General features: G+C 44.0%; 1 protein-coding gene across 1 annotated transcript; it reads right to left on the bottom strand.

Moving 5' to 3' along the window:
• Positions 1-42,451: 42,451 nt before the first annotated feature.
• LOC138667373 (oocyte zinc finger protein XlCOF6-like) lies at positions 42,452-70,560 on the bottom strand. The gene is made up of 3 exons (XM_069755600.1): positions 70,505-70,560; positions 70,216-70,306; positions 42,452-44,378 (listed from the first exon to the last, which is right to left on the bottom strand). Exons 2-3 carry the CDS (start codon positions 70,265-70,267, stop codon positions 42,934-42,936), a joined length of 1,497 nt encoding a protein of 498 aa, XP_069611701.1. The 5' UTR covers positions 70,268-70,306; positions 70,505-70,560; the 3' UTR covers positions 42,452-42,933.
• Positions 70,561-72,089: the final 1,529 nt, after the last annotated feature.

Here is a 72,089-nt window from a genome sequence, read left to right as displayed (position 1 = left end):
TACTTAATAAATAATAAAAAATAAACAGTCACTAAAAGCAGTAAAATAACATTATTCATACATTACATTATTATGGTAGAATTTAATCAGGCTGTCTCTGTATCTCCCATCTCTCTTCCATGTGTCTTCCTTTCTCACTAAAGTTCCAGTCCTCTTTTTATATCTTAAACTATCCATACAAACTAATGTAAAAGCTTTGATCTTCCAAAGGATGACCGGGAGAAACCGTCTTAAGGTATCGTCACATTTAGCGATGCTGCAGCGATATAGACAACGATGCCGATCGCTGCAGCGTCGCTGTTTAGGTCGTTGTGTGGTCGCTGGAGAGCTGTCACACAGACAGCTCTCCAGCGACCACCGATGCCGAAGTCCCCGGTAACCAGGGTAAACATCGGGTTACTAAGCGCAGGGCCGCGCTTAGTAACCCGATGTTTACCCTGGTTACCATTGTAAAAGTTAAAAAAAAAACAGTACATACTTACATTCCGGTGTCTGTCCCCCGGCGTCAGCTTCCCTGCACTGTGTCAGCGCCGGCCAGCCGTAAAGCAGAGCACAGCGGTGACGTCACCGCTCTGCTTTACGGCCGGCGCTTACACAGTGCAGGGAAGCTGAGGCCGGGGGACAGACACCGGAATGTAAGTATGTACTGTTTGTTTTTTTTTACTTTTACAATGGTAACCAGGGTAAACATCGGGTTACTAAGCGCGGCCCTGCGCTTAGTAACCCGATATTTACCCTGGTTACCAGTGAACACATTGCTGGATTGGCATCACACACGCCGATTCAGCGATGTCAGCGGGTGATCAGCAACCAAAAAAATGGTCCTGATCATTCCCAGCGACCAACAATCTCCCAGCAGGGGCCTGATCGTTGGTCGCTGTCACGCATAACGATTTAGTTAACGATATCGTTGCTACGTCACATAAAGCAACGATATTGTTAACGAAATCGTTATGTGTGAAGGTACCTTTAGTCCAAATAGATAAGATTTCACCACATGACAGCAGGAATCGGCGCCTGCGCAGTCCGCGCTTTCCGTCGCCATTTTCTTGAAGACACACTCCGGCACCTCTGCCTGTGACTGGTAAGTCAGAGGGCGGCGCCGGCGCGCATTAAGCGCGTCATCGCGCCCTCTGAACTGTCACAGCAGAGGAGCCGGGAGACAGAGCCGCACGCAGCACTGGAACGGGGAAAGGTGAATATACTTACCCTCCTGGCGGTCCCTGACTCTCCGGTGGAGATCGCGGTATGCGTTCAGTGCTTACGCATACCGCGATCTCCTGGGAGCGTCACTCTGTGGGGGCCAGACTGCGCCGGCGCTTGCGCCTGCGCAGTCTATAAAGGCTTCGGACAGAGTGACGCTCCCAGCGTTATATTATAGATAATAAACTGAAACCATATCAATATCTCTCAATAATTAGTATTAATTAATTGGAGTGTTGAAACCATTAAAAGATAACTACTACACAAGGAGTGGCCAAAATACCTGTCGAGAGGTGCAGAAATCTCATTGACAGTTAGTTACAGGAATCGTTTGATTGCAGCAATTGCCTCAAAAGGTTGTACAACAAAATATTAACCCTTTCACGCCAGAGCCTGTTTTTGCCTTTATGACCGGGCCAATTTTTTCAATTCTGACCAGTGTCACTTTGTGAGGTCATAACTCATGACATATTGTACTTTATGATAGTGATAACATTTCTTTGATATAACTTGTGTTTATTTCTTAAAAAAATGGAAATTTGGTGAAAATTTTGCAATTTTCAAAATCTTTATTTTTATGCTCTTAAATCAGAGAGTCATATCATACAAAATAGTTAATAAATAACATTTCCCACATGTCTACTTTACATCAGCACAATTTTGGAAGCCAATTTTTTTTGTTAGGAAGTTTTAAGGGTTAGAAGTTCACCAGCGATTTCTCATTTTTTACAACAAAATTTACAAAACCATTTTTTTAGGGACCACATCACATTTGAAGTGAGTTTGGGGGGTCAATATGACAGAAAATACCGAAAATGACACCATTATAAAAACTGCACCCCTCGAGGTGTGCAAAACCACATTCAATAAGTTTATTAACCCTTCAGATGCTTCACAGCAATGAATGTGGAAGGAAAAAATAAACATTTACTTTTCTTTCACAAAAATTTTCCTTTAGAACTAATTTTTTTTTTACTTTCGCAAGGGTAACAGGAGAAAATGGACTATACATTTTGTTTTGCAATTTCTCCTGAGCATGCCGATACCCAATATGTGGGGAAATCTACTGTTTTTGGGACACGGCAGGGCTCGGAAGGGAAGGAGCGCCATTTGACTTTTTGAATATAAAATTTGCTGGAATAATTAGCGGTTGCCATGTCGCGTTTGGAGAGCCCCTGATGTGCTTAAACAGTGAAAAACCCCCACAAGTGACACCATTTTGGAAACTAGATCACCCAAGGAACTTATCTAGATGTGTGGTTGTGTGGTGAGCACTTTGAACCCCGAGATGCTTCACAGAAGTTAATTACGTAGAGCCGTGAAAATAAAAAATCATATTTGTTCGCCCTCAATTTTTAAAAAAAAGGGTAACAGGAGAAATTGGACCCCAAAAGTCGTTGTGTAATTTGTTCTGAGTATGCTGACATCCCATATGTGGGGCTAAACCACTGTTTTGGCGCATGGCAGAGCTCAGAAGGGAAGGAGCGCCATATTGGAGAGCAGGTTTTGCTGGAATTGTTTGTAGGTGATATGTGACATTGTCAGAGCCCCTGAGGTGCCAGAACAGCATAAGCCCCCAAAAGTGACTGCATTTTACACAATACTTCCCTGAATGAATTCTTGTAGTGGTGCAGTGAGCATACTGACACCACAGCTGTTCCATAGAAAATTATACCATTGGGCAGTGAAGAAAAAATAATTACATTTTTACCACTAAAATGTTGCTTTAACCCGAGAATTTACATTGGAAAATAGGTAGATAGGTAAATGGTCACTACAGCCATAGATGAATAACCAGAGGGGTGTCATTTCCAAAATGGGGTCACTTTAGGAGGGATTTTGCTGTTATGGCACTTTGGAGAGCCGCTAAGTGACAAAACAACAGAATCTCCCATTTTGGAAATGATACCCCTCTGGTTATTCATCTATGGATATAGTGACCATTTTCACTACACGGATGATTTCCAGAAACACATAGTGGAAGTTTTAGAGCAAAAATTGCAAAAATGTCATTGTAGTGCAAAATATATTGTGCCCAGCTTGTGTCTCTGGAGACATCCCCCCACCTACCCCCGGAAATTGTTAAGTCCGCTCCTCAGATGTGTCTGTCACTAAATAAACCAAATGCTTGAATGTCAACATAGTTTTTAAAACGTGGTTCTGTGTGGAAGATTATAAAGCAGTCATGGAGGCATAAGGCCGGCAATGATGGGTGTTGTGGGCAATAATAGTGGGTATCATGCCTCATTCCTCTCTTGGAACATACACGACATCTTCTCTGGAGGTTCTTTCTTGTTTCAGTTGCTGGAATGAGTACAATAAAATGTCGCTCAGTGAGTCTTCTGACATCTTCAGATTCTAAAGGATTGGCGGGGACAAAATTTTCTAAAACAAGAATTTTAATTACCTTTTCCTAATAATGAAGGAAAGTATCTGCATTTCCGTCTTTTTTGTATAGCACAAAAGAATTATATGAGGCCACCTAAAACAAATGACTAACTTTTTATACAATGTGATGCAGTGACCCCTGTGACAGCTAGGGGGCGCTGTGAGTGCTCCTTGGAATGTGCATGGAGGCATATCTATTGTGATAATCGTGGTGAAACAGTGACTGGCTGTGTTTTGCGAATGGCCGATATGTGTCGCAGAGGGAGTCTGCGTAGTTAGTCTGATGCAATGTTGTTGTTCTGGGACCTGTAGTCCCTCAAGAGTGTATATGTATGGTGTAGTGGTAAGGGAGACTTACTAGGCTAGTTGTGTGAGATGGGCAGGACAAACTAGCCACACATCCACACTCCCACCCAGGGGAGTGGTTAAGGATATATAATGTGACCAGGGTGTGGGTCACATGTTCCCATGGTTCCTCAGTGGTTCCAGTGGAAGGTCCTGGAGAGCCTGTGTGTTGGGAGGTCTTGGGAGTAGGACTGGATCCCTGAATAGCACACTGAACCACCTGTGTTGGATTTCCTGGGAGTAGGAGTCCTGAATAGCACATGGTGGGACTTTGGACCTGATGAGCCTGGTGTGTTGGATTTTCCTGGGAGTAGGAGTCCTGAATAGCACATGGTGAGGCTTTGGACTTGCGGGTGGCCTGGGGTGTTGGACGAGGTCCTGAATAGCACCTGGACAGGTCACATGTACGGTTCATGTGGGGAAGCTACCGTCCTTCGATGGGTCTGGACTGACTAAGATATGCCACCCAGGCAAGTTGGTGATCCCTGTGAGGCAGCTTTCCCGGAGGAGTGGACTGACAAGGAGTCAGCAGGTGGAGCAGGAGCTCCCGTCAGGTACCTATACAGACTGTTGGTGCTTGTAATCTTCTATGAACTGTGTGGTCTCCCACGGTGACTGAACGGAGTGAGGTTTGGCGTGTTTAGAGACCGCGACCCAGTGTCATATACGCTGTATGTGACTTGGGACATTGGTGAACTGTACGGCGTACGGACACCCATGGTAACTGGACAAAGTGAGAGGTCCAGCATGTTTAGTGTCCATAAGTCAAAGCCGTATATGAAGTGTTTAAGATAAAGCTGCAAGTTAATATCACCAGTTGGTGCTTATTGTGTTCTATGGAATGTATAATATGGACTGTGCACAACTCGGTTTATGACCCTTTAATAAACCGTATGGACTGTTTTGCGTTCAAAAATCGTGCCTGACTACGTTAATCCCGTGCCAAGCGAGTGTCCCCCAATACACTTAGTGAGAGCAATCTTACAAACAGGTGTATGATTTTCTTGATACCTGGTATGGCTGTAGAACCTGATCTGCAAGGTCTACACCTCCCATTTATTTGTTGTATACAACGACAGACACAGGTTTTGGAGTAGTGGATCCCTGTTGGTCTGCAATGGCCCTTGTGGAATCTGTGTGGATCAAGCTCAGGATAAAAATATCTTTTTCCTTATTCTTATGTGCAAGCATCTCTCCTTTGTGTAAAGTCCCTGACTGCCCCTTTCGGAACTTTTCGTTGACCAATGATTGTGGAAACCCCTGACGGTTTTTGCGAATGGTCCTATAATCCCCCATGTTATATTCAACCAGACTTTTAAATAGGGGTATGCTGGTGTAGTAGTTGTCAACATACAGATTGTAGCCTTTTTGAAAAAAGGAGTTATCAGCTCCCAAACGATTTTTCCAGATGTCCCAAGATAAATAGGGCATCCTGGTGGGTTTAGTTGGCTATTTTTCCCCTCATAAATGCGAAAAGCTGATGTGTGTCCGGTTGAACTCTTGCACATTTTATAGAGCTTTATTCCGAACCTTGCCCTCTTAGATATTTGTTTGTAGGACAATATGCTCTAGCAAGCTAATAGAAAACTGATGTGACATGACCAAATTATTGGCGAGACAATTGATAAAAGCTTAATTCTTTAGCCTAACCCTAACTTTAGAATAAACCCAAACCCTAACTTTAGCCTAACAGTAACGCTAACTTTAGCCCCAACACTATCCCTAGCTATAGCACTAACCTAACCTACCTTATGTTTTTTTTTTACTTTATAGCAAAATCGCTGACTGACACAGCTGTTACCAGCAGCACTTGTAACACTGTTTCTCCTTTAATCTGTCACTGACAGGAGATCTGAGGAGAAACAGCATTTTTATGAGGCAGGTCGCCCAGAAAAGTTGGTTGCTACAACAAACTTTCCTAGTGATTGGTCTCATTGGCTGGTGTGACGCTGACGTCTACAGGACCTGAATCAATCAGTTCTCGGTGAAGTCAGGGGTCACAGGAAGTGTTGTGCACCAGAATCCCCTCGTTATAAGGTACATCGGGGTCCCGATGAGCACAAAACCGCCGACCATAGACAAACAGTAGATAAACGTCTGCGTTAGCAGGGTTTTGTGTAGCGCCGACGTTTTAGCTACCGTTGATGGTCACGAAGCAGTTAAGGGTACCATAATTTCTGTCCAAGCCTATTTCATGAGTTTTATATTTTTTTAAATTCTGTGGAAGCATGGTTGAAAAGCAATATCTGACTTTCATTTGTTCATTTTCATAGATTTTTTATTTATTTTGTCAGAGTCAAGTTATTTCTGTGACCATTGTGGGTGTTTCTGTCATTAAACGAGGGGGACCAACAATTTTGACAACGTATGTAGGACGAGTGAATATTTTGACTCCACAGCCACTTTCTGGAAATTAACACAGTGGATGTTGGAGAGTGAAGAGTGTTTCGGATAACATGGTACATGATTTTAGTTTTTTTTTGTCTAGTCTCACTTGAAGATAATCAATATTAAATAGTCTCCTGATGAGTCGCCTTTGGTGAGGACGATGAAACCCGTAGAAATGAGAGGCTTGGAGAGCGAGTGTGTATACATCACCTCACCCTATATACTGAACTGTGGGGTACATGTTTTTTCTATTAGTCACCTACTGACTAACCTTCAGGGGGTGAATTATGGATATTTGTACATTTGGAATTAATAAAGTTTAGCTTTATCCTTTTGTCAGTGAATCTTCTAATCAAGGGATCATTTTTATATATAATTATATCTTATTAGAATTTTTTTCTCAGTTAACTCATTCCTCATTGGCCTCATTAAAATAAAAACACTCATACTCCGCTGGCGGCCGGCTCCACTTCAGCAGTGTCGACACTCACTGTCGCGGGGCTTATGAAGAGCCCCAAGAACACAAGCGCCAACACCAGTGAAACGGCACCACCATGGGAGGTTTGTATGAGGATTTTTATTTTAACAGGACCAAACATGAGGAATGAGAAGGGCTTCTCCAACTAGTTGTCAACCTTTATAAACAGCAAAAATCCCACACAGGGAAAAGCCATTATTATACCTAGAGGGTGAAAAATGAATTACAGGAAAAGCGTATTTTGTTGACCTTCAAAAATAACTCGGACGGGGAGAACCTGTATATATTGACAAATTGCACAAAACAAGATGTGCGCGGCGTGCGTTCAAGGTGAGAATATTATACGGGAGTTTTATAGGATAAACCAAATACAGAAAATAAATGACCCAAAACAAACATTTATCAGTAAAAAAAACTCTTTATTAGGTAAAGTATAAAAGAATACACAATTAAAAACCAAGTTTAACCCCTTAACCACCAGAGATATTTTTGGTTTAGCAGTTTCATTTTTTGCTCCCCTCCTTCCCAGAGCCATAACTTTTTTTTTTTAATTTTCCATCAATATGGCCATGTGAGGGCTTGTATTTGCGGAATGAGTTGTACTTTTTAACAACACCATTGGTTTTAACATATTGTGTACTGGAAAACGAGAAAAAAAAATCAAGTGCAGTGAAAAAAAAGAGCAATCCCACAGTTGTTTTATTTTTTTTCCATGTTAACTAAATGCTAAAACTGACCTGCCGTTATGATTCTCCAAGTCATTATGAGTTCATAGACACCAAACATGACTAGGTTATTTTTTATTAAAGTGGTGAAAAAAAAATTCTAAGTTTGTAAAAAAAAAAATTGCTCCATTTTACGGTACTCGTAGCGTCTCCATTTTTCATGATCTTGGGTTGGGTGAGGGCTTATTTTTTGCGTGCAGAGCTAGGTATTAATTATATCATTTTGGTGCAGATACGATCTTTTGATTGCCCGCTATTGCATTTTAATACAATGTTGCAGCGACCGCAAAAAAGTAATTCTGGAGTTTTGACTTTTTTTTTGTTACGCTGTTTAGCGATCAGGTTAGTTCTTTTTCATATTGATTGGGCGATTCTGAAAGTGGCGGTGCCTAATATGTCTCTATTTGTTTTATTTTATATTGCATTGGGGTGAAAGGGGGTGATTTGAACTTTTATATATATTTTTTTTTTCTTTTTCTTTTTGGCATGGTGAATAGAAGTGTTGATTTCTGGTTGGTCAAGAAAATAAACTTTTGTTTGTGTAAGCCTGAAATATTGACTTTTATTGTGGCTTATCCATGATCACTAGTGATGTTTGCTGATATGCTAATTCTGCATTGTGTTATTGAGCCAGTTTGTTAACCTTTAAAGCAGAGAGGCAAAAACTATGCAGATAGTTTAAATAATAAGTAATGCTACTTGATCTTGTCTCCATTCTTACCCTTTATGTAAATACTGAATGAGGGACACTTGTTAAAAAAAATAATGAAAATAAGTTACAAGCCTCTGTATAAAGAGACTGACAGAGAGAAACAGCCAGAGAGATTCTGCCAAGACATCCATACATCCAAAGGACCAGAGACTGGACAGCAGCCATTTTACATCATGGCTCCATTACGATGGACTCAGCTCTATCATTCTATAGGAAACAACCTAGGGATTTTTGGCCTCAGTTGGAAGAATACAGATCTGCTCCATTGACCATCGTTGAACCATGGATACATTTGGAGAAGCCAGGTTGTGATCCTCAGATCAACTGGCCTCTTCCTACGCTTGTCGTTACCTTCTCTCTGTGTGCGTGCCACAGGTGAGGTAGTAACCCTGGAAGATCTGAAGTCACAGCTGCTATTATCCCGGTGAGTCACCAGAAGGGTGAGTGTCATGATCCCAATGGCAGGGGATCACAAAAGGACAAGCACAAAAAACAAAACAAGCTCTAGGGTGATGGAAACTGAGCTGACCGCGATCCTGAACCTAAACACACAACTAGCTGTAGCCGGGGAACGTGCCTACGATGATCCTAGACGTCTCGCTCCAGCCGAAGGACTAACTTCCCCTATTAGAAGAAACACAGACCTCTCTTGCCTCCAGAGAACACCCCACAGAAATAGCAGCCCCCCACATGTAATGACGGTGAAATGAGAGGAAAGCACATACGTAGTTATGAAAACAGATTCAGCAAAATGAGGCCCGCTAAAGCTAGATAGCAGAGGATACAAAAGTAAACTGCGCGGTCAGCGAAAAACCCTACAAAAAACCATCCTGAAATTACTTGAACTCATGTGCCAACTCATGGAACATGAGGAGTAATATCAGCCCACTAGAGCAACCAGCAAAAAGGAATCACATATCTGCAAGCTGGACTAAGACAAAAATTAAGCAAAACGTGGAACAGGAAAATCAAAAACTTTGCTTGTCCTGAAGATATACAGAAGCGGGAAGCAGAGGTAACAAGACACACTGATTACATTGATAGCCGGCGAGGAAATGACAAGAAAGCCAGGTTAAATAGGAAACTCCCATATCCTGATAGAACAGGTGGACACCAGAGACCGCAGAAAACACAAGTCACCCAGTACCATCAGTAACCACCAGAGGGAGCCCAAAAACAGAATCCACAACAGGTGAGACTCTGTAATATGCACCATCTTGGGTACTGTGCTTGGACTGTTCTATGTGTTATCTGCCTGTTTTGTGGTTCAATAAATCATTGCTGCATTGTTTTACCCTCACCCTGTGTTGTCTGTTGTGAATTCTGTGATCAAGCTCCCTCCTGTGGTCACGAGTGGTACTGCGGCTTCTGAGTTTCCTTCCTCAGGTGATGAGGTTAAGTTGTTAGGTGCTGCTCTATTTAACTCCACCTAGTGCTTTGATCCTGGCCTCCAGTCAATGTTCTAGTATTGGTCTTGCTTCCTTCTGGATCGTTCCTGTGGCCTGTCTGCTCAGCATAAGCTAAGTTCTGCTTGTGTTACTTTGTTGCTATATTTTCTGTCCAGCTTGCTTTTTTGATTTTGCTTGCTTGCTGGAAGCTCTGAGACGCAGAGGGAGCACCTCCGTACCGTTAGTCGGTGCGGAGGGTTTTTTTGCCCCTCTGCGTGGTTGTTTGTAGGTTTTTGTGTTGACCGCAAAGCTATCTTTCCTATCCTCGGTCTATTTAGTAAGTCGGGCCTCACTTTGCTAAATCTATTTCATCTCTGTGTTTGTATTTTCATCTTAACTCACAGTCATTATATGTGGGGGCTGCCTTTTCCTTTGGGGAATTTCTGAGGCAAGGTAGGCTTATTTTTTCTATCTTCAGGACTAGCTAGTTTCTCAGGCTGTGCCGAGTTGCATAGGGAGCGTTAGGCGCAATCCACGGCTACCTCTAGTGTGGTTTGATAGGTTTAGGAATTGCGGTCAGCAGAGTTTCCACGTCTCAGAGCTCGTCCTATGTTTTGTGGTTTTTGTCAGGTCACTTGTGTGCTCTGAACTTCAAGGTCCATTGTGGTTCTGAATTACCTATTCATAACAGTACTGGAGGCCCAAAGTACTATGCTTCTCAATAGAGGGAAAAAAGAAGTTCTGAGACCATTTTTTTTCTTTGCACTGTGTTTTGCCTTTCTTTTCCCTTAGACATTTGGGTGGTTCAGGACACAGGTGTGGTGATGGACATTAAAGGTCTGTCTTCATGTGTGGATCTTCTCACTGCAAGAGTACAAAATATTCAAGACTTCGTGGCTCAGAATTCTATGTTAGAACCAAGAATTCCTATTCCTGATTTGTTTTCTGGAGATAGAGCTAAATTTCTGAGTTTCAAAAATAATTGCAAACTGTTTCTGGCGTTGAAACCTCGCTCCTCTGGTGACCCAGTTCAACAAGTTAAGATCATTATTTCTTTATTACGTGGCGACCCTCAAGACTGGGCATTTTCCCTTGCGCCAGGAGATCCTGCATTATGTAATATTGATGCGTTTTTTCTGGCGCTCGGATTACTGTACGATGAACCTAATTCAGTGGATCAGGCAGAAAAAAATTTGCTGGCTCTGTGTCAGGGTCAGGATGAGATAGAGATTTATTGTCAGAAGTTTAGAAAGTGGTCTGTGCTCACTCAATGGAATGAATGTGCTTTGGCAGCAATCTTCAGAAAGGGTCTCTCTGAAGCCCTTAAGGATGTCATGGTGGGATTTCCTATGCCTGCTGGTCTGAATAAGTCTATGTCTTTGGCCATTCAGATCGGTCAACACTTGCGTGAGCGTAAATCTGTGCACCATTTGGCGGTATTATCTGAGCATAAACCTGAGCCTATGCAGTGCGATAGGACTTTGACCAGAGCTGAAAGGCAGGAACACAGACGTCAGAATGGGCTGTGTTTCTACTGTGGTGATTCCACTCATGCTATCTCCGATTGTCCTAAGCGCACTAAGCAGTTCGCTAAGTCTGCCACCATTGGTACGGTACAGTCGAAATTTCTTTTGTCCGTTACTTTGATCTGTTCTTTGTCTTCCTATTCTGTCATGGCATTTGTGGATTCAGGCGCTGCCCTGAATTTGATGGACTTGGAGTTTGCTAGGCGCTGTGGGTTTGTCTTGGAGCCCTTGCAGTGTCTTATTCCATTGAGAGGAATTGATGCTACGCCTTTGGCCAAGAATAAGCCTCAGTATTGGACCCAGCTGACCATGTGCATGGCTCCTGCGCACCAGGAGGATATTCGCTTTTTGGTGTTGCAAAATCTGCATGATGTGGTCGTGTTGGGGTTGCCATGGCTACAAGTCCATAACCCAGTATTAGATTGGAAATCAATGTCTGTGTCCAGCTGGGGTTGTCAGGGGGTACATGGCGATGTTCCATTTCTGTCTATCTCATCATCCACCCCTTCTGAGGTCCCAGAGTTCTTGTCTGATTACCGGGATGTATTCAATAAGCCCAAGTCCAATGCCCTACCTCCGCATAGGGATTGTGATTGTGCTATCGAGTTGATTCCTGGTAGTAGGTTTCCTAAGGGTCGACTGTTTAATTTATCTGTACCTGAGCACGCCGCTATGCGGAGTTATGTAAAAGAATCCTTGGAGAAGGGTCATATTCGGCTTTCGTCATCGCCATTGGGAGCAGGGTTCTTTTTTGTGGCCAAGAAGGATGGTTCGCTGAGACCTTGTATTGATTACCGCCTTCTAAATAAAATCACGGTCAAATTTCAGTACCCCTTGCCGCTGCTATCTGATTTGTTTGCTCGGATTAAGGGGGCTAGTTGGTTCACCAAGATAGATCTGCGAGGTGCATATAATCTTGTGCGTATTAAACGGGGCGATGAATGGAAAACTGCATTTAATACGCCCGAGGGCCATTTTGAGTACCTAGTTATGCCATTCGGACTTGCCAATGCTCCATCAGTACTTCAGTCCTTTATGCATGACATCTTCCGAGAGTACCTGGATAAATTCCTGATTGTATACTTGGATGATATTTTGGTCTTCTCGGATGATTGGGAGTCTCATGTGAAGCAGGTCAGAATGGTGTTCCAGGTCCTGCGTGCTAATTCTTTGTTTGTGAAGGGATCAAAGTGTCTCTTTGGTATTCAGAAGGTTTCATTTTTGGGGTTCATTTTTTCCCCTTCTACCATCGAGATGGACCCTGTTAAGGTCCAGGCCATTTATGATTGGACTCAGCCGACATCTCTGAAGAGTCTGCAAAAGTTCCTTGGCTTTGCTAATTTTTATCGTCGCTTCATCTGTAATTTTTCTAGTATTGCTAAACCATTGACCGATTTGACCAAGAAGGGTGCTGATGTGGTCAATTGGTCTTCTGCTGCTGTGGAAGCTTTTCAAGAGTTAAAACGTAGTTTTTCTTCTGCCCCTGTGTTGTGTCAACCAGATGTTTCGCTTCCGTTCCAGGTTGAGTTTGATGCTTCTGAAATTGGAGCGGGGGCTGTTTTGTCGCAAAGAGGTACTGATTGCTCGGTGATGAGGCCATGCGCCTTCTTTTCCAGGAAGTTTTCGCCTGCTGAGCGAAATTATGATGTTGGCAATCGAGAGTTGCTGGCCATGAAGTGGGCATTCGAGGAGTGGCATCATTGGCTTGAAGGAGCTAAGCATCGCGTGGTGGTCTTGACTGATCACAAGAACTTGACTTATCTTGAGTCTGCCAAACGGTTGAATCCTAGACAGGCTCGTTGGTCGCTGTTTTTCTCCCGTTTTGACTTTGTGGTTTCGTACCTTCCGGGCTCTAAAAATGTGAAGGCGGATGCCATGTCTAGGAGTTTTGTGCCCGACTCTCCGGGTTTGCCTGAGCCGGCGGGTATTCTCAAAGAGGCAGTAATTGTGTCTGCCATCTCCCCTGATTTGCGGCGGGTGCTGCAAAAATGTCAGGCTAATAAACCTGATCGTTGCCCAGCAGAGAAAATGTTTGTCCCTGATAGGTGGACGAATAAAGTTATCTCTGAGGTTCATTGTTCGGTGTTGGCTGGTCATCCTGGAATCTTTGGTACCAGAGATTTGGTGGCTAGATCCTTTTGGTGGCCCTCTCTGTCGCGGGATGTGCGTTCTTTTGTACAGTCCTGTGGGATTTGTGCTCGGGCTAAGCCCTGCTGTTCTCGTGCCAGTGGGTTGCTTTTGCCCTTGCCGATCCCGAAGAGGCCTTGGACACATATCTCTATGGATTTTATTTCGGATCTCCCCGTCTCTCAAAAAATGTCGGTCATTTGGGTAGTTTGTGATCGCTTCTCTAAGATGATCCATTTGGTACCCTTGTCTAAATTACCTTCCTCCTCTGATTTGGTGCCATTGTTCTTCCAGCATGTGGTTCGTTTACATGGCATTCCAGAGAACTTCGTTTCTGACAGAGGTTCCCAGTTTGTTTCGAGGTTTTGGCGAGCCTTTTGTGCTAGGATGGGCATTGATTTGTCTTTTTCCTCGGCTTTCCATCCTCAGACAAATGGCCAGACTGAACGAACCAATCAGACCTTGGAAACATATCTGAGATGTTTTGTTTCTGCTGATCAGGATGATTGGGTGTCCTTTTTGCCGTTGGCTGAGTTCGCTCTTAGTAATCGGGCCAGTTCGGCTACCTTGGTTTCACCGTTTTTCTGCAATTCTGGGTTCCATCCTCGTTTCTCTTCAGGGCAGGTTGAGTCTTCGGACTGTCCTGGTGTGGATACTGTGGTGGACAGGTTGCAGCGGATTTGGACTCATGTAGTGGACAATTTGACCTTGTCCCAGGAGAAGGCTCAACGTTTCGCTAATCGCAGACGCTGTGTGGGTCCCCGACTTCGTGTTGGGGATTTGGTTTGGTTGTCATCTCGTTATATTCCTATGAAGGTTTCCTCTCCTAAGTTTAAGCCTCGTTTCATTGGTCCGTATAGGATTTCTGAGGTTCTTAATCCTGTGTCTTTTCGTTTGACCCTTCCAGATTCTTTTTCTATCCATAACGTATTCCATAGGTCATTGTTGCGGAGATACGTGGCGCCTGTGGTTCCATCTGTTGATCCTCCTGCCCCGGTTTTGGTGGAGGGGGAGTTGGAGTATATAGTGGAGAAGATTTTGGATTCTCGTGTTTCGAGACGGAAACTCCAGTATCTGGTTAAGTGGAAGGGTTATGGTCAGAAAGATAATTCCTGGGTCTTTGCCTCTGATGTCCATGCTGCCGATCTTGTTCGTGCCTTTCATATGGCTCATCCTGGTCGGCCTGGGGGCTCTGGTGAGGGTTCGGTGACCCCTCCTCAAGGGGGGGGTACTGTTGTGAATTCTGTGATCAAGCTCCCTCCTGTGGTCACGAGTGGTACTGCGGCTTCTGAGTTTCCTTCCTCAGGTGATGAGGTAAAGTCGTTAGGTGCTGCTCTATTTAACTCCACCTAGTGCTTTGATCCTGGCCTCCAGTCAATGTTCTAGTATTGGTCTTGCTTCCTTCTGGATCGTTCCTGTGGCCTGTCTGCTCAGCATAAGCTAAGTTCTGCTTGTGTTACTTTTGTTGCTATATTTTCTGTCCAGCTTGCTTTTTTGGTTTTGCTTGCTTGCTGGAAGCTCTGAGACGCAGAGGGAGCACCTCCGTACCGTTAGTCGGTGCGGAGGGTTTTTTTGCCCCTCTGCGTGGTTGTTTGTAGGTTTTTGTGTTGACCGCAAAGCTATCTTTCCTATCCTCGGTCTATTCAGTAAGTCGGGCCTCACTTTGCTAAATCTATTTCATCTCTGTGTTTGTATTTTCATCTTAACTCACAGTCATTATATGTGGGGGCTGCCTTTTCCTTTGGGGAATTTCTCTGAGGCAAGGTAGGCTTATTTTTTCTATCTTCAGGACTAGCTAGTTTCTCAGGCTGTGCCGAGTTGCATAGGGAGCGTTAGGCGCAATCCACGGCTACCTCTAGTGTGGTTTGATAGGTTTAGGAATTGCGGTCAGCAGAGTTTCCACGTCTCAGAGCTCGTCCTATGTTTTGTGGTTTTTGTCAGGTCACTTGTGTGCTCTGAACTTCAAGGTCCATTGTGGTTCTGAATTACCTATTCATAACAGTTGTCTGAGTAGTGTTTTGCCCATATTAAAAGAATAGCAGGGATATGGCTGGACAATCCCTGGTCCATGCAGTTTCAGTTAGGCTAGCAGATTGGGGTGCCCGCTGACACCCCCCTCCCCATGTCTTGACAGACATACTGCAATAGTCTCCATGGGAGACTAGAAGCTGTCAACCCGATTGGCTCTGCTACATACAGGCGAAGATCAGATCGCCTGTATGTAGCAGGCTTAATCACTTGCTATGAGCGCCGACCACCAGGCGGCGCTCATAGCAATCCGGCAGTGACAACCACAAAGGTCTGCTGGAGACCTCTGGTTGTCATACCAACCCATCGGTGACCCACGATCACGTGATGGGGTCACTGATGGGCAGGATTTCCGGAGTGCTCGCTGGAAGAGCGCTTCAAATTCTGCTGTCAGAGGCTGTTAGGGGCACATGTGCCATTAAGGATGGGAGCTCAGCGTCGGAGCCCACATCATAGGGAAGGAGTCTATGTCGGAAAGGCATTACAGGGGATTGTTTTTACAGAGTCAGAAGTGGTAATCAATCATGTATACATACAATAAATTACAAAAATACACAGCTTATAATGATAAATAGTATATAGTTAAGACAAGAAAATATAATCTGAGTGAACCATGTGTAGATATAAAAATCCAGGCAAATTTACGCCCCCTGAAGAAGTGTGGACGAAACGTGCATCAGGGTCGAGGGACTTGGCACTCATCTCACACATTGTAAGCATTGATTTGTTCATTGATTTACCTTAATGGCTATACTGGGTTTCTCTGCTTCCCAGTAATAGGAGTTAAATGTATGGATACCTTATAGATATGTATACTTGAACATTATGAGTCTATAATAAGAGGACTGTGTTTTCCATATGCTGCATAAATTTGTATTATGGCTTTTATTTGATAATATTAATATCTATGGGTCCTAGGTAGGGTTGAGCGACTTTTACTTTTTTAGGGTCGAGTCGGGTTTCGCGAAACCCGACTATCTCAAAAGTCGAGTCGAGTGAAATCGGCCGACTATCGTAAAAAGTCGGGGATCGCACAAGCAAGAAGATGGCGATAGGCGTGCACGCCCCTAAGACCTATGTCATCACTCTGCCCACGCTCCTTCATTGGCTGAAAAATGTCACCAAACGCATCATACGAAATGCGACTTTGGCGCGAAGATAGCCGACCGCATGGCCGATCCCACACTAGGATCGGGTCGGGTTTCATGAAACCCAACTTTTTGTCCGATCCGTTTCGCTCAAGCCTAGTCCTAGGGATACTAATTATTATAAAAGGGAATCAGTTACCAATTGTTAATTGACTGCGGGCATCCAATGTGTTTAATGAGATCAGTAGCCTTATAGTCCCTCACATTTGAGGTGTTGGTTAACTAGTTAGAATTGTAGTCATGTTAATATCTTTAATTTTCTAATAAAAAAAGATTTTATTATGAAGTGGGGATATTGTGCTTCTCTGTTTACCTGCTACGGGCATGTATGGTTAAACGGACGGAATTGTAAATGTTGTAGCTGCATCTAGTGTCTATGTGCAAAAGTGCCATCATAGAGTAAGATGTATCCTAAGAGAGTGTCACTATCAAGGTTGATATGAGATTGAGTGCACCATACAGTTGTGCTCAAAAGTTTACATACCCCGGCAGAATTGTTGCTTTCTTGGCCTTTTTTCAGAGAATATGATTGATAACACCAAACCTTTTTCTCCACTCATGGTTAGTGGTTGGGTGAAGCCATTTATTGACAAACTATTGTTTTCTCTTTTTAACCCCTTCAAGCCCCTGCCCTTTTTCATTTTTGCGTTTCAGTTTTTGCTCCCCTTCTTCCCAGAGCCATAACTTATATATTTTTCCGTCAATACGGCCATATGAGGGCTTGTCTTTTGCGGGACAAGTTGTACTTTTGAACGACATCATTGGTTTTACTAAAAAAATGGTGAAAAAATTCCAAGTGTGAAATTGCAAAAAAAGTACAATTCCACAACGTTTTTTTTTGGATTTTTTTTTTACCATGTTCACCAAATGCTAAAACTGAGCTGCCATAATGATTCTCCAGGTCATTATGAGTTTATAGACACCAGACATGTCTAGGTTCTTTTTTAAGTGGTGAAAAAAAATCCAAAGTTTGTTAAAAAAATTAATATTGCGCCACTTTCCCAGACCTCTAGCGTCTCAGTTTTTCATGATCTTGGGTTGGATGAGGGCTTACTTTTTGCGTGCCGAGCTGATGTTTTTAATTATACCATTTTGGTGCAGATACAATGTTTTGATCGCCCGTTATAGCCTTGTAATGCAAAATCGCGGCAACCAAAAAACGTAATTCTGGCGTTTTGATTTTTTTCTCACTACGCTGTTTAGCGAACGGGTTAATTCTTTTTTTTTATTGATCGGGTGATTCTGAAAGCGGCGATACCAAATATGTGTATGTTTCATTTAAACTTTTATTTTTTTAATATTTTTAAAAACATTTTTTTTTTTTTACTTTTGGCATGCTTCAACAGTCTCCATGGGAGACAAGAAGCTGCTATAGCCCGATCAGCTCTGCTATATAGAGGCGATGATCAGATTGCCTCTATGCAGTAGAATTACTTGCTATGGATCGCGATTCCACCCGCGGCTATTCCGGGCACATGTCAGCTGTTCAAAACAGCTGACATGTCCCAGGAAAGATGTGGGCTCAGCGCCGGAGCCCACATCAATGGGAGGGAAGCGACCTTTGCAGTACTAGTAGGGCAAAGGTCGTGAAAGGGTTAAATCATAATGACAACCCAAAACATCCAAATGACCCTGGTCAAAAGTTCACATACCCCATTTCTTAATACCGTGTATGCCTCCTCTTGCATCAATGACAGCTTGAAGTCTTTTGTGGTAGTTGTGGATGAGGTTCTTTATTTTCTCAGATGTAAAGTTGCCCACTCTTCTTGGCAAAAAGCCTCCAGTTCCTGTAAATTCCTGGGCTGCCTAGCATGAACTGTGCTTGAGATCTTCCCAGAGTGGCTCAATGATATTGAGGTCAGGAGACTGAGATGGCCACTCCAGAACCTTCAGCAGAGCCTACAGCAGAACTTTGGCTACAGCAGAACAATGACAGGTCGACTTGGTCTTGTGTTTTGGATCATTGTCATGTTGGAACGTCCAAGTACGTCCCATGCGCAGCTTCCGTGCTGATGATTGCAAATTTGCCTCCAGTATTTGCTGATAACATGCTGCATTCAGCTTTCTTTCAACTTTGACCAAGTTTCCTGTGCCTTTTATAGCTCACACATCCCCAAAACATCAGCGATCCACCTCCATGCTTTACAGTAGGAATGATGTTCCTTTCATCATAGGCCTTGTTGACCTCTCTCCAAATGTAATGTTTTTGGTTGCGGCCAAAAAGTTCAATTTTGGTCTCATCACTCCAAATTGCCTTGTTCCAGAAGTATTGAGGCTTGTCTGTGTGCTGTTTTGTGTATTGTAGGTGAGATACTTTGTGGCAGTAATGGCTTTCTTCTGGTGACTCGACCATGTAGCCCATTTTTCTTCAAGTGCCTCCTTATTGTGCATCTTGAAACAGCCACACTGCTAGTTTTCAGAGAGTCCAGTATTTCAGCTGATGTTATTTGTGGGTTTTTCTTTGCATCCCGAACAATTTTCCTGGCAGTTGTGGATGACATTTTTGTTGATCTGCCTGACCGTGGTTTTGTTTTTACAGAGCCCCTGATTTTCCATTTGTTAGTCAGTTTGAATGCTGCTGACTGGCATTATCAATTCCTTGGATATCTTTTTATATCCCTTTCCTGTTTTATACAACTCAACTACCTTTTCCCGTAGATCCTTTGACAATTCTTTTGCTTTCTCCATGGTTCATAATCCAGAAAAGTCAGTGGCTGGATGAAAGATGCAAGAGTCTATCTGAATCCCAGAAACACACTCAGCTTTTATGCACACACTCTGATTACAAGCAAACAGGTCAAAGGTGAGGATGTTCCCTTTAGTCGCCATTCAAACCCATTTGTGTCAACCTCTGTGCATGTTATCAGGCCAAAATCAGCAGGGTATGTGAACTTTTGATCAGGGTCATTTGGATGTTTTGGGTTGTTATTATGATTTAAAAAAGAGAAAACACAGTAGTTTGACAGTAAATTTCTTCACCCAACCTCTAAAAAAAAAAGGCCAAGAAAGCAAAAATTCAGCAGGGGTATGTAATCGTTTGAGCACAACTGTATTTGAGTATAAGATAAATACATAGATATATGTAAATGAATTGTAGATATATAACTTGATATCAGTTTATAAGGTCAATAGATACTGTGCACTTATAAATGAATAGCTTCTATAATGAGAGGACACAGAGCAAAGGGTATAAATAGTAAGAAAATAAAGCGCTAACAGTGCATTACATTCCTGGAATAATAGGAGATATAAAGTGCAGCAAGTGCTCTATGGAATATTCCAGGAATATAGTACAGCCCATACAGTGTAAAGGAGTAAACATCCTAACAAGAGATGGAGATTACAAATCCTATAGACGTCAGGAGTATAGAGATAAGGATGAAATATTTACCACTATTCCCTCTTACGCGTGTTTCACCACGTCCGCTTCCTCAGAGGGTATGGATAAGTGTTTCCAACAAACCAAGGTCCTGCACTAATCCTGGCAAGGTGAGTAACTCTGCGATACAGTGGGAGTGTTTCTAAAGGGATTGGGGCTGCTCCCCGGTCACGTCTATGGAACACATGACTGAGTCTGCCAGTGTAAGCCAATCACATTGATGGTTATTGTTTATACCACGCCTGTCCTATCCAGGTTCATGTTATTGGCGTGACACCTAATAGTGGTTTTGGGATATACCGCTGATGCCTTATCGGTGTAAACCTAACTACCTGGGGCAAATGCCAATCACAGCTCCCAGGGAGCGAGTATACCCCAGGTGGTAAATGCATCTGTGATGCCCCCAGGTGGTGTGTCATGTGTGGGATCCAGGAAACAGCGTCCATTCAGCGTCATTCCGGTTACTCCCCCTCACTGATGCCATCCTATCACAGGTGCCTGGAGGTAGAGTTAGAAGAAAGGAAAAGGGAATATCCAGCACGTCCATCCAGTGTAAGTAAAATATCCAAAATTTATTGAAGCATTTTAAAAAACAATATTAAAAAAGAGAGAGGGAGACTCTCTCTGCCTGACGCGTTTTTGGCGCACCACGGCGCCCTTAGTCATAGGAACTAATACCATATAGATGAACAGGTTTATATATAGCAAGGAACCAATCACAGACATAGCAATCAATTGCATGGAAAAAAGCTGCAGCTAAACACACATAAGAAGACTTTTTTTCTCCTATTTGAAATACACTGAAATTGCATAAATATATACTTTAAATTGCCGCAAGATCTATCTGTTAGTTCAATATATGTAAAAAAGGTATAATTCACCCTCTAGGTATAATAATGGCTTTTCCCTGTGTGGGATTTTTGCTGTTTATAAAGGTTGACAACTAGTTGGACAAGCCCTTCTCATTCCTCATGTTTGATCCTGTTAAAATAAAAATCCTCATACAAACCTCCCATGGTCGGGAAGTTTCACTGGTGTTGGCGCTTGTGTTCTTGGGGCTCTTTTGAGGTTTTTACGTCATGTGAGCCCTGTGCCCAATCAGCGCTGACGTCACTGTCCCCACCTTCCGACAAATCAACCATCATGAGGCAGAGAGCAGCCGCGGCCCTGGCTTCCTGTTCATGTTCAATACGTCGGAAGGAAGGAGCAGTGAAGCTGCCGCTGATCGGGGGCAGGGCTCGTGTGATGTAACAACCTCACATAAGCACCGGGACAGTGAGTCTCGACACCGCTGAAGTGGAGCAGGCCGCCAGAGGAGTATGAGTGTTATTATTTTAATGAGGCCAAACATGAGGAATGAGTTCACTGAGAAAAAACATTCCAATAAGATATAATTATATATAAAATGATCCCTTGATTAGAAGATTCACTGACAAAAGGATAAAACTAAACTTTATTAATTCCAAATGTAAAACTATACCCATAATTCACCCCCAGAAGGTTAGTCAGTAGGTGACTAATAGAAAAAACATGTACCCCACAGTTCAGTATATAGGGTGAGGTGACGTATACACACTCACTCTCCAAGCCTCTCATTTCTACGGGTTTCATCGTCCTCACCAGAGGCGACTCATCAGGAGACTATTTAACCCCTTAGTGCCAATTTGGTACTTAATGACCGAGCCAATTTTTGCAATTCTGACCACTGTCACTTTATGAGGTTATAACTCTGGAACGCTTCAACGGATCCCGCTGATTCTGAGATTGCTTTTTCGTGACATATTGTACTTCATGTTAGTGGTAACAGTTCTTCGATATTACTTGCGATTATTTAGGAAAAAAACAGAAATATGGCAAAAAAATTTAAAATTTTGAAATTTTCAAACTTTGTATTTTTATGCCCTTAAATCAGAGAGATATGTCACAAAAAATAGTTAATAAATAACATTTCCCACATGTCTACTTTACATCAGCACAATTTTGGAAACAAAATTTTTTTTCCTGCAGTAGCTGTCTTTTTCCTGGACTCAACAACACTCCTAAAAACCTGACCTCGGTCTGCATCAATTTGACCTTTTTGGTGTTCAATTTCAACCCTGCATCGTGCAGCAGCTCAAACAATTCTGTCAGAAAAGAAACATGTGACTCTTTATCCTCAGTAGACAACAGAATATCATCAACATATTGCAAAATACAATTAGGCCTCGAAAATCTAGATAATACCTTTGCCAACGCCTGATGGAAAACACTAGGTGACAAATGTGCTCCTTGAGGGAACCTGCAAAACAGATATTGTTCATCCAAGAAAGTAAATGCAAACTTGTACTGACAACTCTTTTCAAGTGGTATACTGAAAAAAACATTACTGATCTCTAGTACAGAGAAGCCTTTTCATTCAACCTTGCCATCATGTCATGGGTATCTGCAACAATGGGTGCTACATTGGGAGTATGTTTGTTAAACATCCGCAAATCCAATATCATTCGATAAGAACCATCAGATTTAAGGACACACCACAAAGGATTGTTACTTACGGAATTAGCCTTTCGGATAACACCTTGATCTAACAATTCCTGTATTATCTTTGACATAGAATCAATTGATTCTGGAGGCAATTTATACTGACGCTGAGGATCTCGCCCTTCCACATTTACAACAACATCCTTCATTGTACCAACCTCATTCCTGAACTGAGCCCATAGAGAGGGGAAAAATTGTACTATTTCTGTCAATACCTCATCACCACCAGTTTTAGACCACAGATGATCTGTTGACACAACATCATTTAACCCTTTCATGACCTTGGGATTTTCCGTTTTTCCGTGTTCGTTTTTCGCTCCCCTCCTTCACAGAGCCATAACTTTTTTTATTTTTCCATCTATATGGCCATGTGAGGGCTTATTTATTACGGGACGAGTTGTACTTTTGAACGACGTCATTGGTTTTACCATGTCATGTACTAGAAAACGGGAAAAAAATTCCAAGTGCGGTGAAATTGCAAAAAAAGTGCAATCCTACACTTGTATTGTTTGGCTTTTTTGCTAGGTTCACTAAATGCTAAATCTGTCCTGATATTATGATTCTCCAGGTCATTACGAGATCATTGACACCAAACATGTCAAGATTCTCTTTTATCTAAGTGGTGAAAAACAATTCCAAACTTTGCTAAAAAAAAGAATTTGCGTCATTTTTCGATACCCGTAGCGTCTCCATTTTTCGTGATCTGGGGTCGGCTGGGGCTTATTGTTTGCGTGCCGAGCTGATGTTTTTATTGATATCACTTCTGTGCAGATACGTTCTTTTGATCGCCCATTATTGCATTTTAATGCAATGTCGCGGCAACCAAAAAAATGTAATTCTGGCTTTCAAATTTTTTTCTCACTATGCTGTTTAGCGATCGGGTTAATGCTTTTTTTTACTGATAGATCGGGCGATTCTGAACGCGGCGATACCAAATATGTGTAGGTTTCTTTTTTTTATTGATTTATTTTGATTGGGGCAAAAGGGAGATGATTTAAACTTTTTATATTTTTTTTTATTTTTTTCACATTTTTTTTTACTTTTTTTAACTTTTGCCATGCTTTAATAGTCTCCATGGGAGGCTAGAAGCTGGCACAACGCGATCGGCTCTGCTACATAGCAGCGATCATCAGATCGCTGCTATGTAGCTGAAATGCAGGCTTGCTATGGGCGCCACCCACAGGGTGGCACTCACAGCAAACCGGCATCAGTAACCATAGAGGTCCTACTATGCAGAAGCATCGCTGACCCCCGATCATGTGACGGGGGTCGGCAATGCCCTCATTTCCGGCCCGATGGCCGGAAGCGTCGGTTAAATGCCGCTGTCTGCGTTTGACAGCGGCATTTAACTAGTTAATAGCGGCAGGTGAATCGCGATTTCAGACTCCGCTATTGCGGGCACATGTCAGCTGTTCAAAACAGCTGACATGTCCCAGCTTCGATGCGGGCTCACCGCCAGAGCCCGCATCAAAGCGGGGGTTCTGACCTCGGACGTACTATCCCGTCCGAGGTCAGAAAGGGGTTAAGCAAATACTTCCAACATGGCTATAATCACTAGGATCAATGACTACAGGTTTACAACCATTAGAATCTTTCCAGATCACTTGATTTCCTAGATCAACTACCCATCCAAATTTCTGCATAATATCTGTGCCCAGTATATTTTCAGAATCACGACAATACCAAATGTCAGTTCCTGTTTTGAAAGAACTAGTTATTTCCAACGTCACATTAGTAACTAAAGTAGCTTTAGTTCCACCTTTTCCACTAAAACCAACAATTGTACAAACTGGTGAATCTGGTTGTAGCTTCAAATCAAGATTTGTAACACGTAATTGGGCTCCTGTATCAATAAGGCCATGTGCACACGTACAGTATTTTTCGTGTTTTTTTTGCTATAAAAACGTGATAAAAACGCGAAAAAAACGCTTACATATGCCTCCTATTTTTTACAATGTATTCTGCATTTCTTGTGCAAATGTTGCCTTTTTTTCCGCGAAAAAATCGCATCGCGGAAAAAAAAGCAAAATGTTCATTAAATTTGCAGAATTGCGGTGACTCCGCACACCTAGGAATGCATTGATCTGCTTACTTTCCGCATGGGGCTGTGCACACCATGCGGGAAGTAAGCAGATTATGTGCGGTTGGTACCCAGGGTGGAGGAGAGGAGTCTTTCCTCCAAGGACTGGGCACCATATAATTGGTTAAAAAAATAGAATTAAAATAAAAAACAGTGATATACTCACCTTCGATGTCTTCCTGCAGCTCAGCGGTGCACGCTGCCGCTTCCGTTCCTATAGATGCTCTGTGTGAAGGACCTGCGATGATGTCGCGGTCTTGTGATTGGTCACGTGACCGCGACGTCATGGAAGGTCCTGCAAACACACACCATCCATAGGAACGGACGCCGCTGAGGAGATCGGCTGTCTGCGGGTGAGTATAACCTTTTTTTTATTTTATTTTATTATTTTTAAACATTCTATCCTTTACTATTGATGCTGCATAGGCAGCATCTATAGTAAAAAGTTGGTCACACTTGTCAAACACTATGTTTACAAGTGTGACCAACCTGTCAGTCAGTTTTCCAAGTGATGCTACAGATCGCTTGGAAAACTTTAGCATTCTGCAAGCTAATTACGCTTGCAAAATGCTAGGAAAACCGGGAAAAAAACGCAAAAAAAAAATGCAGATTTCTTGCAGAAAATTTCTGGTTTTCTTCAGGAAATTTCTGCAAGAAATCCTGACGTGTGCACATACCCTAAGAAATACAACATTCTGTCCTGCTAGATTCCCTTTGATAAATGGTCTTCCACAATCATCCAATGTAACTCGAGTCACCAATTCCAATGGATGGAGTGTAGGAATTGTCTGTGATTGTCAGAAAGATGGAGGAGATGGGAGAAGACCAGTGTCCTTTTTAAAAGCACTTGGAATTCTATTCCTGGACTCAGTCTCCTTCACGGTCATCTCTCTGATCTGTCTGATTAATGGTGCATACGGTGACTGCGTTTGTCTGTTGTCAGTGTGAGTGCAGAAGAATGTAATGGAGGTGCGGAAGGTTTGGTGGATGATTTTGGCATGAGTCCATTTTGCCTTCCAAGCTTAGGCTACTATGACACTAGCGTCGGAATCTCCCCGTCGCAATGCATTGGGCAGAGATTCCGACGCTAGCGTTTGAAAGCGTAAAGAACAAATTTAATTGTCTAAGTCTGTCTTCTTTTGTACTATGTATCAATTCATGTTCTTCATTTAATCTGGGTGTGGTGTGTAATCTTTTTCCCATATGTGAGGGTAACCATACTTTGAATATCTTGTTTTTTTGCTCATCATTAAGATTGAATTTATCTGTGTTTTATTCAAAAATGTCTGCATTATAAAAGGCATCCATCTTGTCATTGAAGTTTGGAATGTCTTTTACAATTTTCATTAACGGATTGCGTATTTTCAGATTAATTCGTGCTGCTCTGTCATGGAATTTGTTCCGTTGTAATTCATCTGCTGGTAAATCTTCTACTGAAACATCAGGATCTCGTGTGTCTGGTATAAATGATGTGGCGGCATTGTCTTCATGTTGGTTTGATCGTGTAACAACAGAAGCCTTTTTTTTATATCTTGGCGCACTTTGGACAATAATTCTGTCTGAATATCAATTTGATCTTCCAATTGTTCAATATGTTCTGACAATATCAATCAATTTGGACAATCACGGCAATGCCGGGAGGGGGCACTCTGTTCTTGACCAGGTAAGCCTCCAAAATTGCCGTTCTGATCCAGCGAGCAATAGTGCCTTGGAAGCCGGCAGGCCTCTACACGTGCCGTCAGGAATGACGAAAAGAGAATCCGTCTTCTGGAAAGCGGCCGTTCTAGCCAGGTAGACCTTCACCACCCTGACGAGGTCCAGCTTGTTCAACGATCGCTTCAGAGGATGAGTCGGAGCTGGACAAAAGGAAGGCAGAATGATGTCCTTGTTGAGGTGGAAGGTGGAAACCACCTTAGGAAGGAAGGAAGACGGAGGCCTCGGGACCACCTTGTCCTGGTGGATAACCAAGAAGGGAGGTCGGCAAGAAAGAGCCGCCAACTCGGAAATGCGCCAGATAGAGGTGATGGCCACAAGAAAGGCCACCTTCCAGGTTAGACCTGACAGGGAAACCTCCCTGAGAGGCTCAAAGGGGGAACCCCAAAGAACTTCCAGCACAAGATTCAAATCCCATGAATCCTCAGGAGCCCTGTATGGAGGGACAGCATGGGCTACTCCCTGAAGGAAGGTCTTGACCTGTGGCCGAGAAGATAGCGTCTTCTGAAAAAGGATGGAGAGCGCAGAAACCTGGCCCTTTAGGGAACTCAGAGCGAGGTCAGAATCGAGTCCTGCCTGAAGGAAGGCCAAAATGGAAGGAAGGGTAAAGGACATAGGTGAAACGTGGTTGGACTCGCAACAATGGAAGTAAGCCTTCCAGGTATGATAGTAGATCCTGGAAAATGAAGGCATCCTAGCCTGGATCATAGTGTGAATCACCCGATCCGAAAGGCTGGACACTCTTAGAACTGCGGTCTCAACAGCCACGCCATTAAACTGAGCAACCGAGAATTCGGGTGGCAGATCGGACCCTGAGACAGCAGATCATGTCTGTCTGGAAGCCGCCATGGGGCGTCCGTGAGAAGATTGACGATCTCTGCAAACCGAGATCTCCTGGGCCAATCCAGGGTGACCAGAATGACCTGCACCCCTTCCGCCTTGATCTTTTTCAACAGCTTGGGAAGCAAGGGCAGGGGTGAAAACAGATAGGGGAGCACAAACTGTGACCAAGGAATGGCCAGAGCGTCGACGCCTACTGTGAGAGGATCGCGAGACCTGGAGACGAACCATGGGACCTTCCTGTTGATTCGGGATGCCGTGAGGTCCACATCCGGAGTCCCCCATCGAAGACAAATCTGATGGAAGACCTCCTGATGCAAGGACCATTCCCCTGCCACGAGACCCTCGTGGCTGAGGAAGTCGGCAGCCCAATTGTCCTCGCCGGGGATATGCACTGCGGATATCACCAGGACCGTTGCCTCTGCCCAAAGGAGGATCTTGGATGCCTCGAACGAGGCCAGAGAACTCCGAGTCCCCCCCTGGTGGTTGACATATGCCACTGCTGTGGCATTGTCCATCTGGATTCAAATTGGCAGACCCCTGAGAATCCTTTCCCAGTGAAGAAGGGATAGAAAGATGGCCCGAATCTCGAGGACATTGATCGGCAGAGAGGACTCCTGTGCCGACCAACGACCCTGAACAGTCAGATGACGAATCACCGCACCCCAGCTGACCAGGCTGGTGTCTGTCATCACCACCTGCCAGTGAACTGGAAGGAAGGACCTGCCCTGGGAGATGAGAGGTGACGTCAGCCACCAGTTGAGGGACCATTTGGCCCAGGGAGGAAGCCTAACTGGACGATCCAGGGAGAAGACAAACCTGTCCCACTGTAACACAATGGCCTGCTGAAGAGGTCGTGAGTGAAATTGGGCGAAGGGAATCGCTTCCAATGTTGCAACCATCCTCCCCAGAACCTTCATGGCTGATCGGAAGGAGGGAAGCCGAGGACCCTGGAGTAAGCGAACTTCCCGCTGAAGGATGGATCTCTTGTCTTCGGGAAGGAAGACTTTAGTCTGACGAGTGTTGAAGAGCATGCCCAGAAAAACGCAGCGCTGAGAAGGAACGAGACAGGATTTCTTCCTGTTGACCAGCCACTCGAAACGGGCTAGAGTGTCGAGGACGATGGACAGACTTTTGTGAGCCTAAGAAAAAGATGGAGCCTTGATGAGGATGTCGTCGAGGAGCGGAAAAAGTATCATGCCCCTGACCCTCAAGATGGCTATCAGCGCTGCCATGATCTTCGTGAAAACCCTGGGAGCGGTTGCGAGACCGAATGGCAGGGCAACGAACTTAAAAATGCTCCTGAAATACTGCAAAATGCAGGAATCGGTGATGTCCCGGGAATATCGGGACATGCAGGTGGGCGTCCTGGATGTCTATGGAGCACAGAAATTCCTGAGCCTCCTTGGAAGCAATTACTGAACGAAGGGATTCCATCCTGAAGTGTCTCAGACGAACCCTCTTGTTCAGCAATTTGAGATCCAGAATGGGACGAACCTTGCCATCCTTTTTCGGTACTACAAAAAGGTTCGAATAGAACCCTGTGAACCGTTCCTTTTCTGGGACAGGAATGATTACCCCGGATTTGAGAGACGCGATGGCTGCAAAGAAACCCGGAACTAGAGCGGGGTCTCTTGGAGGTTGGGATTCGAAAAAACGATCCCGGGGCCATGAAACGAACTCTATTTTGTATCCAAGGATACAACTTCCCTGACCCATGCGTCCTCTACTGAGGAGATCCATACGTCTATGAAGAAGGAGACGGCCGCCCAGCCTGGGAAGTGGGCTGGGGTCTTGTCGAGAGTTATGCTGACCAGAGAAAGAGAGAATCCGACCAGACGCTTTCAGAGAGGAAAGCGCCTTGGCGTTTTATATCCTTTTTCTCCGGAGCTCACCGCTAATTGGACTGCCTCTCCTTTGGTGGATCCTCCAGTTTCAAGGCTGTCCACCAATACGGTCCTTCCGCTATCCGGTGGAGCATCTCTGAAAGACTCTAACGATAGTCATAGAATCCTTTGCAAAGTCAGCCTTTGAAGCGGCTGCGTCTGCTCTTTGCCCGGCCTTTGCTTCCACTTGGGTTTCAAAATCCATATCCGAATGGGCCAAACAATTCTGTCAGGGAATCCAGGACGTGGCCCCACCTGGACAGCTGGTGGAGCTTGCCAACCAGATTTCTCACGCAGGTGAATACTTGGTCTCCGCTTCCCTGGATGCTGCGTCTTGTGTGGCTCAGGCATCCAGCAATGCTGTTGCCATCCATCGGACCGTTTGGCTCAAGTCCTGGCAGGCGGATTTGACTTCTAAAAAGTCCCTTACCAGCCTGCCTTTTCAGGGTTCACGTCTCTTTGGTTCCAAGCTGGACCAAATCATTAAGGACACCACCGGGGGCACAAGTTCCCTTCTTCCTCAGTCTAAACCTCAATGCCCTCCTCTTAGGTGGCAATTTCTGTCCTTTCGTCGTTTCGCGGTGTCAGATTCCTTTTCCCAACAGCAGAGGCCACAGGCACGTCAAGAGAAGAAGAAGGTATCCTTTAGACCCACTCCTTCCTGGCGTTCACGCTACTCCCAAGGTAGATCCTCCAGGTCTAGGACCGGGAGGTCCACCTCAGGATCTCCTCAAATTCAGGATGAAGAGCGAAAAACTTGGAAGGTGGTTTAGACCGTCTAAACGAAACTGCCTGATCTGCAGGTTCCGTAGAGGAGTCTTTGATGCCACAGGTCTGATTTATCGCTCCAATGAGGTTCTGAACCATATCCCTCGTGCTAGAGATTTGGTTGGGGTCCAGGTCCGAAATATCCACCGAAGGCGCTGAGAATGCCTCGCCTGACTCAGGGGAGGAGGACCAAGGGGAAGCCGACCACAGAGAAGGACCGTGGGGCGAGATGGAGCGGGAAGAGGACTCAGACCGGCGTTCCTGTCTGGATCTTTTGCGGCCTATATTAGAAGTCTCGGACGGAGCTTCCTGCGACCCGCTGGCTACTGTGGAAGTCTGCAGGGACAGTCAATCGAGCACGGACACAAAGGTCTGGGACACCCGTGTGAGATCCGCTACCGAATGTGACAGAGAGGAGGACCAGCCTGTAGTGGGGACTTCGCTCTCAGGCGGAACAGCGGGAGGATCCTGGGTGGTGGGCATAATGGGTTTGCTGCAGGCCTGACAGAGGGGAGAGGACTGACCTGAGGGAAGTTTGCAGTTACAAGACGAACATGTGAAGTGTTTGACTAAGGCAGAGGAAGTAGAGGAAGAAGTGGGAGGGCGAGAGCGACCTCCCTTAGAATTAGACATGACGAATGGGTCCCTGACGAAAGCCAGAAAGTTAGGGGACAGAAGGGCAGAGGAGAGTGTTAGTCTGCAATTGCAGAGCTACTCACGGCAGATGAATCGGTGTCCAAAAGGAAGGCTGCACGGCTTGGATGATGATCCTCAGGAACGCAGTCAGGGAAGGCTACTGGGGCACACTCGTGACCGGAGCTTGGTGTGGGCCTGAAGGGACAGCGCGACCGCAGGAGGACGCCAGTAAGACACGCTACTTGGTGGTGGGTGGAGGGTTCGTGGCGCAAAAAATTATTGCGGCAAGGGAGTGGTGGGTGGAGCTGAATCCCCTGTTCAGGAGCTCCGAGATGGCGCCGGTGGGCGGGTTCAAAGTCGGGCGGGAGAAAAGCCCGCCTGAGAGAAAGGGGTGAAGAGGGCAGAGTCGCAACCGGAAGCAGGCCCGGGAAGAAGCCAGGGCCTAATTTAGAGGCCGGTGACCGCCGGAGAGGGTCTCTGTGCTGAACGAGCAGTGCGGCCGGCGGGAAGGAAGCAGCATGGTTGCCTGTAGAGGCCGCTGCGCCAGAAAACAGAGGAACGTGCCCGCCGGAGGAAGGAAGCAGGAGACAGAGCGACCACCAGAATAAAAGGCAGCGCAGCTGCTGAAAAAGTCACCGCGCCGGACCAGAACGACAGAGCGTCCCCCCGGAACAAGAAGGGGAAGCGAGGCTGCCAGCAAGGCCGCTGCAATGCAGCAACGATCCCTGCCCCGAGGGACCCACCGATAGGAGCGATGACCAGGTAAAAGTATCCTGGTAAAACTGCGGCCCTTAGTAAAATGAAAAAGCCCAGAGGGATCCCTTTTTTAAAAAAAAAAACTGTGCCCTTTGATTTCCTATCTGGGACGGGAGAGGGAAATACTCACCTTAAAACTCCCACACCGTCCATTACCAACCTTAAACCGAGAAAGGTGTCAGACGTCCATGGAGCTGGTGAATGATGTCTTCGTCTCCTCCAACCGACAGGCTCTGGTGGGCGAGTGGGTGGGGGATGGAGATAGGACCGGGCTTCTGAGCACGCTTGTGTGCTAGGGGTCTTGATCCTGCTGTCGCATCTATGAGGATAGAGGGTGGCAGTACACGCCTTACTCAGATTCCGTATTGTGGGATTACAGTTGTGACTATTCACACTGTATACTTCCGGAAAACCTGGAAGAAAACAACTCACATGGAGGTAGATATGGGTCTAATAAAAGACCCGAGTCCACCTCCTACTGATACGAAGCTAAACTGAAGCTCATAATGCCAGTCGGTGGGGTGTACACTGCAGAGGAGGAGCTAACTTTTTTTGTGCATAGTGTCAACCTCCTAGTGGCAGCAGCATACGCCCATGGTTCCTGTGTCCCCAATGAGGCGATAGAGAAATAAAAATCCTCATAGAAAACCTCCCATGGTGGCACCGTTTTACTGGTGTTGGCGCTTGGATTCTTGGGTCCCTTTTGAGTTTGTTACGTCATGTGAGCCCTGTGCCCAATCAGCGCTGACGTCACTGTCCCCAACTTCGGACAAATTAAGCATCATGAGGCAGTCAGAGAGCAGCCACGGCCCTGGCTTCCTGTTCATGTTCAATACATCCGAAGGAAGGAACAGTGAAGCTGCCGCTGATCGGGTGCAGGGCTTGTATGATGTAACAACCTCACATAAGCCCCGGAACGAGTCTCGACACCGCTGAAGTGGAGCCATAATGCCAGCGGAGTATGAGTGATTTTATTTTAATGAGGAATGAATTCACTGAGAAAAAAATAAAAAAAGATATATATTGTTGTGAATTCTGCTTTTGGGTTCCCTCCAGTGGTTGTAGGTGGGAATGCAGTTGTCTCTGAGTCACAGTCCTGGCCAGGTGTATCTGCTGATTGCAGTTCTGACTGGGATATTTAGGTTTGCAGGATTCATTAGTCCTTGCCAGTTGTCAATGTTTCTTGTGAAGTGTTGGATCACTTTCTGGTTTCTCCTGCTTAGCTGCCAATTCAGCAAAGATAAGTGTCTGTTTCTTTTTCTGTGGCACACATGCAGTGTGCTTATATTCTGTGCTATTCATTTGTTTTTCTCTTGTCCAACTTAGACTGTGTCAGTGTTTTCTCAGCCTTGTTGGATTCTCTGGAGTTGCAGATATACGCTCCACATCTTTAGTTAGATGGTGGAGTTTTTGTATTTTCTGCTGTGGATATTCTTGGAAGGATTTTTAATACTGACCGCTTAGTATCCTGTCCTATCCTTTCTTATTTAGCTAGTGTGGCCTCATTTGCTAAATCCTGTTTCCTGCCTGCGTGTGTCTTTTCCTCTACTGTTGTGAATTCTGTTCTGGAGCTCCCTCCTGTGGTTGCTAATGGTATTTTTGTCAGTTCTGCCCTTGGGCTCCCTCTGGTGGTTTCGAGTGGAACTGCTGCTCCTTTAGATAGCTGTAGCAGCTGCCTTCACTAATCGCCTTGCCTGGGTTTGTTATTTAAACCTGCTCTGGGCTTTAGTCCATGCCTGCTGTCAATGTTCTTGGTTGGATTTGGTTCTCTCCTCGGAATTTTCATATGGCCAGTCCTTGTCTGCAAATGATAAGTTTTTGCTTGTTTTTGTTTGTCCATTCGTTTGGACTCTATTGCTTTGCAAATATGTTTCTTTTTGTCCAGCTTGTCACTATGTCTTATTCAGGCTAGCTGGAAGCTCTGGGAAAGCAGATTTGCCCCTCCACACCGTGAGTCGGTGTGGAGTTCATTTTTGTAATCTCTGCGTGGATTTTGTAGTTTTTATACTGACCGCACAGTATCCTTTTCTCTCTGTTTATCTAGTTTAGTTTTGGCCTCCTTTGCTGAATTCTGATTTCATTTCTATGTTCGTCATTTCCCTCTCCATTCACAGTCAATATTTGTGGGGGGCTATCTTTCCTTTTGGGGGTTTTCTCTGAGGCAAGATAGCTTTCTATTTCCTTCTTTATGGGTAGCTATTTCTTAGGCTGTGAAGAGGTGTCTAGGGAGAGTCAGGAACATCCCTCGGCTATTTCTAGTGTTGTTGTTAGGATTAGGGACTGCGGTCAGTAGAGATACCACCTTCTCAGAGCTCGCTCCATGTTGCGTTTTAGCCACCAGGTCAACTCAGTGTGGCCTCTTAACCACCAGGTCATAACAGTACAGCAGGCCAGAAATGAATTAAATGCATCTCAAAAGAAGGAAAAGAAAGTTCTGAACCATTTTTTTTTTCTGTGCTCTGTTCTGTCTTTTTTTCCTCTTGATATCTGGGTGGTGCTGGATATATGCTCTGGTATGGAGGTTCAGAGTTTGTTTTCTCGTGTGGATCAACTTGCTGCAAGAGTCCAGAGTATCCAAGATTATATTGTCCAGACTCCGGCTCTAGAGCCTAGAATTCCTACTCCTGATTTGTTTTTTGGCGACAGATCCAAGTTTTTGAACTTTAAAAATAGCTGCAAATTGTTTTTTGCTTTGAAACCCCGTTCTTCTGGTGATCCCATTCAGCAAGTAAAAATCATCATATCCTTACTGCGTGGTGATCCTCAAGACTGGGCTTTTGCTCTTGAAACAGGGGATCCGGCATTGTTGAGTGTGGATGCATTTTTTCAAGCGCTCGGATTGTTGTATGACGAACCTAACTCAGTAGAGCATGCTGAGAAAACACTGTTGGCCCTGTGTCAGGGTCAAGAAGCGGCAGAGTTATACTGCCAGAAATTTAGAAAATGGTCTGTGCTAACTAAGTGGAATGAAGAGGCTCTGGCTGCTATTTTCAGAAAAGGTCTTTCTGAAACCCTTAAAGATGTTATGGTGGGATGGTGGGCTTTCCTACGCCTACCGGTTTGAGCGAATCTATGTCTCTAGCCATTCAGATTGATCGGCGCTTGCGTGAGCGCAAGGTGGTGCACCATATGGCAGTATCCTCTGAGCAAAGTCCTGAGCCTATGCAATGTGATAGGATTTTGACTAGAGCAGAAAGACAGAAATCCAGATGTCAGAATGGCCTGTGTTTTTACTGTGGTGATTCAGCTCATGCTATTTCTGATTGCCCTAAGCGTACTAGGAGGGTTCCTGGGTCTGTTACCATTAGTACTGTACAGCCTAAATTTCTATTGTCTGTTTCCCTGATTTGCTCATTGTCGTCCTTTTCTGTTATGGCATTTGTGGATTCTGGCGCTGCCCTGAACTTAATGGACTTAGAATTTGCCAAGCGCTGTGGTTTTTCCTTGGAGCCTTTGCAGAGTCCTATTCCCTTAAGGGGGATTGATGCTACGCCATTGGCCAAGGATAAACCTCAGTACTGGACTCAGTTAACCATGTGCATGGCTCCAGCACATCAGGAAAATATTCACTGTTTGGTGTTGCATAATTTGCATGATGTTGTTGTGCTGGGTTTTCCATGGTTACAGGTACATAACCCAGTGCTGGATTGGAGATCTATGTCTGTAACTGGTTGGGGTTGTTAGGGGATACATAGTGATATTCCTTTGATGTCCATTTCCTCATCCCCTTCTTCTGAAGTTCTGAGTTTTTGTCGGATTTCCAGGATGTATTTGATGAGCCCAAGTCCAGTTCTCTGCCTCCTCATAGGGACTGCGATTGTGCCATTAATTTGATTCCTGGCTGTAAGTTCCCTAAGGGCCGACTTTTCAATCTGTCTGTGCCAGAGCATGCCGCTATGCGGAGTCATGTAAAGGAGTCCTTGGAGAAGGGGCATATTCGCCCGTCTTCGTCACCGTTGGGAGCGGGATTTTTTTTTGTTGCCAAGAAGGATGGCTCCTGAGACCCTGTATTGATTATCGCCTTCTCAATAAGATCACTGTCAAATTCCAGTACCCTTTACCGTTACTTTCTGATTTGTTTGCTCGGATTAAGGGTGCCAGTTGGTTTACTAAAATCGACCTTCGAGGGGCGTATAATCTCATGCGTATTAAACAAGGTGATGAATGGAAAACAGCATTTAATACGCCCGAAGGCCATTTTGAATATCTTGTGATGCCATTCGGGCTCTCTAATGCTCCATCGGTATTTCAGTCCTTTATGCATGATATCTTCCGGAATTATCTGGATAAATTCATGATTGTGTATTTGGATGATATTTTGGTTTTCTCCGATGATTGGGAGTCTCATGTAAAGCAGGTTAGGATGGTATTTCAGGTCCTTCGTGCTAATGCGTTGTTTGTGAAGGGGTCTAAGTGCCTCTTTGGAGTTCAGAAGGTTTCTTGTTTGGGTTTCATTTTTTCCCCCTCGGCTATTGAAATGGACCCTGTTAAAGTCCAGGCCATTCATGATTGGACTCAACCTACATCTGTAAAGAGCCTTCAGAAATTTTTGGGCTTTGCCAATTTTTATCGCCGCTTTATTGCTAATTTTTCTAGTGTGGTGAAGCCTCTGACTGATTTGACGAGGAAGGGCGCTGATGTGGTGAATTGGTCCTCTGCGGCTGTTGAGGCCTTTCAGGAGCTTAAACGTCATTTTACTTCTGCCCCTGTGTTGCGTCAGCCAGATGTTTCTCTCCCTTTTCAGGTTGAGGTTGACACTTCTGAGATTGGGACAGGGGCCATTTTGTCTCAGAGAAATTCTGATGGCTCTTTGATGAAACCGTGTGCTTTCTTCTCCAGAAAGTTTTCGCCTGCTGAGCGTATTTATGATGTCGGCAATCGGGAGTTGTTGGCTATGAAGTGGGCATTTGAGGAGTAGCGACTTTGGCTTGAGGGAGCCAAGCATCGCATGGTGGTCTTGACTGATCACAAGAATCTGATTTACCTCGAGTCTGCTAAGCAGTTGAATCCTAGACAGGCTCGGTGGTCTCTGTTTTTCTCACGTTTTGATTTTGTGGTCTCGTATATTCCGGGTTCTAAGAATGTGAAGGCTGATGCCCTTTCTAGGAGTTTTTTGCCTGATTCTCCAGGAGTTCTTGAGCCGCCTAGGATCCTCAAGGAGGGGGTGATTCTTTCTGCCATCTCCCCTGATTTGCGGCGGGTACTTCAGGAGTTTCAGGCTGATAAACCTGACCGCTGTCCTGTGGAGAAATTGTTTGTTCCTGATAGATGGACTAGTAGGGTAATTTCTGAGGTTCATTGTTTGGTGTTGGCTGGTCACCCTGGGAATTTTGGTACCAGAGATTTGGTGGCTAGGTCCTTTTGGTGGCCTTCCTTGTCGTGGGATGTGCTTTCGTTTGTGCAGTCCTGTGGGACCTGTGCTCGGGCTAAGCCTTGCTGTTCCCGTGCCAGCGGGTTGCTTTTGCCTTTGCCTATTCCTGAGAGGCCCTGGACGCATATTTCCATGGATTTTATTTCTGATCTTCCTGTCTCTCAGAAGATGTCTGTCATCTGGGTGGTTTGTGACCGGTTTTCTAAGATGGTCCATTTGGTGCCGTTGCCTAAGTTGCCTTCCTCCTCTGATTTGGTTCCATTATTTTTTCAGCATGTGGTTCGTTTGCATGGTATTCCGGAGAATATTGTGTCTGACAGAGGTTCCCAGTTCGTTTCTAGGTTTTGGCGGTCCTTTTGTGCTAGAATGGGCATTGATTTGTCTTTTTCTTCAGCTTTCCATCCTCAGACAAATGGCCAAACGGAGCGAACCAATCAGACCTTGGAAACCTATTTGAGATGCTTCGTGTCTGCTGATCAGGATGATTGGGTGACCTTTTTGCCGTTGGCCGAGTTTGCCCTTAATAATCGGGCTAGTTCTGCTACCTTGGTTTCGCCTTTCTTTTGTAACTTTGGTTTTCATCCTCGTTTTTCTTCAGGGCAGCTTGAGCCTTCTGACTGTCCTGGTGTGGATTCCGTGGTGGACAGGTTGCAGCAAATTTGGACTCATGTGGTGGACAATTTGACGTTGTCTCAGGAAAAGGCTCAGCGTTTTGCTAACCGTCGTCGGTGTGTTGGTCCCCGGCTTCGTGTTGGTGATTTGGTCTGGTTGTCTTCTCGTCATGTTCCTATGAAGGTTTCTTCCCCTAAGTTCAAGCCTCGCTTTATTGGGCCTTATAAGATTTCTGAAATTATCAATCCAGTGTCTTTTCGTTTGGCCCTTCCAGCTTCCTTTTCCATTCATAATGTGTTCCATAGATCCTTGTTGCGGAGATATGTGGTACCTATGGTTCACTCCGTTGATCCTCCTGCTTCGGTGTTGGTTGAGGGGGAATTGGAATATGTGGTGGAGAAGATTTTGGATTCTCGTTTTTCGAGGCGGAAGCTTCAGTTTCTGGTCAAGTGGAAGGGTTATGGCCAGGAGGATAATTCTTGGGTTGTTGCCTCCGATGTTCATGCTGCCGATTTGGTTCGTGCTTTCCATTTGGCTCGTCCTGATCGGCCTGGGAGTTCTGGTGAGGGTTCGGTGACCCGTCCTCAAGGGGGGGGGGGTACTGTTGTGAATTCCGTTCTGGAGCTCCCTCCTGTGGTTGCTAATGGTATTTTTGTCAGTTCTGCCCTTGGGCTCCCTCTGGTGGTTTCGAGTGGAACTGCTGCTCCTTTAGATAGCTGTAGCAGCTGCCTTCACTAATCGCCTTGCCTGGGTTTGTTATTTAAACCTGCTCTGGGCTTTAGTCCATGCCTGCTGTCAATGTTCTTGGTTGGATTTGGTTCTCTCCTTGGAATTTTCATATGGCCAGTCCTTTTCTGCAAAAGATAAGTTTTTGCTTGTTTTTGTTTGTCCATTCGTTTGGACTCTATTGCTTTGCAAATATGTTTCTTTTTGTCCAGCTTGTCACTATGTCTTATTCAGGCTAGCTGGAAGCTCTGGGAAAGCAGATTTGCCCCTCCACACCGTGAGTCGGTGTGGAGTTCATTTTTGTAATCTCTGCGTGGATTTTGTAGTTTTTATACTGACCGCACAGTATCCTTTTCTCTCTGTCTATCTAGTTTAGTTTTGGCCTCCTTTGCTGAACTCTGATTTCATTTCTATGTTCGTCATTTCCCTCTCCATTCACAGTCAATATTTGTGGGGGGCTATCTTTCCTTTTGGGGTTTTTCTCTGAGGCAAGATAGCTTTCTATTTCCTTCTTTATGGGTAGCTATTTTTTAGGCTGTGAAGAGGTGTCTAGGGAGAGTCAGGAACATCCCACAACTATTTCTAGTGTTGTTGTTGTTAGGATTAGGGACTGCGGTCAGTAGAGATACCACCTTCTCAGAGCTCGCTCCATGTTGCGTTTTAGCCACCAGGTCATCTCAGTGTGGCCTCTTACCCACCAGGTCATAACACTCTACTACTCACAGTCAATATTTGTGGGGGGCTGCCTATCCTTTGGGCTTCTGCTCTGAGGCAAGGTAGAATTCCTATTTCCATCTATAGGGGTATTTAGTCCTCTGGCTGTGTCGAGGTGTCTAGGTTTTGTTAGGCACACCCCACGGCTACTTCTAGTCGCGGTGTTAAGATCAGGGTTTGCGGTCAGTATAGTTACCACCTACTACAGTGAAAGTTTTCATGCTGCTCCAAGGTCACCTGATCATAACAATATATACTGTATTTTTGGGACTATAAGATACACCTAGGTTTTAGAGGAGGAAATTAGACACAAAAAATAGAAGCAAAACATGTGGTCAATTCTGTACTTAATATCCCCTATCCTGGTATATATTGTTAGGAGTCGAGTTGCCGCCACTGCACAGGGGGAATCTCGAGCCATGTTTGCTGCGGTCTCCCATTCTGCATCAGCAGCAGTGGAGCCTGCTCAGCGGAGACGTCGGTCCCAGCGTCTCGCTCAGCCTAAGGCCTCTTTCACACGTCAGTGTCTCCGGTACATGTAGTGAGCTTTCTCACGAACCAGAGACACTGACACACGAAGACCCATTAGGATCTATGTATTTCTGCACATGTGCGTGTTTTCACACGGACCGTGCATCCGTGTGCAAAACACGTAGACATGTCCGTTTTTTACCGGCAGCACGGACCACACTACGGACAGCACACGTGCACACGGAGAACAGTGTATACTCTCCTCCATGTGCATGTACCGCCCGCAGGAGAGACAGCGCTACAGTAAGCGCTGTCCCTGCTGTGTGTGGTGCTGCAGCCGGTATTCGTTCCCTCTCCCCAGCAGCGTTCGCTGGAGAGAAGGAATGAAAAATCAAGTTTAAAATTTCCCTTAAAAATAAAGTTTGTACGTCCCCTCCCGCCTCCCATCCCGAGCGCCCCCACCACCCCCGCTTGCCTGCTGGGAAACACTCACCCAGCTCCTGCAATGTCTGCTCTCAGCGCCAGCAGCAGGTCCTGTGTGAGTGGTCACATGGTCCCGCTCATTACAGTGAGGAATATGCGCATATTCATCACTGTAATGAGCGGTGCCACGTGACCGCTCACACAGGACCTGCTGCCGGCGCAGAGAGGAGACATCGCAGGAGCTGGGTGAGTATTTCCCAGCAGGCAAGCAGGGGTGCGCACAGGGGATGGGAGGCGGGAGGGGACACACAAACTTTTTTTTAAGGGAAAATTAAAAAAAACATTGATTTTTCATTCCTTCTCTCCAGCGAACGCTGCTGGGGAAAAGGAACGAATACCGGCTTCAGCACCACACGCAGGGGACAGCGCTTAACTGTAGTGGTCTCCTGCACGGTCCATATGGTCCTCAGTCGGCACACGGCTACCGCACGTGTGCCACACTGATGTGCTACATGAGCACACGGACACGGATAATTCGGGTACCGATTTCTCCGGTACCGGAATTATCTGGACATGTGAAAGAGTAAGAAAATCCTAAAGAGCATTATCAGTGGTGGAGACCAATTATGTCTCAACTGAACGTGTGTGTATATAAAACCACACACTGCTGTATTCCTGTCCAAAATACCACCACCTATGCCTGGACACATGGACAACTGCAATATATACCAAATACAACAGAAAAAGAGCACCAAGCAGTCATGAAGTCCAAATAACAATAATTTTATTAAATTGCAACATAGTAAAAACCAGACAGAAGATACATGACAGGGCTAAAAAGATGACACTAGGGGGTCACCCGCAACATGCCGAGCCCAAGGCAGGGTGTCAACCTTGCACGAGAACAATAATAGCATACAGGGAACAGCACTTGATATACTAATGTGGCCATATGTAACTAGGAAATACCTTTGGCCATAGTCCATAAACGCTGTAAGAAAAAACGTCCCTGAGCTCCAATGAGCTATGTACGTTACCTGATGCAGTTGGTTAGTATTATAGGGACACCCGATCACCCCGACGCGCGTTTCGGTGTGTTACCTTCCTCAGGGGGCGCATGTGAAAGAGGCCTAATACTGTGCAAAGGGTTACTGCTGCCTTTCCAGGCTCTGCTTTTGCAGCCAGCACTGGTCATCAGCAAGCAGGCTTTTCTGTGACCAAGTCCTGCTTTGCACACACTGAGCATGCACACGGGAGAACCTCTCATTGGAGGTCGGGGGTCACACTCAGGCCCTGTAGCAGCTCCAATTGGACCACTAGGAAGGTCATTGTCTGCTGCAGCTATAAAAGGTTCACATTGCCACACAGCTATGTTATGAGCTATGCTACTTGGTGGTCATGTCTGTATGTGGTCAGGGTTGGCTGAAATAAGCCCCTAGAATACTGGAACCTCCGGTGAGGAGTTTTGTATGCTTGGATTCAGGGCTCGGCTAAAATAAGCCCCTAGAATACCGGCACCTCCGGTGAGTTGTTTGTGTGCTATGCTGACTGCATGACCACTCTTTGCTTTGCTCAGTTAGGTAGCTGTGATCCTCTGTGAGGTTAACAGGGCACAGCATTTTCATATCTTTGCGATTCTGTGAAGTAACAGAGTTCGCTTATACCGCCATAGTGCCGCCAATTACTTTGCAGCAGATATCTCTGCACAGTGAACCCTGGGCTGCGAACGCACCTTGTTGTTTCCTTCCTATACTCGGTGCGTTCCGCTAGCCCTAACATATATGGTCCCCTCATCCCTAGCCTGGTATGCATGGATTCCTCATCCATATCCTGATACACATGGCCCCCTCATCTCTATCCTAGTATGCAGGGCCTCATCTCATCGTAGTATGCAGGGCACCATCCCTATTCAAGTATGACTGGCCCCATCAGAAAACATTTAAAAAAAACACCCAACCATTACACTAACCTACCCTGGATGGGGTCTAGAACAATTTGTCTGCACTAGGGTTGAGCGACTTTTACTTTTTTAAAGTTGAGTCGAGTGAAATCGGCCGATTATGGCGAAAAGTCGGGGATCGACCGAAACACGAAACCCAATGCAAAGTCAATGGGAATATTATTTATTTATTTTTCTCTCTCTCTCTCCCCTCCGTCCCTGAACAGAAAAGCTGGTGTTACACATTGCAAATCGCTACAGCGCACAAGCGACAAGATGGCGATAGGCGTCCGCGCCCCTAAGACCTATGTCATCACTCTGGCCACGCTCCTTCATTGGCTGAAAAAATGGCGCCAAGCGCGTCATACGAAACGCGACTTTGGCGTGAAAGTCGCGTACCGCATGGCTGACCCCACACAGGGATCGGGTCGGGTTTCATGAAACCCAACTTTGCCAAAAGTTGGCGACTTTTGAAAATGAACGATCCGTTTCGCTCAACCCTAGTCTGCACTACTACACTCCACTACTACAGCTGTTACAATACCAAACTAGTGCAGTCCCTATAGGAGAAAAAAACACAAGAATTATACTGTATTTTCACATACTATCTATTCCTGACACTGGAGTGGCTTATAAGCTCATGAAGTATATAGTTTGAGGTCTGGGATCTGCCAATATGTGGCTAGTAGGGTTGAGCGAAACGGATCGTTCATTTTCAAAAGTCGCCGACTTTTGGCAAAGTCGGGTTTCATGAAACCCGACCCGATCCCTGTGTGGGGTCGGCCATGCGGTACGCGACTTTCGCGCCAAAGTAGCGTTTCGTATGACGCGCTTGGCACCATTTTTTCAGCCAATGAAGGAGCGTGGCCAGAGTGATGACATAGGTCTTAGGGGCTTGGACGCCTATCGCCATCTTGTCGCTTGTGCGCTGTAGCGATTTGCAATGTGTAACACCAGCTTTTCTGTTCAGGGACGGAGGGGAGAGAGAGAGAGAGAGAAAAAAAAAATATTCCCATTGACTTTGCATTGGGTTTCGTGTTTCGGTCGATCCCCGACTTTTCGCCATAATTGGCCGATTTCACTCGACTCGACTTTTGAGATAGTCGGGTTTTGCGAAACCCGACTCGACCCTAAAAAAGTAAAAGTCGCTCAACCCTAGTGGCTAGTTTTCTGACTGTTTCAGGTAACATGATACATGACTTTAGGTTTTTTTCTGTCTAGTCTCGCTTGAATATAGGTCAATATTAAATAGTCTCCTGATGAGTCGCCTTTGGTGAGGACGATGAAACCAGTAGAAATGAGAGGTTTGGAGAGTGAGTGTGTATACGTCACCTCACCCTATATATTGAACTGTAGGGTACATATTTTTTCTATTAGTCACCTACTGAATAACCTTCAGGGGTGAATTATGGGTATAGTTTTACATTTGGAATGAATAAAATTCAGTTTTTAGAATTGAGAGTCCTCAGTGGTTGAAATTCAGTTGTTTCCTTTTTTTTCCAGCAAACAGGAGGAATGACAAGAGACAAGACCCAATTTTGGTTAAAACTATTCCAACATTATGAACATAAAAAAGGCTTCTCCACTATGTGACGTCTCTGATGTTTATTAACAGTTGATTTCCAAGTAAAGTATTTCTCACCTTAAGAAAAAGTAAAAGGCTTTTCCTCTGTGTGAGTTCTCTGGTGCCTATGCAAATCTGATTTCCAGTTAAAACGTTTCCCACATTCTGAACATGAAAAAGGCTTTTCCCCTGTGTGAGTTATCTGGTGTCTAACAAGATGCTCTTTGCATGTAAAACATTTCCCACATTCTGAACATGAAAAAGGCTTCTCCCCTGTGTGAGTTCTGTGGTGCCTAACCAAATCTGATTTCTGGATAAAACATTTCCCACATTCTGAACATGAAAAAGGCTTCTCCCCTGTGTGATTTCTCTGGTGACTAACAAGAAGCAATTTCCTTTTAAAACATTTCCTACATTCTGAACATGAAAAACGCTTCTCTCCTGTGTTGTGAGTTCTTTGATGTTCATCACGATTCCCTTTCTGGTTAAAACATTTCCCACATTCTGAACATGAAAAAGGCTTCTCTCCTGTGTGAGTTATTTGGTGTGTAACAAGATGCCCTTTCTGGTTAAAACATTTCCCACATTCTGAACAGGAAAAAGGCTTCTCCCCTGTGTGAGTTCTCTGGTGAGTAACAAGAATCAATTTCCCTTTAAAACATTTCCCACATTCTGAACAGGAAAAAGGCTTCTCCCCTGTGTGAGTTCTATTGTGATAAATCAAATCTGATTTCCATTTAAAACATTTTCCACATTCAGAACATGAAAAAGGCTTCTCCCCTGTGTGAGTTCTATGGTGATGAACCAAATCTGATTTCCTTTTAAAACATTTCCCACATTCTGAACATGAAAAAGGCTTCTCCCCTGTGTGAGTTATTTGGTGTCTAACAAGAAGCTCTTTGCATGTAAAACATTTCCCACATTCTGAACATGAAAACGGCTTCTCCCCTGTGTGAGTTCTCTGGTGACTAACAAGAAGCAATTTCCTTTTAAAACATTTCCCACATTCTGAACATGAAAAAGGTTTCTCCCCTGTGTGAGTTACTTGGTGTCTAACAAGAATCAATTTTCTTTTAAAACATGTCCCACATTCTGGACATGAAAAAGGCTTCTCCCCTGTGTGAGTTATTTGGTGTCTAACAAGATGCTCTTTGCATGTAAAACATTTCCCACATTCTGAACATGAAAAAGGCTTCTCTCCTGTGTGAGTTCTTAGGTGTCTAACAAGATGCCAATTCTTGTTAAAACATTTCCCACATTCTGAACATGAAAATGACTTCTTTCCTTTAGGAGCAGTTTGTTTTTTAATGCCTCTCTTGTGACTTTGATTTTCCTTAGTAGTCAGTACTGAATCAGAAGATGTGACCAGTTTCATAGGATCAGATGACAGATCTTTGCTGTGAATGGATGATGATTTATCTGGAGTAATGGCATTCACTTCAGTTGTATCTTGTAGGATCTGAAGATCATCAGATTTAAAAATTGAAGATGTCAGCTGTCCCTCTGGTCTCCTGGTACAATCATCTGCTAAGATAAAAAACAATTTTTTTAAAATAAAATATCCGTGAGTTTTACATTTTGGAACATTTATACTTAAACTGTCCATAAAATGGCAAGCTATGTAAAAAAAAAACTTTATTTACCAAGACAATGAGAGTTCACAATCTAATAGAAAACCTTGTTGGATGAACCAGTAGTGTGTGGTGTTCAATTGATTGTTCATTCTGCCTCCCAAATAGCGAATAAAAAGAAACCAATCAATGTTATGTAGGCAAAAATAATACGAATTCTCATCTCACAAAAAACAAGTCCCCACTGAGGTCCATCATCTGTCAATAGAAAAACAGAGGTTCCCACACTATTAGTGGCTCAAAGACTGTTGAAAAGCAACAGAGTTTCTATAAACCAATCTAGCAAATTCCGCTCTCACTTCTGAGTCTTGCAGTGTGCTCAAACAACATTTAGGATCCCTGTATTTACCAATATTATAGTGAGAAGAATTCACTTAATCTGCGGTGTGTGTCTCCTGGAGCACAATCTGGGCATTATGTGCTGGGTAATAAAATGGCAAATGTGTAATTTTCTCTCTCCAACATCCAGTGCGTGTTAAATTCTGGGAAGTAGCTGTGGAGTCAAAATATTCATTCAATCTACACACGTGGTCTAAATTGTTGGTACCCCTCGTTTAATGAAAGAAAAACCCACAATGGTCCCAGAAATAACTTGAACCTGACAAAATTAATAATAATTATATCACAAAAAGACTTGATCACCCAGTGTAAGAAAAATAAGTGACCTAGACTGAGGTACTGATAAAAACTAACAGTTTATTGAAAATCAATAAAAACAATGTATAAAGACTACAGAGAAGAAAAAGTATTGGACCTAAAAGGAGGGACACAAAAAAATGGTCCCAGAAATAACTTGAACCTGACAAAATTAATAATAAATCAGAAATCTATGAAAATGAACACATGAAAGTCAGACATTGCTTTTCAAACATGCTTCCATAGAATAAAAAAAAAAAAACTCACAAAATAGGCCTGGACAGAAATGATGGTATCTTTAACTTAACCGCTTCGTGACCGCCAACAGTAGATAATCGTCGGCACTAGCAGGGCTTTGTGCAGTGCCGACGTTTGTCTATGTTGGCGGTTTTGTGCTCATCAGGACCCGCACTGTTATGAATAGGTAATTCAGAACCACAATGGACCTTGAAGTTCAGAGCACACAAGCGACCTGACAAAAACCACAAAACATAGGACGAGCTCTGAGACGTGGGAACTCTGCTGACAGCAATCCCTAAACCTATCAAACCACACTAGAGGTAGCCGTGGATTGCGCCTAACGCTCCCTATGCAACTCGGCACAGCCTGAGAAACTAGCTAGTCCTGAAGATAGAAAAATAAGCCTACCTTGCCTCAGAGAAATTCCCCAAAGGAAAAGGCAGCCCCCCACATATAATGACTGTGAGTTAAGATGAAAATACAAACACAGAAATGAAATAGATTTAGCAAAGTGAGGCCCGACTTACTGAATAGACCGAGGATAGGAAAGATAGCTTTGCGGTCAACACAAAAACCTACAAACAACCACGCAGAGGGGCAAAAAGACCCTCCGCACCGACTAACGGTACAGAGGTGCTCCCTCTGCGTCTCAGAGCTTCCAGCAAGCAAGGAAAACCAAAAAAGCAAGCTGGACAGAAAATATAGCAACAAAAGTAACACAAGCAGAACTTAGCTAATGCTGAGCAGACAGGTCACAGGAACGATCCAGGAGGAAGCAAGACCAATACTAGAACATTGACTGGAGGCCAGGATCAAAGCACAAGGTGGAGTTAAATAGAGCAGCACCTAACGACTTCACCACATCACCTGAGGAAGGAAACTCAGAAGCCGCAGTACCACTCGTGACCACAGGAGGGAGCTTGATCACAGAATTCACAACAGTACCCCCCCCTTGAGGAGGGGTCACCGAACCCTCACCAGAGCCCCCAGGCCGACCAGGATGAGCCATATGAAAGGCACGAACAAGATCGGCAGCATGGACATCAGAGGCAAAGACCCAGGAATTATCTTCCTGACCATAACCCTTCCACTTAACCAGATACTGGAGTTTCCGTCTCGAAACACGAGAATCCAAAATCTTCTCCACTATATACTCCAACTCCCCCTCCACCAAAACCGGGGCAGGAGGATCAACAGATGGAACCACAGGCGCCACGTATCTCCGCAACAATGACCTATGGAATACGTTATGGATGGAAAAAGAATCTGGAAGGGTCAAACGAAAAGACACAGGATTAAGAACCTCAGAAATCCTATACGGACCAATGAAACGAGGCTTAAACTTAGGAGAGGAAACCTTCATAGGAATATAACGAGATGACAACCAAACCAAATCCCCAACACGAAGTCGGGGACCCACACAGCGTCTGCGATTGTCTTCTCCTGGGACAAGGTCAAATTGTCCACTACATGAGTCCAAATCCGCTGCAATCTGTCCACCACAGTATCCACACCAGGACAGTCCGAAGACTCAACCTGCCCTGAAGAGAAACGAGGATGGAACCCAGAATTGCAGAAAAACGGTGAAACCAAGGTAGCCGAGCTGGCCCGATTATTAAGAGCGAACTCAGCCAACGGCAAAAAGGACACCCAATCATCCTGATCAGCAGAAACAAAACATCTCAGATATGTTTCCAAGGTCTGATTGGTTCGTTCAGTCTGGCCATTTGTCTGAGGATGGAAAGCTGAGGAAAAAGACAAATCAATGCCCATCCTAGCACAAAAGGCTCGCCAAAACCTCGAAACAAACTGGGAACCTCTGTCAGAAACGATGTTCTCTGGAATGCCATGTAAACGAACCACATGCCGGAAGAACAATGACACCAAATCAGAGGAGGAAGGTAATTTAGACAAGGGTACCAAATGGATCATCTTAGAGAAGCGATCACAAACTACCCAAATGACCGACATCTTTTGAGAGACAGGGAGATCCAAAATAAAATCCATAGAGATATGTGTCCAAGGCCTCTTCGGGATCGGCAAGGGCAAAAGCAACCCACTGGCATGAGAACAGCAGGGCTTAGCCCGAGCACAAATCCCACAGGACTGCACAAAAGAACGCACATCCCGTGACAGAGACGGCCACCAAAAGGATCTAGCCACCAAATCTCTGGAACCAAAGATCCCAGGATGACCAGCCAACACCGAACAATGAACCTCAGAGATAACTTTATTCGTCCACCTATCAGGGACAAACAGTTTCTCTGCTGGGCAAAGATCAGGTTTATTAGCCTGAAATTTTTGCAGCACCCGCTGCAAATCAGGGGGGTTGCAGACACAATTACTCCCTCTTTGAGAATACCCGCCGGCTCAGGCAAACCCGGAGAGTCGGGCACAAAACTCCTAGACAGGGCATCCGCCTTCACATTTTTAGAGCCCGGAAGGTACGAAACCACAAAGTCAAAACGGGAGAAAAACAGCGACCAACGAGCCTGTCTAGGATTCAACCGTTTGGCAGACTCGAGATAAGTCAAGTTCTTGTGATCAGTCAAGACCACCACGCGATGCTTAGCTCCTTCAAGCCAATGACGCCACTCCTCGAATGCACACTTCATGGCCAGCAACTCTCGATTGCCAACATCATAATTTCGCTCAGCAGGCGAAAACTTCCTGGAAAAGAAGGCGCATGGCTTCATCACCGAGCAATCAGCACCTCTTTGCGACAAAACAGCCCCCGCTCCAATTTCAGAAGCATCAACCTCAACCTGGAACGGAAGCGAAACATCTGGTTGACATAACACAGGGGCAGAAGAAAAACGACGCTTTAACTCTTGAAAAGCTTCCACAGCAGCAGAAGACCAATTGACCACATCAGCACCCTTCTTGGTCAAATCGGTCAATGGTTTAGCAATACTAGAAAAATTACAGATGAAGCGACGATAAAAATTAGCAAAGCCAAGGAACTTTTGCAGACTCTTCAGAGATGTCGGCTGAGTCCAATCATAAATGGCCTGGACCTTAACAGGGTCCATCTCGATGGTAGAAGGGGAAAAAATGAACCCCAAAAATAAAACCTTCTGAACACCAAAGAGACACTTTGATCCCTTCACAAACAAAGAATTAGCACGCAGGACCTGGAACACCATTCTGACCTGCTTCACATGAGACTCCCAATCATCCGAGAAGACCAAAATATCATCCAAGTATACAATCAGGAATTTATACAGGTACTCTCGGAAGATGTCATGCATAAAGGAGTGAAATACTGATGGAGCATTGGCAAGTCCGAATGGCATAACTAGGTACTCAAAATGGCCCTCGGGCGTATTAAACGCAGTTTTCCATTCATCGCCCCGTTTAATACGCACAAGATTATATGCACCACGAAGATCAATCTTGGTGAACCAACTAGCCCCCTTAATCCGAGCAAACAAATGAGATAGCAGCGGCAAGGGGTACTGAAATTTTACTGTGATTTTATTTAGAAGGCGGTAATCAATACAAGGTCTCAGCGAACCATCCTTCTTGGCCACAAAAAAGAACCCTGCTCCCAATGGTGATGACGACGGCCGAATATGACCCTTCTCCAAGGATTCTTTTACGTAACTCCGCATAGCGGCGTGCTCAGGTACAGATAAATTAAACAGTCGACCCTTAGGAAACTTACTACCAGGAATCAACTCGATAGCACAATCACAATCCCTATGCGGAGGTAGGGCATTGGACTTGGGCTCATCGAATACATCCCTGTAATCAGACAAGAACTCTGGGACCTCAGAAGGGGTGGATGATGAGATAGACAGAAATGGAACATCACCATGTACCCCCTGACAACCCCAGCTGGACACAGACATTGATTTCCAATCTAATACTGGGTTATGGACTTGTAGCCATGGCAACCCCAACATGACCACATCATGCAGATTTTGCAACACCAGAAAGCGAATATCCTCCTGGTGCGCAGGAGCCATGCACATGGTCAGCTGGGTCCAATACTGAGGCTTATTCTTGGCCAAAGGCGTAGCATCAATTCCTCTCAATGGAATAAGACACTGCAAGGGCTCCAAGACAAACCCACAGCGCCTAGCAAACTCCAAGTCCATCAAATTCAGGGCAGCGCCTGAATCCACAAACGCCATGACAGAATAGGAAGACAAAGAGCAGATCAAAGTAACGGACAAAAGAAATTTCGACTGTACCGTACCAATGGTGGCAGACTTAGCGAACCGCTTAGTGCGCTTAGGACAATCGGAGATAGCATGAGTGGAATCACCACAGTAGAAACACAGCCCATTCTGACGTCTGTGTTCTTGCCTTTCAGCTCTGGTCAAAGTCCTATCGCACTGCATAGGCTCAGGTTTATGCTCAGATAATACCGCCAAATGGTGCACAGATTTACGCTCACGCAAGCGTCGACCGATCTGAATGGCCAAAGACATAGACTCATTCAGACCAGTAGGCATAGGAAATCCCACCATGACATCCTTAAGGGCTTCAGAGAGACCCTTTCTGAAGATTGCTGCCAAAGCACATTCATTCCATTGAGTGAGCACAGACCACTTTCTAAACTTCTGACAATAAATCTCTATCTCATCCTGACCCTGACACAAAGCCAGCAAATTCTTCTCTGCCTGATCCACTGAATTAGGTTCATCGTACAGTAATCCGAGCGCCAGAAAAAATGCATCAATATTACATAATGCAGGATCTCCTGGCGCAAGGGAAAATGCCCAATCTTGAGGGTCGCCACGTAATAAAGAAATAATGATCTTAACTTGTTGAACTGGGTCACCAGAGGAGCGAGGTTTCAACGCCAGAAACAGTTTGCAATTATTTTTGAAACTCAGAAATTTAGCTCTATCTCCAGAAAACAAATCAGGAATAGGAATTCTTGGTTCTAACATAGAATTCTGAGCCACAAAGTCTTGAATATTTTGTACTCTTGCAGTGAGAAGATCCACACAAGACAGACCTTTAATGTCCATCACCACACCTGTGTCCTGAACCACCCAAATGTCTAGGGGAAAAAAAAGGCAAAACACAGTGCAAAGAAAAAAAAAATGGTCTCAGAACTTCTTTTTTCCCTCTATTGAGAAGCATAGTACTTTGGGCCTCCAGTACTGTTATGAATAGGTAATTCAGAACCACAATGGACCTTGAAGTTCAGAGCACACAAGTGACCTGACAAAAACCACAAAACATAGGACGATCTCTGAGACGTGGGAACTCTGCTGACCGCAATCCCTAAACCTATCAAACCACACTAGAGGTAGCCATGGATTGCGCCTAACGCTCCCTATGCAACTCGGCACAGCCTGAGAAACTAGCTAGTCCTGAAGATAGAAAAATAAGCCTACCTTGCCTCAGAGAAATTCCCCAAAGGAAAAGGTGGCCCCCCACATATAATGACTGTGAGTTAAGATGAAAATACAAACACAGAGATGAAATAGATTTAGCAAAGTGAGGCCTGACTTACTGAATAGACCGAGGATAGGAAAGATAGCTTTGCGGTCAACACAAAAACCTACAAACAACCACGCAGAGGGGCAAAAAGACCCTCCGCACCGACTAACGGTACGGAGGTGCTCCCTCTGCGTCTCAGAGCTTCCAGCAAGCAAGGAAAACCAAAAAAGCAAGCTGGACAGAAAATATAGCAACAAAAGTAACACAAGCAGAACTTAGCTAATGCTGAGCAGACAGGCCACAGGAACGATCCAGGAGGAAGCAAGACCAATACTAGAACATTGACTGGAGGCCAGGATCAAAGCACTAGGTGGAGTTAAATAGAGCAGCACCTAACGACTTAACCTCATCACCTGAGGAAGGAAACTCAGAAGCCGCAGTACCACTCGTGACCACAGGAGGGAGCTTGATCACAGAATTCACAACACCGCACATACCTTATAAATAGGGAATTCCGGCGCTCAACACATCCTATGACCCCCGACCTCATCGAGACCTGACTGGTTCAGGTCCTGATGAAGTCAGCATCACACCAGTCAATGAGACAAATCACTAGGAATGTTTGTTGTAGCAACGAACTTTCTCAGGCAATCTGCCTCATAAAAATGCTGTTTCTCCTCAGATCTCCTGTCAGTGAGAGATTAGAGGAGAAACAGTGTTACAAGTGCTGCTGGTAACAGCTGTGTCAGTCAGCGATCTTGTTATAAAGTAAAAAAAACCAGATAAGGCTACTTTCACACTAGCGTCGTTTTGCAAACGTCGCAATGCATTGTTTAGGTGAAAAAACGCACACTGCAAAATTGCTTGCAGGATGCGTTTTTTCTCCATTGACTAACATTAGCGATGCATTGCGACGCTTTGCCACACGTCGCAACCGTCGTGCGATGGTTGCGTCAGACCATCGGCTGCAAAAAAACGTTACATGTAACGTTTTTTGCTACCGACGGTCCGCTTTTTCCGACCGTGCATGCGCGGCCGGAACTCTGCCCCCACCTCACAATGGGGCAGCGGATGCGCTGGAAAAATGCATCCACTGCCCCCGTTGTGCGGTGCTTTCGCTGCTTGCGTCGGTGCGCTGCGACGTCGCATAGCGACGTGCAGTGCACGACGCAAGTGTGAAAGTAGCCTAAGGCAGAATAGGGTTAGTGCTATAGTTAGGGTTAGGGATACTGTTAGGCTAAAGTTAGGGTTACTGTTACGGATACTGCTCGGCTAAAGTTAGAGTTACTGTTAGGCTAAAGTTAGGGTTACTGTTAGGGTTGCTGTTAGGCTAAAGTTAAGGTTACTGTTAGGCTAAAGTTAGGGTTACTGTTAGGCTAAAGTTAGGGTTACTGTTAGGGTTGCTGTTAGGCTAAAGTTAAGGTTACTGTTTGGCTAAAGTTAGAGTTAGGGTTTATTCTAAAGCTAGGGTTAGGCTAAAGAATTAGGCTTTTCTCAATTGTCTCCCCAATAATTTGGTCACCTCAGTCACGTCAGTTAGTCACGTCAGAGTTTTCTATTTCCGGGGAAAAAAATGAGTAAAATAGCCCGTCAGTATTATAGTGCAGAGGAGGCTTAGGCACTTTTATGTTCGGACAGCGAAGAAAGTGCAGTGTCAGATGGCGATGTGGATTTCGAAGGCTTTAGTAGCAGCGACAGTGATAGCTCAGAAATGAGCAGTGATTCTAGTCCATCCTCAGACACAAGGACCAGTACAACAAGAAGAACAAATAGCACTTCTGGAGAAATGTCTCCAACTCAGGGAACAATGTGTAGTACTAGCGCTGTCCCTAGTGCTCGTGAATTGGCGCACACCGATGTCCAAGGGGCTTTGCCTCTTGATGTAGCATTTCCCAGATGGGAGGCTTCGAATTCGGCTACTCCATTCATCCCTAATTTTAAGGCCATTCCTGGCCTTTTTTGTTTCTGACAGATAGCTTGCTAGAGCATATTATCCCACAGACAAATTTATATGTGTCCCAATTCATCAGCCAGAATCCACGATACTATTATGCTAGGTCAAATTTATGGAAACCAACTAATGTACTAGAAATTAAAACATTTTTAAGACTTACATACGCTATGGGGCTTGTTAAAAAAAAAAACGAGCATTTAGTCCTATTTGTCCAGCCGCCCTGTTCAAGCTACCCCTATATTTCCTGCTGTTCTTCCTAGGACCCATTATGAAATGCTTATGAGATTTTGGCATTTTAAGGACAACAGTCGATGCCTGCACAGAGATGCCCCAGAACATGACATACTATTCAAAATCAGACCCATCATCGAAGACTTGACAGGAAAGTTCTTAAAGCTTTACACCCCAACATTAAACATTTCCATTGATGAGTCCCTTGTAAAATTCAAAGGAAGACTGCACCTCAAGCAATTTATTCCTTCTAAGACAGCAATGTTCGGAATAAAGCTCTATAAAATGTGCGAGAGTTCAACCGGATACACATCAGCTTTTCGCATTTATGAGGGGAAAGATAGCCAACTAAACCCACCAGGATGCCCTACTTATCTCGGGACATCTGGAAAAATCATTTGGGAGCTGATAACTACTTTTTTTACAAAAAGGCTACAATCTGTATGTTGACAACTACCGTATATACTCGAGTATAAGCCGAGATTTTCATTACTCGAGTCAAGGTGGGTGGCAGGGTCGGCGGGTGAGGGGGTGAGGGCGCTGAGGCATACTTACCTAGTCCCGGCGATCTTGGCGCTGTCCCTGCCGTCCCACGGTCTTCTGTGCTGCAGCTTCTTCCCCTCTTCAGCGGTCACGTGGGACCGCTCATTACAGAAATGAATAGGCGGCTCCACCTCCCATAGGGGTGGAGCCGCCTATTCATTTCTCTAATCAGCGCTGTCGGTGACCACTGATTAGAGAAAGAAGCTGCGGCACCGAAGACCAGCTGTGACAGGCAGAGGGAGCCGGACATCGGGACCAGGTAAGTATGTAATAGTCACCTGTCCGCGTTCCATCTTCCCGGCGTCTGCGCTCTGACTGTTCAGGTCAGAGGGCGCGATGACGCATATAGTGTGCGCGGCGCCCTCTGCCTGATCAGTCAGTGCAGAGACGCCGGGAAGATGGAGGCGCCGGGACCGGACGCTGGGAGCTGCAAGCAAGAGAGGTGAGTATGGCTTTTTTTTTTTTTTTACTGCAGCAGCAGCGGCGACAATGGCACAGCTTTATATAGGGAACTATGAACGGTGCAGAGCACTATATGGCAGAGCTATAGGGAAATAATGAATGGTGCAGAGCACTATATGGGGCACAGCTATAGGGAACAATGAACGGTGCAGAGCACTATATGGGGCACAGCTATAGGGAAATAATGAACGGTGCAGAGCACTATATGGGGCACAGCTATAGGGAACAATGAACGGTGCAGAGCACTGTATGGGGCACAGCTATGGGGAAATAATGAACGGTGCAGAGCACTATATGGGGCACAGCTATAGGGAAATAATGAACGGTGCAGAGCACTGTATGGGGCACAGCTATAGGGACAATCATGAATGGTGCAGAGCACTATGTGGGGCACAGCTATGGGGCAATAATGAACATGCAGAGCACTATATGGCACAGCTATGGGGCAAGAATGATCTATTTTTATTTTTTGAAATTCACCGGTAAATGCTGCATTTCCACCCTAGGCTTATACTCGAGTCAATAAGTTTTCCCAGTTTTTTGTGGTAAAATTAGGGGGGTCGGCTTATACTCGGGTCAGCTTATACTCGAGTATATACGGTACTACACCAGCATACACCCTATTTAAGAGTCTGGTTGAACATGATATGGGGGCTTGTGTGACCATTCGCAAAACCGTCCGGGGTTTCCACAATCATTGGTCAATGAAAAGTTCCGAAAGGGGCAGTCAGGGGCTTTATGCAATGGAGAGCTGCTTACCCTTAAGTATAAGGATAAAAAAGATATTTTTATCCTGAGCTCGATGCACACAGATGCCACAAGTACCACTGCAGGCCAACAGGGATCCACTACTCCAAAACCTGTGTATGTCATTGACTACAACATATATATGGGGGGTGTGGACCTTGCAGATCAGGTTCTACTGCCATACCAGGTATCAATAAAATCATATACCTGGTATAAAAAGTTAGCCTTAATTGTTTCCGGTGGCCTCATATAATTATTTTGTGTTATACAAAAAAGCCAGAAATGCAGATACTTTCCTTGATTATCAGGAAAAGGTCATTGAAAATGTTGTCCCCGCCAATCCTTTAGAATCTGAAGATGTCAGAACTCACTGAGCGACATTTTATTGCACTCATTCCAGCAACTGAAACAAGAAAGATCCCCCAGAGAAGATGTTGTGTATGTTCCAAGAGAGGAATGAGGCATGATACCCGCTATTATTGCCCACAATGCCCATCATTGCCAGCCTTATGCCTCCATGACTTATTTAAAATCTTCAACCCAGAACCACGTTTTTAAACTGTTTTGACATTCAAGCATTTGGTTTATTTAGTGACAGACACATCTGAGTAGAGCTGACATAATTTCCTGGGGTAGGTGGGGGGATGTCTCCAGAGACACAAGCTGGGCACAATATATTGGACACTACAATGACATTTTTGCTCTAAAACTTCCACTAGGTGTTTCTGGAAATTATCCATGTAGTGAAAATGGTCACTACATTGTTGCATGGCTAAAGGGTGTGTAGTCGACGGGAGGTATGTTGTTATGATCAGGTGACCTTGGAGCAGCATGAAAACTTTCTCTGGAGTAGGTGGTAACTATACTGACTGCAAACCCTGATCATAACAACGCAACTAGAAGTAGCCGTGGGGTGTGCCTAACAAAACCTAGACACCTCGACACAGCCGGAGGACTAAATACCCCTATAGATGGAAATAGGAATTCTACCTTGCCTCAGAGCAGAACCCCAAAGAATAGGCAGCCCCCCACAAATAATGACTGTGAGTAGTAGAGGAAAAGACACACTCAGTCAGGAAACAGGATTTAGCAAATGAGGCCACACTAGCTAAATAGGAAAGGATAGGACAGGATACTAAGCGGTCAGTATTAAAAATCCTTCCAAAAATATCCACAACAGAAAATACAAAAACTCCACCAAATAAGGAAGTTGGGGGTGGCGGTGGCATGGGGGGTGGGGTCAGAACAGTTAATAATTTAAGAAATAGAAGTACAGAGAGGAACATAAAGTGCATGTATACTAATGCCAGAAGCCTCGCCAACAAAATGGACGAATTAGAACTAATGTTGTTGGAGCATAATTATGACATGGTGGGGATATCTGAAACGTGGCTGGATGAGAGCCATGACTGGGCTGTTAACTTGCAGGGCTATAGCCTGTTCAGAAATGACCGTACAGATAAGCGAGGGGGAGGGGTGTGTCTATATGTAAAATCGTCCTTAAAACCCATCCTGCGCGATAATATAGGTGAATTTAATGAAAATGTAGAATCCCTGTGGGTGGAGATAAGGGGAGGGGGAAAAAATAATAAATTACTGATAGGGGTTTGTTATAAATCTCCAAAAATAATGGAAGCAATGGAGAATATCCTCGTAAAGCAAATAGATGAAGCTGCGACTCAAGGAGAAGTCATTATTATGGGGGACTTCAACTACCCTGAAATAGATTGGGGAACAGAAACCTGCAGTTCCAGCAAAGGTAATCGGTTTTTGACAACTATGAGAGACAATTACCTTTCACAAATGGTTCAGGACCCAACAAGAAAGGGGGCACTGCTAGACCTAATATTAACCAACAGGCCAGACCGCATATCAAATATAAGGGTTGGGGGTCACTTGGGAAATAGCGATCACAAAATAATAAGTTTTCATGTATCCTTTAAAAAGATGTGTAGTAGAGGGGTTACAAGGACACTAAACTTCAGAAGGGCAAATTTCCAACGGATGAGAGAGGATCTTGGTGCAATTAACTGGGACGATGTCCTGAGACACAAAAATACACAAAGAAAATGGGAGACGTTTATTAGCATCCTGGATAGGACCTGTGCACAGTATATACCGTATGGGAATAAACATACTAGAAATCGGAGGAAACCAATATGGCTAAATAGAGCTGTAAGGGGCGCAATAAGTGACAAAAAGAAAGCATTTAGAGAATTAAAGGAAGTAGGTAGTGAGGAGGCATTAAATAAATACAGAAAATTAAATAAATTCTGTAAAAAGCAAATCAAGGCAGCAAAGATTGAGACAGAGAGACTCATTGCCAGAGAGAGTAAAAATAATCCTAAAATATTCTTTAACTACATAAACAGTAAGAAACTAAAAAATGATAGTGTTGGCCCCCTTAAAAATAGTCTGGGTGAGATGGTGGATGAGGATGAGGAAAAAGCCAATATGCTAAATGACTTTTTTTCATCAGTATTTACACAAGAAAATCCCATGGCAGACAAAATGTCTAGTGATAAAAATTCCCAATTAAATGTCACCTGCTTAGCCCAGCAGGAAGTGCGGCGGCGTCTAAAAATCACTAAAATTGACAAATCTCCGGGCCCGGATGGGATACACCCTCGAGTACTGCAGGAATTAAGTACAGTCATTGATAGACCATTATTTTTAATATTTAAAGACTCCATAATAACAGGGTCTGTGCCACAGGACTGGCGTATAGCAAATGTGGTGCCAATATTCAAAAAGGGAACAAAAACTGAACTCGGAAATTATAGGCCAGTAAGCTTAACCTCTACTGTGGGTAAAATCCTGGAGGGCATTCTAAGGGACGCTATACTGGAGTATCTGAAGAGGAATAACCTCATGACCCAGTATCAGCACGGGTTTACTAGGGACCGTTCATGTCAGACTAATTTGATCAGTTTCTATGAAGAGGTAAGTTCCGGATTGGACCAAGGGAACCCAGTGGATGTAGTGTATATGGACTTTTCAAAAGCTTTTGATACAGTGCCACACAAAAGGTTGATACATAAAATGAGAATAATGGGGATAGGGGAAAATATGTGCAAGTGGGTTGAGAGCTGGCTCAGGGATAGGAAACAAAGGGTGGTTATTAATGGAGCACACTCGGACTGGGTAGCGGTTAGCAGTGGGGTACCACAGGGGTCAGTATTGGGCCCTCTTCTTTTTAACATATTTATTAATGACCTTGTAGGGGGCATTCAGAGTACAATTTCAATATTTGCAGATGACACTAAACTCTGCAGGGTAATCAATACAGAGGAGGACAATTTTATATTACAGGATGATTTATGTAAACTAGAAGCTTGGGCTGATAAATGGCAAATGAGCTTTAATGGGGATAAATGTAAGGTCATGCACTTGGGTAGAAGTAATAAGATGTATAATTATGTGCTTAATTCTAAAACTCTGGGCAAAACCGTCAATGAAAAAGACCTGGGTGTATGGGTGGATGACAAACTCATATTCAGGGGCCAGTGTCAGGCAGCTGCTTCAAAGGCAAATAAAATAATGGGATGCATTAAAAGAGGCATAGATGCTCATGAGGAGAATATAATTTTACCTCTATACAAGTCACTAGTTCAACCACCCTTAGAATACTGTGCACAGTTCTGGTCTCCGGTGTTTAAGAAAGACATAGCTGAACTGGAGCGGGTGCAGAGAAGAGCGACCAAGGTTATTAGAGGACTGGGGGGTCTGCAATACCAAGATAGGTTATTACACTTGGGGCTATTTAGTTTGGAAAAACGAAGACTAAGGGGTGATCTTATTTTAATGTATAAATATATGAGGGGACAGTACAAAGACCTTTCTGATGATCTTTTTAATCATAGACCTGAAACAGGGACAAGGGGGCATCCTCTGCGTTTGGAGGAAAAAAGGTTTAAGCATAATAACAGACGCGGATTCTTTACTGTAAGAGCAGTGAGACTATGGAACTCTCTGCCGTATGATGTGGTAATGAGTGATTCATTACTTAAATTTAAGAGGGGACTGGATACCTTTCTGGAAAAGTATAATGTTACAGGGTATATACACTAGATTCCTTGATAGGGAGTTGATCCAGGGAACTAGTCTGATTGCCGTATGTGGAGTCGGGAAGGAATTTTTTCCCCCGATGTGGAGCTTACTCTTTGCCACATGGGTTTTTTTTGCCTTCCTCTGGATCAACATGTTAGGGCATGTTAGGTTAGGCTATGGGTTGAACTAGATGGACATATAGTCTTCCTTCAACCATAATAACTATGTAACTATGTAACTATGTAACTAAAGATGTGGAGCGTATATCTGCAACTCCAGAGAATCCAACAAGACTGAGAAAACACTGACACAGTCTAAGCTGGACAAGAGTAAAACAAATGAATAGCACAGAGGGAACCCAAAAGCAGAATTCACAACAGTATGTGTCACATAGATGGCTTGTCGCTGTGATGTAGCCCAGAGTATTTCTTTATTGCACATAACCATGTATATGTATATGTGTTTCAGGACCTGTGGTGATGTCAGACCACATGTCTAATTATGTGATGGGTTCCTGGGTGTGGTTAGCTCTATATAAATCAGGCTAATGCTTTACACAGCAGATATGTGTGGAGGTGAAACCCTCCTGAGTGTGTTAAGGCTCCGGGACTGAGCCTGAAGGACTGGACACTTGTTTTCTTTCCTGAGCCAAAGGCTATTTGTTTTCTGTTATTTTTGCCATATGGTTTATGAAGCAATAAACCCTGTGAACTTTTAAAGGAACATGCCTCCTGAGTGTCACCCGTCGTACCTGAGTGAGTGAAATCCCTACAACATCCATAGATGAATTCCCAGAGGGGTGTCATTTCCAAAATGGAGTCACTTCAGGGGGGATTCTGTTGTTCTGGCACATAAAGACTCTCCAAAGAGCCATAACAGCAGAATCCCCCCTGAAGTGACCCTATTTTGGAAATGACACCCCTCTGGGAATTGGAAATGACACCCCTCTGGGAATTGGAAATGACACCCATCTGGGAATTCATCTATGGGTGTAGTGACCATTTACCTATCTACCCATTTTCCAATTTAAAATCTGGGGTTAAAAACATTTTAGTGGTAAAAATGTAATTATTTTTTCTTCACTGCCCAATGGTATAATTTTCTATGGAACAGCTGTGGTGTCAGTATGCTCACTGCACCACTAGAAGAATTCATTCAGGGAAGTATTTTGTAAAATGCAGTCACTTTTGGGGGCTTATGCTGTTCTGGCACCTCAGGGGCTCTGACAATGTGACAGGTCACCCACAAACAATTCCAGCAAAATCTGCTCTCCAATATGGCGCTCCTTCCCTTCTGAGCTCTGCCATGCACCCAAACAGTGGTATACCTTCACATATTGGGTGTCAGCATACTCATGACAAATTACACATTAACTTTGGGAGTCCAATTTCTCCTACCTTTTGAAAAAAAAAATTGAGGGTGAAAAGATCATTTTTTTTTGTGGAAAAAGTATGAATTTTTACTTTCACGGCTCTACGTAATTAACTTCTGTGAAGCACTTGGGGGTTCAAAGAGCCTACCACACATCTAGATAAGTTCATTGGGGGGTCTAGTTTCCAAAATGGGGTCACTTTTGGGGGGTTTCCACTAGACACATCCGGGGCTCTGACAATGTGACATGTGACTCACAAACAATTCCAGCAAAATCTGCTCTCCAATATGGCGCTTCTTCCTTTCCAAGCTCTGCCATGTGCCCAAACAGTAGTATTCCCCCACATATGGGGTATCGGCGTGCTCAGGAGAAATTGTACAACAAATTGTATGGAACAATTTCTCCTTTTACCCTTATGAAAATGTGAAAAATATGGAGCTAAAAAGATTTGTGAAAAATGTTATTTCCATGGCTCTACGTTATAAAATTCTGTGAAGCACCTGTTGGTTCAAGGTGCTCAATACACATCCAGATAAGTTTCCTAAGGGGTCTAGTTTCCAAAATGGTGTCACTTGTGGGGTGTTTACACTGTTTAGGCACATCAGGGGCTCTCCAAACGTGACATGGAAACCGCTAATTATTGCAACATATTTTACATTCAAAAAGCTTTCGAGCCCTGCCGTGCACCCAAACACTGGTTTACCTCCACATATGGGGTATCGGCATGCTCAGGAGAAATTGCAAACCAAAATGTATAGCCCATTTTCTCCTGTTACCCTTGTGAAAGTAAAAAAAAATAGGTCTAAAGTTTAATTTTTGTGAAAAAATAGAAAATGCTTAGTTTTTCCTTCCAAATTCCATTCAATTCTGTGAAGCACCTGAAGGGTTAATAAAATTCTTGAATGTGTTTTTGAGCACCTTGAGGGGTGCAGTTTTTAGAATGGTGTCACTTTTGGGTATTTTCTGTCAGATTGACCGCTCAAACACTTCAAATGTAACATGGTCCTTAAAAAAATGGTTTTATAAATTTTGTTGTAAAATTGCTGGTCAACTTTAAGGCTATGTTCACACGTTCAGGATTTCTTGCAGAAATTTCCTGAGAAAAACCTGAAATATTCTGCAAGAAATCTGCATGCGTTTTTGCGCGTTTTTGGTGCGTTTTTTCCGGACATCTCCCAATGCATTATATAGTGGGTAATCCGCAAAAAATCCGCAAAATTAATGAACATGCTGCGTTTTTTACCACGATGTGCACAAAAATTGCGGAATTCATTCTAAATGATGGGATGCATAATGTATGCTTTTTTTTGCAGTTTTATAGCGTTTTTATAGCGAAAAAAACACGAAAAATCAGCAACGTGTGCACACAGCCTAAACCCTTATAACTTCCTAACAAAAAAAAAATTGCTTCCAAAATTGCGCTGAAGGAAAGTAGACATGTGGGAAATGTTATTTATTAACTTTTTTGTATGATATGACTCTGATTTAAGAGCATAAAAATTTAAATAATTGCAAAAGTTTCAAAATTTTTTCCAAATTTCCATTTTTTTTAACAAATGAACACAAGTCATATCAGAGAAATTTTACCACCATCATAAAGTACAATATGTCACAAGAATACAATCTCAGAATGACCAGGATTCATTGAAGCACTAGAGTTATGACCTCATAAAGTGACTCTGGTCAGAATTGAAAAAATTGGCCCAATCATGAAGGCAAAAAACAGGCGCTGGTGCGAAAGGGTTAATATTTTGCTGCACAACCTTTTGAGGCAATCACTGCAAACGATTCCTGTAACTGTCAATGAGACTTCTGCACATCTCGACTGGTATTTTGGCCGATCCTCAAGAGTAAACTGCTCCAGTTGTCTCGTGTCTGAAGGTTGCCTTTTCCAGGCGGCATGCTTCAGCTCTTTCCAAAGATGCTCAATAGGATTTAGGTCAGGGCTCATAGAAGGCCACTTCAGAATAGTCCACTGTTTCCCGCTTAGGCTACTTTCACACTAGCATTGGATTCGGCCCGTGGCATTGCGTCGAGATTCCGACGCTAGCGTTTGATGCGCCACACAACGGGTGCAGCGGATGCATTTCTCCGGCGCATCCGCTGCCCCATTGTGAGGTGCGGGGAGGTGGGGGCGGAGTTCCGGCTGCGCATGCGCGGTCGGAAAAAGCGGTCTGTCGGCAGCAAAAAACGTTACATTTAACGTTTTTTGCTCCCGGCGGTCCGCCACAACACGCCGCAACTGTCGCATGACGGTTGCGAAGTGTGTCAATACGTCGCAATGCATCGGTAATGTTACTCTATGGGGCAAAAACGCATCCTGCAAACAACTTTGCAGGATGCGTTTTTTCCCCTAAACGACACATTGCGACGTATTGAAAACAACGCAAGTGTGAAAGTAGCCTTAGCCATTCTACGGTTTTTAGCTGGGTGTTTTGGGTCATTATCCTGTTACAAGATCCATGATTATCCTGTTACAAGATCCATGACCTGCAACCGAGACCAAGCTTTCTGACACTGGGAAGCACATTTCTCTCTAGAATCCCTTGATAGTCTTGAGATTTCATTGTATCCTGCACAGATTCTAGACACCATATGCCAGATGAAGCAAAGCAGCCCCAGAACATAACAGAGCCTCCTCCATGTTTGACAGTAGGGACAGTGTCCTTTTCTTGACAGGCTTCATTTTTCTGTCTGTGAACACAGAGCTGATGTGCATTGCCAAAAAGTCCCATTTTTGTCTCATCTGTCCATAGGACATTCTCCCAGAAGTTTTGTGGCTTGTCATCATGTAGTTTGTGAAATTCCAGTCTGGCTTTTTTATCAACAATGTTGTCCTCCTTGGTCGTCTCCCATGAAGTCCACTTTGGCTCAATCAAGGACAGGACAGTGCGATCTAACACTGATGCTCTAGAGCTTGAAGTTCACCTTTATTCTGTTTAGAAGTTTTTCTGGTCTGTTTTGTTATCATTTGTATTATCCGTCTCTTTGATTAGTCATCAATTTTCCACCTGCAGCCACATCCGGGGACATTGGCTACAGTCCCATGGATCTTACATTTCTGACTAATATGTGCAACTGTAGTCACAGGAACATCAAGCTGCTTGGAGATGGTCTTATAACTTTTACCTTTAACATGTTTGTCTATTATTTTCTTTCTAATCTCCTGAGACAACTCTTTCCTTCGCTTCCTCTGGTCCATGTTGAGTGTGATACACATCATGTCACCACACATCTGTATCTGTAGCCCTATATACAGGCCACGCACTGATTCCAAGATTGTAGACACCTGTGATGCTAGTTAGTGGACACACCTTGAAATAACGTGTCCCTTTTGTCACATTATTTTCAGGGGTACCATCATTTCTGTCCAGGCCTATTTCTTGAGTTTTATTTTTTTTTAATTCTGTGGAAACATGGTTGAAAAGCAAAGTCTGACTTTCATTTGTTCATTTTCATAGATCTTTTATGTCTGATAACTTTTGTCAGATTTAAGTTATTTCTGTGACCATTGTGGGTTTTTCTGTCATTAAACAAGGGGTGCCAACAATTTTGACCACATATGTATAGATTATAGCCCTCAGTGAATTAATTTATAAAATAGAATTACTTTATGGGGATTTTGACTATTCTGGTTTTCTGTCATTTATTCATATTAGGGCTTCTGCATAAGGTGTGTCCAATCTCATCTGGGATCTGTTCCTGCTGTCCAGCTGGAGTAATCTGCTCTCTACTTCAGCCAATTGGAAAGTACCACACCCTACTAATCCTCAAAGCACATGGCCGGAATCTGCCAGAAACAGCGTTGTCCTACTAAGGTTCAGTCCTCTGTGCTCAGCTTGTGGCTTGTGTATTTGTTTACTGCTGTGACCGTGGCCCGTTTACTGAATACTCTTGTGTCTTCTGATTCTGTCCTTCCGGTTCTGATCCAGCTACCTGACTATTCTAATAACACAGAAGAGCAGGTAACACCATGGTCCAAGCCGAGGGGTTCCAGTGTAAGTCCAGATCCATGTAATGGTGATAAAGAGCGATGAGCAAGGCAATCCTTGGGATATGGAAAGCAGAGAAGATAGTGCCAAGCATGTTCATGGTGGAGATCTTTTGAGCTGCCAGTTGACTATGAACTGTGCTCCCAATACATTGTGTCTGCAAACTATTCCAGCTAGATCTGCATTCAAACACCTAAATGGCGCTCCTTCCCTTCTGAACACGGCCATGTGCCCAGAGAGTAGTGTACAATCGTATGTAGGGTATACACCATGTTCCAAATTGTTATGCAAACTGGATTTAAGTGTCCTAAAGATATAATTGTTTTTCAAATAAACTCATGGATTGTATTATACGTCAGGGCTTAATGGATCACTGAAATCAATCTTAAACGCATGTGATAATTAGTTTTCCAGGTTATTCTAATTAAAGGAAAACTACTTAAAAATGATGTTCCACATTATTAAGCAGGCCACAGTTTTCAAGTAACATGGGAAAGAAAAAGGATCTCTCTGCTGCCGAAAAGCATCAAATAGTGCAATGCCTTGGTCAAGGGATGAAAACATTAGATATTTCCTGAAAACTTAAGCGTGATCAACATACTGTGAAGAGATTTGTGGATGAATCTGAGCACAGACATGTTCGTGCTGATAAAGGCATAATGAGGAAGGTTTCTGCCAGGCAGGTTCATCGGATTAACCCTTGTCAGGCTGCATAATTTTACAACCTTAACAGGCTGCATAGGTACAATTGTACCTTCACATATACCTCCACTGTGGGAAGACTTTACTTGGTTTCAGAAACTAAAGTTCATTCAGCTACAAATGTTATGCTGATATCTATTGTTCAGTGTTGTTACTGGTCACTTATGTTGCTGTCAATTAAGTTAATTCAAACTGGGAGTGGCTTCTACTTGTCTTCCTGCCTCCCTCCTCTCATTAGCCATTTTGCTGTTCATCTCATTGCTGTGAGCACACATTTCTAGGCTTGTGAAGTCTTCAATTTCTTGGAAACGAAGGTAGGAAAGTCTCACAGCATCTAACAGCCAGTTATACCTTTATTCTCATTATGTGGGGACAGAACAGTCAAATTGTCTTTCAGCCTGGACTTGGCTTACATATATTTTGTATGAAACTTATCACTATAGGTATAATTTTTATACGAAAAATGGATAATAATTAGTATCTACATATTGTTTTACGATGTTTTATTTATATTCAGCACAAAATACGAAGCCAAAATTCATCTAGCAAGTCATCATGAGTGATGGTAATGCTGGATCTAGTTTCCGCCATAATCCAAGAAAACGTGTTTGCAGGTTAGTATAATTTTGTGAAAAGCCAATAATGTAGTATTTCGGAAAATTATTTATTTTACATTTTTTCATATTTACAGATTTACGTCTGACGAAATAATGCGAATGCTAGAAGAATCTGATTCTGAGCATGAGGATGAACCATATGTTCCATCTGATGATGAAAACTATGTACCACAAGTGGATGTTACTGAAGAAGATTCAGACATTGAACAAGAAATGGTCATAGAGCATGAAAATGAATACGAATCAGACGAAAGTGTTGAGGATGATTCTGTGCCTCAAAGTGCAGGCGACATTTGGACTGCTAAGGATGAAACTCAATGGTGCAGTAATCCACTGCCAAATGCACAAACAAAATCTCGTAATGTCCTACGACAAAGAGGTGGCCCTGCAGCAATCAGCAACCTATATACAGCAAAAGAGCTATTCAAGTCCATCATGACTCCCGAGATGTGTGACATCATATTACGGGAAACGAATCGAAAGGCCAAGAGAGTTTGTGATGCTTACAACAACGAACTGGTACAACGTTTTCCTGATTCTTCCAAACGGCCACCACAAAAAACATTCAAGCAATTTACTGAAACTGAACTTCATGCATTTTTGGGCATACTGATTGCTGCTGGTGTGCACAGAGCCAACAAAGAGAATCTGGAGGAAATGTGGAATGTTGCTGCTCTGCCTCTTATACGTGCAGCCATGTCTCGTGACCGCTTCAAGATGATACTCAGATTTATCAGGTTTGACAACGAAAATACACGTGCAGAACGTGTGCAAACAGATAAAGCTGCACCAATACGGGACATCTGGACAATGCTGAACAGTAATCTGGAGAGAGCCTACAAGCCATATCATTGTATCACCGTCGACGAGCAATTATTTCCATTTAGAGGTCATACTAAATTTACCCAGTATATACCTTCAAAACCAGCTAAATATGGCATAAAGATTTTCTGGGCTTGTGACTCATCAAATGCCTACCCTTTACAAGGTCAGCTCTACACTGGGAAACCAACTGATGGTCCTCGACAAGTAAACATTGGAGAACGAACAGTATTGGACCTAGTGAGCTCGTATAAAGGCTCTGGAAGAAATGTCACCACCGATAACTTCTTTACAACCATGGAACTAGCTAAGGTATTGAACTCCTGGAACATGACACTAGTTGGTACAGTGAGAAAAAACAAAAGGTTCCTACCTAAAAACATGCAGCCTGCCAAAGAAAGGCCTGTATACTCGACAAATTTTGCCTACAATCATGATGCAACAGTCTGTTCATATGTACCAAAGAAGAACAAATCAGTCGTGCTTCTATCATCTATGCACATGACGGGAGAAGTTGAAGAGACACTAGCAGCCAAGCCAGAGATAATAAAATACTACAACATAACAAAAGGTGGCGTTGATGTTATGGATAAAATGTTGGGAGAGTACACTGTGAAACGACGAACATCACGTTGGACTTTGGCATTTTTCTACAATATGATTGATGTCAGTGGGTTAGCATCCTACATCATCTACAGAGAACACAATCCAAGCTTCAGGGCAAAGGATCAACGAAGAAAGTTCCTGAAAGATCTCGCAAATCAGCTGTGTATGATTGCAATTGAAGATCGTAGTACAAACAAAATGATAATGAGAAACCATTTTCTTCGAGGTGCAGTAGAAATGGTGCTTGGACGATGCATTGTGGTAGCATCGCAGCCAGCAGCTGGCCCCAAAATACCTCATGGTAGTCGTGGACCCTCCCCTGTTGTTGGTAGTTGCTATGTCTGCAGAGACCTGAGGCGAAAACAACGCAAGACTAGAAAGTCTTGTGTGGTTTGTGTGAAACCCATTTGCGATGAACACTCTGTAGCAAAGCCAACATGCATTACTTGCAAAGAAAATCAATAAAAAAAAGTTTCTTACATTTTCTTTTATAATGTAAATGAACAGTTTTTTACTTGTTTATAATAGTTAAATAGCATTATCATTAAAAAAATTTATGCTTTTTCCCTTGCATTATCTTCATTCAAAATATATGAGGTACATTTGTACCTATGCAGCTTGTTATGGATGCAAAAAGATCTCGACCCCTTATCTCGGAAGCGGGTGGAGATATTTTATTGAAATTTGGCCAATATATTCTGGACCAAAAATGTAGAGATGTCACGAAATTTCAGCCCTCTACGTCTTTTCAAAAAAAAGTTATTGCAATTTTAAAACGGAATAGTTACAATTGTACCTATTCAGCCGGATAAGGGTTAAGAGCGCAGCTGCTAAAAAGCAATTACAAACCAGCAAACAGATATTGAAAGCTACTGGTGCCTCTGGAGTCCCTCAAACCTCAAGTTGTAGGATCCTTCAAAGGCTTGCTTTGGTTCTTAAATCTACTTTTCAGCCACCCCTAAACAGTGTTCACAAGCAAAAACGATTGCCGTGGGCCCAGACATACATGAAGACTAATTTTCAAACAGTCTTGTTTACTGATGAGTGTTGAGCAACCATGGATGGTCCAGATGTATGGAGTAGTGCATGGTTGGTGGATGGCCACCATGTCCTAACAAGGCTGCAATGTCAGCAAGGAGGTGGAGGAGTCATGTTTTGGGCTGGAATCATGGGGAAACAGCTAGTAGGGCCTTTTAAGGTTCCTGAAGGTGTGAAAATGACCTCTGCAAAGTATATAGAGTTTCTGACTGACAACTTTCTTCCATGGTATAAATAGCAGAAATGTGCCTTCAGGAGCAAAATCATCTTCATGTATGACAATACACCATCTCATGCTGCAAAGAATACCTCTGAGTCATTGGCTGCTATGGGCATAAAAGGAGATAAACTCATGGTGTGGCCACCATCTTCCCCTGACCTCAACCCTATAGAGAACCTTTGGAGTATCATGAAGCAAAAGATCTGTGAGGGTGGGAGGCAGTTCACATCAAAACAGCAGCTCTTGGAGGATATTCTGACTTCATGCAAAGAAATACAAGCAGAAACGCTCACAAGTTCAATGGATGCAAGAATTGTGAAGGTGATATCAAAGAAGGGTTCCCATGTTACCATGTAGCTTTGCCTGTTAGGAGGTTTTGGAGTTAAATAGCTTTTTTTGTTCAGTGAATGTGACCTCCTAATGCTGCAAATTCCACAAATGAGCATTTTCAGGTCTTTAAAACATCAAATGTTTAGAAACTCTACTGTGCATAATAATCTGGAACAGTGCGTTTTTGAGTTTTTATTTATTTTGGAGATTATACTATTATCATTGGGAGGTTTCTTCAATAAAATTCGATGTATAATCTAATGGGTGATGACTTTTATTAGACTGACTGTCATTTGCACCGACCATTTAAGAAAATCTGAGAAAAATGTCATTTGCATAATAATTTGGAATATGGTGTAGTGAGAATTTGGAAAATAATTTGTAAGATCCATTTGTTTTCTATTATCCTTTGTGAATAATTCCAAAGTTATCACCACATAAAGTGACACACGTCAGATTGTAAAAATGGGGCCTGATTAAGAACACAAAACTGGCTGCGGGAAGAGGATAAATCAGAGGATTCTGGACACTAATGTAATCAAAAACCGACTATAGACAACAACATCTACTGAAATGCTCAAACTGAACAGTCTCCATGGGGGGGCAGGTCAGTGAGGGATCTGCGACCTGACATAAGCCAATACAGATGAATATGTAATCAGAGCACCACATAAAGCCCAGTCCACAGCCATGTCCAATGCCCCGCTCCAGAGCACCACATAAAGCACCGCCCACAGCCCTGCCCCAGAGCACCACATAAAGCACTGCCCACAGGCCACCCACAGCCCCGCCCCAGAGCACCACATAAAGCCCCGCCCACAACCCTGTCCCAGAGCACAAGAATCTCGTTAACTGAAAACTACAAACACAGAATAAACAGTAAACCAGAGTTGCATTCATTTATGGTGGACCATTGGAGTCCTGACCAGAAGATTAGATGAAATACTATTGCTCCCCATTTCAGGAGAGATTGTGCAGTAATCTGAATTTCTTAGGATCAAAAACAATATAATTTATGAGGTGGAGTGAATCCATGAAACTAGGGCTGGAGCCAACACATCTCCTGCAGGCGGGAATAAATGTATATTACAGCCATCAGCCTATATTACAGCTCAGAGATATATCATGGCACCGGTGTGATGGGTTTATGTACATTATCACAATCCTCCTGGAAGTTAGTCGGTTTTATTACAAATTGAAAAGTCAGGATAAAGGGAAACTCTGTTATTGTCCAGAAATTCACACTTGGCCTCACTGCACATTTAATGTTGTCGATCATAAAAGTGAAGTTTGGCCAGAAAGACTGGACCTGGTCTTGTAGGGACCATATGATCACATTCAGCAGCACAGAAGGGAGAGAAGGGAGATTCCTCCGATAAGATCTCAGGGTTCTAGGAAGCCAACAGCATCATTACCCTCCGCTTTCTCTTACAGGCCCATCATCATATTTTTCTTCAAGTGATTTTCTATCTTGTCAGCACATTCTACGTACGCTGTCATTTGGCTTTGTAGTTCACAGATCTGGGCAGGTAACAGCATCTCCTAAACCCAGGGGGTAGGTGGATCTACCAGGTTGTAAGTTCTATGGAAAAGGGCTTTCAATGCCCAAAGTCATTTGAACAGTTTTGGGTGGAGGAGAATGTTGTGGTCTAGAGGCAAAATGGTGATCATGTTAATACGGCCGGACGACACCACCGATAAAGCAGCCACAGCCGGTGACTGAGAAGAATCTGTGACTTCTCTGCATTTAGTGGTTAGTACTCACCTGGGTAGTCATATGTAGGAATCTCCTCTTTACATCGCTCATCACCCCTCATATATGTCTCTGTAGTATTAATATGGGTCAGATCTTCACCCTGAAAAAAATATTGTAAAAGTCACCGACAGATGGAGAAGTCACATCTATGATCAGCTCTAATCCTGCCATCTCCACCGTTCTCATTACACAAATATAAAACATATAATACTGGTGGATAAAACAAGACTGAGCACAAGACCTTCACCGGCGTCTACACATCATATGGGAGATCTCCTGACACCTTCTCTCCATCTACCTGATGATCCTGAGGAGCACTGGGATCTTCTTGGTTACAGTCCTGTGGAGGAAGAGGATGGGGACATCTCTCTGGTGTTGTCCTCTTACTGGATCGATCTGGAGGAAACACATACAGGGAGTGAATTCATTCTTTACATACAGATAATTATAGGCCGTGTGTATTTAGTCCTGTCTATTACCAGGAGATGTGAGGGGCTGGGGAACCTCCATTATGGCGTTCTTGTACAGATCTCTGTGTCCTTCTAAATATTCCCACTCCTCCATGGAGAAATAGACAGCGACATCCTGGCACCTTATAGGAACCTGACACATACAATGATACCATCATCCCCCGATCCCTTCATAGTGTTACTGTATAATGTCCCAGCATTCCCAGCAGTGTCACCTCTCCAGTCAGCAGCTCAATCATCTTGTAGATGAGTTCTAGGATCTTCTGGTCATTGATGTCCTCATGGATCAGGGGGTGAGGTGGAGGCCCCGTGATTGGGCTCAGGGGTCTTCCCCATCCCTCAGACACAGGGTCCTGACAGCGATCACTAGAGGTCTTCTTCACCACTGTGTAATCCTGGTAATGGAGAGACATTAATAAATCTCACTACAGACATTTCCAGAGTCCTCACCTCTCCAGTTCTGTCCATCTGTTATTCCCATAGATAAGAATGATGTAATGTGACGTCATGAGAATCTCTCACCTCTCCAGTAAGCCGGAAGAGGATCTCTAGGGTGAGGTGTAATATCCTCTCCGCCATCTTGTCTCTGTCTATATCCATCTATGATGGGTAAATCAGGAAAATTTTCTTTTGTAGAAGATCTTCACTGAGAGGATTCGATATTGTAGAGACCTGAATGAGAAGATGAGCCGATGTAACATCATAAGAATCCTATAATAATACAATTACTGGAAATAATAAGGGAAACATATGAGGAGATTTATTATTTTACAGTATTTAGTTTCCTTCTTTACATCTACTAATAAAACCTATATTTTTAGGCCACAGACAACAAGCAGTTTCTTCCTCAGAGTCGGCAGCTGAATACGTTTCTCATAGACTCATCTTCCATAAGGCTAATTCTCGTCTCATTTACCACCCTGGAATCGGCATTAGCAATACTGCAGGAGATATTCATTACACGCGACATGAGAAATAACTACTTCATGATGAGGACGACATCTTCATCTTCTACTGCGGCTCTAGAGACAGATTTGGCCAGAGTCGGTCACTGACTCCATCACCACCGGCCTCTATATGAAGGTTTCCAGTCTTCCCCGCACTGTAATCTTCTATCACGTTAGATCTCAGCTCTGATTCACACACAGAAGTTTGAGGCTTTTAGAAAAGATTTTTTTTTTTCCACAATCAACGCGGACAGAAATGATCTGATCCCAAAGTCTCCATGTAGAGTGATTTATGGGGTTTATTTCTGGCCTTAGACTTTCCGATATTACAGGAAAAACACCAGAATAAAAAACAGATATTGAAATGTTTCTAAAGAAAATTGGCTCGAACAATTCTTGTAAAATGAAAAAAACATGGAAAAAGCAGAAGACACATTTTATAATTTTTTTTTTTTTCCAATAATGC

Source organism: Ranitomeya imitator, chromosome 2 (assembly GCF_032444005.1).
Source record: "Ranitomeya imitator isolate aRanImi1 chromosome 2, aRanImi1.pri, whole genome shotgun sequence".
Lineage (NCBI taxonomy): Eukaryota > Metazoa > Chordata > Amphibia > Anura > Dendrobatidae > Ranitomeya > Ranitomeya imitator.
The sequence above is the reverse complement of the archived record's forward strand: the minus strand, read 5'-3'. Positions and strand labels throughout refer to the sequence as shown.

What these genes read in the sequence shown, in the direction of transcription:
- LOC138667373 (XM_069755600.1), bottom strand. Translation starts at nt 70,267, where the DNA reads ATGAGGGGTGATGAGCGATGTAAAGAGGAGATTCCTACATATGACTAC. An exon ending in TCCTACATATGACTACCCAG is followed by an intron (nt 44,379 to 70,215) that starts GTGAGTACTAAC and finishes TTATCTTAGCAG; the next exon opens with ATGATTGTACCAGGAGACCA.